Here is a 72,089-nt window from a genome sequence, read left to right on the forward strand (position 1 = left end):
CACCGCTACCTTCCCGGAGAGCTGGAAGCACGCCGAACTCAGCGCTCTACTAAAGAAGCCATCAGCCGACCCCACCGACCTCAAGAACTACCGCCCCATCTCGCTGCTCCCGTTTCCAGCAAAAGTCATCAAGAAGACAGTCAACAAGCAGCTGTCCGCCTTCCTCGAGACAAATGGATCCCTCGACCTCTCGCAGTCTGGCTTCCGAGCCAACCACAGCACCGAGACCGCCCTGATCGCAGCCACCGATGACATCCGAACCCTGCTCGTCAACGGAGAAACAGCGGCCCTCATCCTCCTAGACCTCTCCGCAGCCTTCGACACGGTCTACCACCGTACCCTAGTGCAGCGCCTCAACAACGTCGGAATCCAGGAGAAGGCACTGGAGTGGATCATCTCCTTCCTCACCGGAAGGACACAGAGAGTCCGCCTCCCACCGTTCAGATCAGAAGCCACCGAAGTCATCTGCGGCGTTCCTCAAGGCTCCTCGCTTAGCCCAACCCTCTTCAACGTCTACATGAGCCCCCTCGCAGCCATCGCACGCCAGCACAACCTCAACATCATCTCCTACGCCGACGACACCCAGCTGATCCTCTCCCTCACCAACGACCCCAACACCGCCAGAGCCAACCTACACGAAGGGATGAAAGAGGTAGCCGAATGAATGAAGAACAGCCGCCTGAAACTGAACTCGGACAAGACGGAAGTCCTCATCCTGGGTTCCTCACCCTCCGCCTGGGACGACTCCTGGTGGCCCCCCGCCCTAGGCAACGCACCCAAACCAACAGACCATGCTCGCAACCTGGGCTTCATCCTGGACTCCTCCCTCTCCATGACCAGACAAGTCAATGCCGTCTCCTCGGCGTGCTTCAACATCCTGCGCATGCTACGTAAAATCTTCCGGTGGATCCCCACCGAGACCAGGAAAACGGTCACCCAGGCCCTCGTCACAGCCGTCTGGACTACGGCAACTCCCTCTACGCCGGAACCACCGCCAAACTCCAGAAGAGACTCCAGCGGATCCAGAACGCCTCAGCACGTCTCATCCTGGACATCCCCCGCCGCAACCTCATCTCCGGACACCTGAGAGACCTGCACTGGCTCCCGGTCAACAAGAGAATCACCTTCCGTCTCCTCACCCACGCACACAAAGCCCTACATAACCAAGGCCCAGGATACCTCAACAGCCGCCTCAACTTCTACGCTCCCAAACGCCAGCTTCGATCGACCAGCCACGCCCTCGCCGCCACCCCCCGCATCCGAAGAGCCACCACAGGAGGAAGGTCCTTCTCCTACCTCGCCGCCAAGACCTGGAACTCCCTCCCGACCCACCTCCGCCTTACCCAGGACCACCTCGCCTTCAGGAAACAGCTCAAGGTCTGGCTGTTCGAGCAGTAGCGGACCCCCTCCCCTAGCGCCTTGAGACCCTCCGGGTGAGTAGTGCGCCATACAAATGCTTTGATTGATTGATTGATTGATTGACAGCTCACACCAAAGTGAAGTGAACTGCATGTCAGTAGGGCACATGGCAGGGGTGTACCATACACAAAGAGGGGAAGAGTGCAGACCCACAATGGGTAGGCAGCCGAAGCTCAGATAGAGGATGGCATGACAACACACACAACATGCCACACTGGAGGCAAGAAGGCACCATGGGACAGCAAGGCATGAGAAAACACAACCACAATGGCAGTACGGAGCAGCAGGTCTGCACAGACCCCACAAACAGCCACCAGACACAGGGATTTGCAACAAAACACAACACTGAATTGCCAGTAACACCCTCTGCATACTCACAAGTGACAAAAACAACAAGTAGGAGTCAAACGGAACTGCAAGGACACACCAACACACTGCACAGTGCACAACATACAACTCACACATGGGCATACAACCACAGGGATGAACAATCAAAACAGACACACAACTCCTGGGTGACATGCACACATCAACACTCCCCACAAACTCACCCCCTTCACACTGCACAATACCTGGTCATCCAAGAGCACACATGGAAAGTAAGCCATGGGACTAGGATGACTGGCCATTACAAGATGACCACACACATACACCACTGGGCACACATATAGGAAGATCACACACATGATGACCCTGGACAGCCTGCCTGAAATACTGTGTGCAGAAACCCACCCTGTGCTGGCAGTGCCCCCCAACCTGACATGTGTACAATAGAGCCAACATGAACTAATCAAGTAAATGACTACTGCTAAACATTCGAAATTGACAACATTGCCACCACAAGTATCTGGGCCAAGAAGAACCGAAGCCCCTGTCACCCCTGAAAAAAGAGAGCAAGTGAGCCCAAACATTGACCATGTTAAAGTGCCACACAGACCATGTGGCACAGTAAACCATTTACACATAGCAAAATAACTTTATTCAGTAAAGACACTGACAAAATAGACAACTGGAGCAACTGTTCTTTTCACAAATTTCACAGATAGGCACCATGAGAAGAGAAGAGTAAGGCACAAAATGCAGAGCATGTCCATGAGAAGCTGCACAGGCAAGGGCAAAACAGCAGTGAACAACAAGGCCAGTAGCCAGGGCAGAGTGCAGAGCATGTCCATGAGAAGCTGCACAGGCAAGGTCAAAATAGCAGTGAACAACAAGGCCAGTAGCCAGGGCAGGGTGCAGAGTATGTCCATGAGAAGCTGCACAGGCAAGGGTCCAACACAACAGTGAACAATAAGGCCAGTGGCCAGGGCAGGGTGCAGAGCATGTCCATGAGAAGCTGCACAGGCAAGGGCAAAACAGCAGTGAACAACAAGGCCAGTGGCCAGGGCAGGGTGCAGAGCATGTCCATGAGAAGCTGCACAGGCAAGGGCAAAACAGCAGTGAACAACAAGGCCAGTGGCCAGGGCAGGGTGCAGAGTATGTCCATGAGAAGCTGCACAGGCAAGGGCAAAACAGCAGTGAACAACAAGGCCAGTGGCCAGGGCAGGGTGCAGCGCATGTCCATGAGAAGCTGCACAGGCAAATGCAAAACAGCAGTGAACCACAAGGTCAGTGGCCAGGGAAGGGTGCAGAGTATGTCCATGAGAAGCTGCACAGGCAAGAGCAAAACAGCAGTGAACAACAAGGCCAGTGGCCAGGGCAGAGTGCAGAGCATGTCCATGAGAAGCTGGAAAGGCAAGGGCAAAACAGCAGTGAACAACAAGGCCAGTGGCCAGGGCAGGGTGCAGAGCATGTCCATGAGAAGCTGCACAGGCAAGGGCAAAACAGCAGTGAACAACAAGGCCAGTGGCCAGTGCAGAGTGCAGAGCATGTCCATGAGAAGCTGCACAGGCATGGGCAAAACAGCAGTGAACATCAAGGCCAGTGGCCAGGGCAGGGTGCAGAGCATGTCCATGAGAAGCTGCACAGGCAAGGGTAAAACAGCAGTGAACAACAAGCCCAGTGGCCAGGGCAGAGTGCAGAGCATGTCCATGAGAAGCTGCACAGGCAAGGGTAAAACAGCAGTGAACAACAAGGCCAGTGGCCAGGGCAGAGTGCAGAGCATGTCCATGAGAAGCTGCACAGGCAAGGGCAAAACAGCAGTGAACAACAAGGCCAGTGGCCAGGGCAGGGTGCAGATCATGTCCATGAGAAGCTGCACATGCAAGGGTCCAACACAACAGTGAACAATAAGGCCAGTGGCCAGGGCAGGGTGCAGAGCATGTCCATGAGAAGCTGCACAGGTAAGGGCAAAACAGCAGTGAACAACAAGGCCAGTGGCCAGGGCAGGGTGCAGAGCATGTCCATGAGAAGCTGCACAGGCAAGGGCAAAACAGCAGTGAACAACAAGGCCAGTGGCCAGGGCAGGGTGCAGAGCATGTCCATGAGAAGCTGCACAGGCAAGGGCAAAACAGCAGTGAACAACAATGCCAGTGGCCAGGGCAGGTTGCATAGTATGTCCATGAGAAGCTGCACAGGCAAGGGTCCAACACAACAGTGATCAATAAGGCCAGTGGCCAGAGCAGGGTGCAGAACATATCCATTTGAAGCTGCACAGGCAAGGGCAAAACAGCAGTGAACAACAAGGCCAGTGGCCAGGGCAGGGTGCAGAGCATGTCCATGAGAAGCTGCACAGGCAAGGGCAAAACAGCAGTGAACAACAAGGCCAGTGGCCAGGGCAGGGTGCAGAGTATGTCCATGAGAAGCTGCACAGGCAAGGGCAAAACAGCAGTGAACAACAAGGCCAGTGGCTAGGGCAGGGTGCAGAGCATGTCCATGAGAAGCTGCACAGAGAATGTGTGCGATTGTACCTTTCCACGGCCAGCAACACAGTCAGGGGGCAACAATGTGCAGTACAGGCCTTCCTGTGTGAGACACAGGTGTGTGAGGGTGACTACCACTCAGACTTGGCTGTCAGGCAGACTGGGAGCTGGCTGTGCCTCGGGGACTGTCGGGGCACTTAAAGGGGGAGAGAGCGGAACAGCTGAGGAAGAGCGATCAGTGTCTTGGCAGGCTGGAGGGCTGCTTGGACCAGGTGGTGTAGTGGCACGTGGAGATGGAGTCATGCAGACGGGAGTCACGGTGTGGCTGGGAGATTGTGGAGGAGTGGCCTTCCACTTCTTGGGGATCCTAAATGGCTTGACTGACTGTGGGTCAATGGGAAGTGGTGTGGGCACAACAGGCACACTCACCACCACTGCTGGTGATGTGCTGAACCCAGTGGAACGCCTTGCCTTGCTTCACCTCTGCCCCCCCTTCCCCTGTTTACTAGGTGTCACCCCTACAGTCCCCTACGGCCCCTGCTTCACTGGGCTTGGAATGGGAGTCGAGGTGGTTGGTGATACTGCCTTTGAGCTCTTCCCAGGTGTACCCTTGGCATGCACCACCTCCTTGGTGTGCACAGACACTGTACGATTATCTTTGCGTGATGCCTTAGGGGCAGGAGAGTTCTTGGATGGGGATGCCACTGAGGCATGTGTGCCTGAGGTCGGCTGCTTTTCTAATTGTCCCCTGGTGTCGCCTGACGGGTTTTTCTCCCTGCGCTCTGGGGTGCCTTTGGTCTTCTGTGATGATGGTGTCTGCGCACGGGACCGCTTGGGTTGTTGCTGCTGTGTGCTCCGTGTGTTGTATCATGACTTTGATGTATGTGGACCATGGTCACTATCGTCAGACGTGGCCACTGCCAGGGGGGTGGACAAAGGGACCGGTGCTGGACTGTGAGAATGGGCCTGTTGCAGGGCAGACGTCACTGTTGATGACAAAGCCTGGACTGTCCGGTGCAGCCCACCCACGTCGGAATGTATGCCCTCCATGAAGGCAACCACCTGGGCCAATTTCTTGTCGTGGTCAATGAAGGCATTTAGGAGAGCTGTCTGGTGTACACACAGCTGGTGCAAAAGGTCCACAGACTCAGCATTGATGGCAGCAGGGGGGGACAGGGGCAGGGGCAGCAGTGCCAAGGGCGAAGGACACTCTTCCCCTCTTACTGAGGGGGACACGGGCAGCACCAGAGGAAGTGGCTGGGAGGGTGGGCAATGGCCGCTGTGTGGTGGAAGTCGATGCAGAGTCCCCGTTCCCTGTGCCCTCCAACATGGATGCATCCCCACTGGCATCGGATGATGTGGTGCTTTGCGTCTCAGGCTGGGACTCCTCCAGCAGACTCCTGTCCCCCTCTGATGCGCTGGTGACATCTGTGTCACTGGGCTCCTGGGCAGCTGTGGTGCTAGTTTCACCCCCACTGGTGTACGTCTCCTGCCCCTTCGTAACCACAGGTGATGCTGTATGGGAGAGAGAGATGTAGGGTCAGGCAGTGGCAAAAACAGAACAAACATATGCAAGCAATGCATGACAAAAGTTGAGCAAATCTACATGTTGCACACCACCCTGTGCAATCACATCGTGCCAACTCACTACATAGACTCGAGCACTGCATGGAAACTGGAAACTCAAGCATGAGTGAGCCATGTGATGACCACACAGCACAACACCCTGCTTGTGGCTCTGTTCAAACAGGCACACAACTAGTTCTGAGCACACCTAGGGACATGATGGGGGCACACAACTTGTTGCCTATGACAGAACTGGATGTAACAGGAGCGGACAACACAGACCCAGACTACAACATTACAGTCCACAATGGACATTAGCCCATGCCACCCACCATGTTGTACCTTGGGGACAATAGAATGCTGCACATTGCTGTAAGATATCTAGCCCTCCCCAATATGGGTGCATGCAATGGACGCATTGATGTACGCACAGTCAGATTGGGCACACTGCCGTTCCCTCCCATGGGATTCCCAAGACTACATCAATGCAGAAGAAACCTGAAGAGCACAACTCAGAATGTAATGTGAAGGCACAGCTTCCAAATCAACTTTATAAGTACAGGTAGGGCAAATGCATGCTACAGGCACCCAGGCCAGCAGCCACTTACATGCCAGCGCATCACACTACCAACATTCCATCCAAAGTTAGACTCCCCAAATGCGCACCCCTGGCTTGCTGTTGATGCTCCTTCAAACGTGCATCCAACTCAGGCTGTGTCACCGCCAAGATGTGCCCCATTAGTGGTGTCATGCTGCGCCGTGCCAGACGTCCAGTGCGAGGAAGTAGCTCCAGGGTCATCTCTGCCACATTCTTTGCCAGTCGGCTGATGTCATCCCATCTCTTGAGGCAGTGGGTGCGCCGTTGGTTTGAGACCCCCAGGGCTCGCACCTTCGCTGCAATGGCCCTCCACACGGCCTTACGCTGGTGTACCTTAAGCTGCAGGCATGGGAGACAAGAGGGAGAAATTATCAGGTATACAGTGCCATGTAACGACATCTATCAGCATAGCAGCAAGATACAACCAAATCACATATCCAACGCTAGATTAATCAGAGACTATAGTACAGCCCACATGTGACCCCTGCATGGGAAAAGCTGATGTTAAAGCATGCAGGTGTGAGGGGGAACACAGTCCCTGCACATCTCACACACATGCAGGATGCCAGCAGTGAAACCTGCCTGCCCACATCTCCAGTCAATTGTTGGGTTGAGCAACACATACATCACATATCAACCTGTGTTGGGGGTTGACCCACTGTGTCCAAGACCGCGCAGCCCTCAATGTCCCTGCCCTATGAATAGATAACTGTGTCATGGATGTCGCATTGAGGGACATGATCTCACAAATACAAAATGCCCTTCACAAGGGCGGTTGTGTGCAATCTACAGTGCTGAAATGGGCCACAGCTGGAGTGCAATGTGAAAAGACTGATGTCATACTCTGTAAGTGAAGTGACGTGTCCTTGTCTTAGTAGACGGGGACTGTGCAGGCCAGCTGGGCTCACACTGAGATGGACTACAGGGGCACACACAGACATCCAGCCAAGCAATCACTGTCCTGACTACAGCAAGAACAACCTTCTGTGTCACTGTATGGCTGACAACACAACACAGTTCACTCATACTTACATGTGCAGGGAGGGAAAGCTGTGGCATTGGGTACACACACCCTCCCACTGGAGACAGCATGTCAGGCAGTGCATTACACTACTCCACACTCCCAGGCACATACTGCATCCGTCCACTACATGTGTGGCCCCCCTGCCCTACCACAACACTGTTTAAGACTCACCACGACATTTGGGGCACCATATAGCCTTGGGTACTGTGTGAGCACCTCGTCCACCAGGATCTCCGGCTCCTCGCTTGTGAAGGGGCTGGCACGGATCTTCTCTGTCCTTGCCATCACTGTGGACGTGAGACAACAGCAGGGGATTTTGGTGGCGAGGGTCCCCAGGCAGCAGTCCCTGGAGGCAGCAGCAGGTGAGGGGTGTCAGGCAGCAGTCCCTGGAGGCAGCAGCAGGTGAGGGGTCTCAGGCAGCAGGCTCTGTGAGCAGTGGCAATGTGAGGCTCACTCCCACATATATAGCCCCCAGGGGTCGTTTCAAAGGTGCCAAGCTGCAGCAATTGGTGGTCCATGTCTGCCTCTTTCAAATGCATCCAATGACTGCCTCCGTGGTGGCGGAGCACGCCTACTGCGATCTTCAAAATTGCATCATGCCACCGCTATTGAGCTTCCCATTGGCTCTAGGGCGAGCTCCATGGCGGTGTAACACCGCTGGGGCCCAGGGTGAGCTACCGCGATTTTAGTGGCGGAGCATGCCAAACACCATTTCCACATGTCTCGCACTGGTGTGAATGGGGGTGCTGGTGACACACCGCCAGTGCCAGGCGGTAGCTACCGCGATATGGGTGCCATGCATTGACAAGAGACACTGCCATTCAGGCGGCGGAGCATGGCAACCGCCATATGGGCATGTCTACATGCCTATGAGTACCGCACTTGTGTGAATAGGGGTGCTGGTGACACACCGCCAGTGCCAGGCGGTAGCTACCGCGATATGGGTGCCATGCATTGACAAGAGACACTGCCATTCAGGCGGCGGAGCATGGCAACCGCCATATGGGCATGTCTACATGCCTATGAGTACCGCACTTGTGTGAATAGGGGTGCTGGTGACACACCGCCGGTGCCAGGCGGTAACTACCGCGATATGGGTGCCATGCATTGACACAAGGCACTGCCATTCTGGCGGCGGAGCATGCCAACTGCCATTTCCACATGTCTCCATGCCTATGAGAACCGCACTGGCGTGAATGGGGGTGCTGGTGACACACCGCTGGTGCCAGGTGGTAGCTACCGCGATATGGGTGCCATGCATTAACACGAGGCACTGCCATTCTGGCGGCGGAGCATGCCAACCGCCATTTCTACATGTCTCCATGCCTATGAGTACTGCACTGGTGTGAATGGGGGTGCTGGTGACACACCGCCGGTGCAAGGCGGTAGCTACCGAGATATGGGTGCCATGCATTGACACGAGGCACCGCCATTCTGGCGTCGGAGCATGCCAACCACCATTTCCACATGTCTCCATGCCTATGAGTACTGCACTGGTGTGAATGGGGGTGCTGGTGACACACCGCCGGTGCCAGGCGGTAGCTACCGCGATATGGGTGCCATGCAATGGCGATGTCCATCTGTCACACATCAACAGTGCATAGTGCCAACATGTTCAATGGCACATCATTGTGCACACGATGCCAATGTTCAATTTACTCCACTGATGGCTACACATGCCATGTTTGTGTGTGTGTAACGTACATTTGTCTGTACCCACTCACATGTCACTTGAGGATTTGATGTTGGTGTAGGCAGGACAGTGTAGTCCTGGACTGTACAATGTGTACACATGTCAATGTGTTGAGGTCCAGTGACAATCACAGCAATGCTCGTTTTGATGAATGTTGATCTAATTAGCATTGCCTCTCATGTCTGCTCATGAACACATTCATCATTCCAGCGCTGACTGTGGTCATTGTGTGGTGGATGTGTGCCAGGTTGTAATGACGCATCAAGGTGTGACGGGTACAGCAGCTAGGTAGGAGACAGTGGTTTTGATTAGTTACACATATGCTGGATGCTAGACTCCCAGGCGTTCACATGTGTACTGTGGCCATATCCCTATGTGCATTCACATAGCCAAAGGTTGTGTTTGAGGTCCTTGTCTTGTGTAAGTTACACGTGTGCCCTTTGTGTAGCTGAAGGTGTCCCTCCATGTAAGCTGGTCTGTTAGTCACTCTAGATGTTAGTCATTGTTGTCGTTGTGTCATCCTGAACTCAATCTGCTGTGCACATCTCTTGGTGTATTGTATTGACATGTGTCCACTATCAACTCCAATAGGAGGAGGCCAAATTTGATTCGTCACTTGATGATGCTGGAGGACATGGAGGATGTTGCAATCATACGCAAATACCGCCTGGACAGAGCCACCCTGAAAACCCTTTGTGATATGTTGGAGCCCCACCTGCAGGCACACAGGACATATCCAACAGTTTTCACCCCTACTTATAAGGTGATGGCAGCCCTGCATTTTTTTGCAACAGGATCGTTCCAGGAGACTGTGGCCAGCGCTGGTGGGATGTCACAACCGATGTTCAGCATGGTGCTGCGTGATGTTCTGTCCGCCATGATGCTATACAAGGACAGAATCCATCCATTTCCCCAGGGGTGCTGAATTGCCAGCTGTGAAGGGAGACTTCTATCCCCTTGGACACATCCCCAATGTTTTTGGGGCCATTGATTGCACCCATGTCGCTCTTGTGCCACCACAGGCAAGAGAGCACATTTACCGCAATCGCAAGCATTACCACTCCATCAATGTGCAGGTGGTGTGCCTGGCAGATATGACCATCTCGCAGGTGTGTGCCAAATTCCCAGGCTCGGCCCACGACTCCTACATCCTGAGGAACAGCATAGTGCCCCAGCTGATGGCTAATCTTCTTCCAGAGCGTGCATGGATTGTGGGTGAGTATGCCTAGTCGTGTGGCGTGCTGTGTGTGTGACCTGCTCCCCTGAGACTCTGTGACATTGCAATTCCTATTTGTGTTTGTCATACGTAGGTGACTCTGCATATCCCAACCGTCCCTGGTTGCTGAGCCCACTGTGGAATCCCAGGTCCCCGGCTGAAGTCCGCTACAATCAGGCCCATGGGAGGACACGTCGTGTGGTGGTGCGTACTTTTGGCCTTCTCAAGTCACGTTTCCGGTGCCTGGACAAGACCGGAGGTGCACTGGCATACTCGCCCGGGAAGGTGTGTCAGATTGTTGTTGCATGCTGCATGCTCTACCACCTAGCCATTCGCAGGGAGATTGCCCTGCTCCTGGATGATCGTGAGGACCCAAGGCCCAAGCCTGCAAACCAAGCCGTGTCCAGTGATGAGGACAGTGGAGAGGAGGAAGGTGTTGACCTGCGTGAACAACTCATCACCCGCTACTTCACTTGACAGTGGGTGGCAATATACAACATACCCATTGTCTGATGTGATTGCTGTTGTCGTGAAGGGGCATGTGAGAATTGTAGCATGAGCCAGTTGTAGACTCAGTGGTGGTTGGAAATGTTTCTAGGACATGTCATTTGGGAACATCAACGGGACGTGTATGTTGACACTTGGGGGGCCATTGTGACATGTGCATGTTGGGTTATCCTGGTGTTAGAGCTTGTGTGATGTCTGTGATGCCACACCCAGACCAGTGACAGTTGTTCTGTTGTGTTTCCCTAGGTGCCTTCGACTTCTCCTTGCCTACATATAGCCCATGGTCCGGGTACATTGTGATCATGTTGAAGACTGTACACCCTGCAATAAAGACGGAGCAGACACAACAACATGTGTGTGAGGATATTTTATTTACTATGGTGAGATGCAAGGGGGGTGTACATTTCCATTGGGGGGAGTGAGTTGACAGTCGTGGTAGATGAGATGGTCAAGTAGTCACCACATTGCTGTGGTGACCCAGTCCAACAGGCAGATGCCATTCACAAGGTAGTGTGGGGTAGGACAGTCCAAAGAGTCAATGCAGTGGTGGAGTTGGTTGCCATCATGGCTGGCTCTGTGACTTGCGTCTGGCAGCTGCTTTGCCTCCAGATACTCCCAGGGTCTTCTTGGGACGGCCCCTTAGTCGTTTGGCGGGGGGCCCTGCTGCAGGGCCAGTGGGGTCTGAGGACTCACCCCTCTCTGTGGGCGCAGGGGAGGATGGTGAACTGTCAGCGTGCAGCCCACTAGAGGGATGGGGAGGTGTTGTCTGGGGCGCATGCCTGTCCCTCAGTACCGCCACTTGCTGGCCCAAGAGGTCCACGATTTGTCCCATGCATCTGTCGATGGACCTCATCAGCAGGATGAGCTCATGCAACAGATCGTCCGACCAGCCCGTTCGTCCCTGGGCCTGTTCGTATGCGCCCAGGACTCTGTTGATGTGTTCCCGGGAGTGGGTCCCAGCCTCCTGGTGTCCCTGGGTGACCTTGCCCCTCCCACCTGCCCTGCTGCCACGGACCTGTTGCCTCACCACTGTGGGCACCCGCATCCTCTCCCTGCCCTCCTCCATGGGTGGTGTGTGCGGGGCATCCTCTGGGACAGGGAGGGTGTTGCCGGCAGCACTGGTGGTGGTGGTGGTGGCTGTGGCTGCACAGGCTGTGACAGCAGGGGTCTGCTGTGGAGTTGTTGTTGCCACAGATGTAGTGGGGGGACGCTGGGGTCCTGGGACCTGTTGCTCCCTGGCACACCAGATTGGCCGGCCTCGAGCTCATCGTCCACGGAATCCTGGGAGTCAACATCCGAGAGTCCTTGTACCGGGGGTGGAGACTGGCTCTGCAGGTTAATGGTGTTGTCCTCTGCAGTGAATTCTTGGTCACCTGTGGGTCAGATGGGAAATGGTCATTGCAGTGCACCCGTCAAGCTTTGGGTTAGCTGTGTGTCATTCACATTTTGTACACTGCACAATTGACCTATCATCACATTGTTTATTAATTCTGTTTATTAAACAGGAAAAAATGGTCATGCGATACATATATGCAGTTTGTATAGTTCCATGAAAGACTTTCTTTACATGCGTCGGTATGCTGCTTGCGCTATAAAATTTACAACTACAGTACATGCAGTGGGTTTCACCTCGTACAGTGGTCATCAAGGGATGGGATAAAAGGGGGTTCACACAGTCCTCCCCCGATATACATTCCATTTAGTCCAGATTGCTATCAATTTCTTAGGGCACCCCCGAGCTACATAGACTGTTTTCTCTCTCGCCATACACCAATCCATGTCCTCTTTCCATTTCTTCATTGTCGGTGGTGCAGCAGTCCCCCATAACTGCGCTATGTTGCGCTTGGCAATCATCTGCCCTAGTGCGACCCAGAGCCTCCCTTTCACATTTAAGTCCGTGGGCTCCCAAATGTTTAACAGGCATCTCTTGGCTTCGGGCAGCAAAGTAACCCCCCAAACCGTACTCATACATTTCAGGATTTTGGATTAGTGGGAATTCCCAGAGAACATGTAAGAACGCACCCTCCATCCCACATCTCCTCCTGCACAGTCCGTCCCCACTTCTACCCATAAGCATTAGTTGCTTCCCTGAAAGATATACCCTGTGCAGAATCTTCAGCTGTACCAGCTTCAGCTTTGCCGAAATGGCAACTTCTTTTGGCGAGGAAAGTGCTTCCTGCCATTCTTCATCGTCGATTTCCAGACCATCCCTTACCCATTTCTCTCTAAGTGCAGTAAGGGGATCGGGGGTGTGATGTATGAGTTTTTTGTATGTTAGGGATATACATTTGTCTGGTAAATGCCCATCAAGCAATCTGTCTTCGAGTGGGGAGGCCTCAGGCAACACCGTCCCAGTCGGGATATTGGCCTGTAATGCGTATTTAATCTGGGCGTACCTTAAGTGTTCTGATTCAGCCAGCTCATATGTCTGTTGTAGTGTAATGAATGTCTCCAGTCCGCCCCCAAAGATCCCTGATGTGTGAGATACCTATGAGGTCCCATTTATCGAACCCCTTCGTTCGCCCCATATTTCCTAACCGCTCTGAATCCCATAGGGGGGTAGCCATCGTGAGCCTATTGGCCCACCCCAGAGCGCGGTTGGCCACGTGCCATATTTGTACCACGTGTTTCGTGGGGCCAGCGAGCATGAACCTTGTCGGTCTAGAGTAAAGTGCTCTTGTGAAGTCGCCTCCAGGCAATAGCCAACGGTCCATTCCGTATGCTGGTTCATCCCCGCTTCCGTATTGACATTGGTTAATTGCAGACAGCTGCGCAGCCCAATAGTACTTTCTGATGTCTGGCAGAGCAATACCTCCGTCGTACCATCCGAGCGTGAGCCTACCGAGTGCTATGCGCGGTCTACCATCCCACAGAAGGTCACTCTGCAGGGACTCAACTTCCTTAAAGAATGCGTGAGGCACCATGTCTGGGTAATTCTGGAGGGCATATAAGATTCTAGGCAATGCCATCATTTTAAACAGTGCTGCCCTTCCAAGAAGAGAAAGGGGCAACTTCTTCCAGACATCTACATGCCTTCGTAGCCTCTGCAGGGGAGGGGCGAGATTCCGCTCATATCGAGTCCTGGCATCGGCGGTGAAAAATATGCCAAGATACGTAAATCCTTCTACCGCTACCTGTATTGTGCAGTTGCTAGGTATGGAGGGAGTTTCTCCGTGGAGAACATAGAGCGTCGACTTGCTCCAATTGATTCGGAAGCCCGAGTTTCGTCCGAAACTGGCGAAGATGTCCAGCACCACTATTAATGACCGCGAGGGGGATGCAAGATATAGGAGGATATCGTCAGCGTACAGCGAGATCCTATCCTCCCACCCTTCGGTCCATCGAAGTCCACGGATAGAGGCATCACTCCTTATCCAGGCCGCGAGTGGTTCAAGGGAGAGGGCAAACAAGAGCGGCGACAGCGGACAGCCCTGCATGGTGCCTCTGCCCAATGTGAACACATCCGACGTTTTGTTGTTAACCGTCACTTGGGCTAGCGGTTCAGCATACAGAAGGCGTATCCAACCTATGAATTTAGGGCCAAAGCCCATCTTTTTTAAGACCGCAAAGAGATTTGCCCATTCCAGGGTGTCGAATGCCATAGTTGCGTCCAGCGAGACCACTATCGCATCTTCCTGGATTCCAGGGCATCGCCCCAGCACGCCATGGAGACGCTGCAGATTAAGGGCCGTATTTCGATGGGGTATAAATCCTGATTGGTCAGGATGTACTAGCTTAGCTATGATCAGCCGGAGTCTATTTGCCAATAGTTTGGCAAGTATCTTGGGTTCTGCGTTTAGAAGGGATATTGGTCTGTACGACGTACATTCATCTTTTGGTTTCCCTGCCTTGGGAATGGTGACCAATGTTGCTATGCGTTGATCTCTTGGCAATTTACCTATTTTTTTGCTGTCATAGTACATGGCCTTCAGATGAGGCACTATCTTATCTGGCTTGAGCTTGGAGAGCTCCATTGGGCCCTAGCGCTTTACCCACCTTAAGATCTCCTATTGCCTTGGCTAATTCGTCCGTCGTAAGGTCCTCCTCCATCTTTTCACGGTCACGATCCGTGAGGGTGTGCAGCTTAATATCTGCCAAAAAATCGGAGGAGTCGCTCTCCGTGAATTCCGAGTCTTTCCGATATACCCTCTCAAAGTGAGTAGCGAATTCTCTGGCTATGTCGTGAGGTTCAGTGAGGACAGCACCCGCAGTGCTTTTTAGTTCAGGCACCACTCTCTGTGCCCTTTCTTTTTTATCTAACCAGGCTATCAGCTTGCCCGCCTTGTCACCCTGGTCATATATCCGTCCATCCCTGTCACGCGCCAGGGTTTTTGCAGCATCTGTGGCGATCTCTTTATATTCCACCGCTTTTATTTGAATTGGTGGGATACGTCATTGTCAGGGCTGTGTCCAGCTCTCTCCTCCAGTAGAGCGATGTTTCGCTCGATATCAGTCAACTGCTTTTCTTTATCTTTACGTCTGCCTGCCACTGCCGAGATTGCTTGTCCCCTTAGCACCGTCTTGAATGCCTCCCACAAAGTTGTGGGGGAGTCCACCGTACCCTTGTTATCAAGGAAGTATTGTTCAATTACCTTCACCAGGACGGTTCTGGTGTCTTGATCTTTCAGATACCAGGGGTTTATCGGTATAATACCGCCAACTCTTTTGTCCCCAATTGTTAGGTGGGCCCATATTGGGAAGTGATCAGAGATACCTCTCGGCAAGTGCTTAATGTCCGATACGTTCACGTCTGCCTGAACCGGTGCTAGGATGTAATCGATTCTAGAAAGGGTACGGTGGGATCCAGACAAGAACGTGTAGTCTCTGAGAGTGGGGTGCCGCCTCCTCCAGAGATCAATAAGGCCAAAGGCCTCAAGGAAGGTGATGAGCCACTGCTGCCCCGGTCCAATATCTCGCGGCGGATGTCTGTCCAGCGCCCCTGATACAATGGAGTTAAAATCCCCCCCAATCACGAGGTGTCCCTCAGGCAGTCCGAGGAGAAAGGCGCCGAGGTCCTTATAAGATTGGGCCTGTAAACCCGGGGGAATATAGGCAGCCACTAGGGTGAGCGTGCGTCCCTCCCACCGCCCTGTGACCGCTGTGAAGCGTCCCAGCGGATCCTCCCATGTTCGCTGAGCATCGAAGGGGAAGGTGTGTCGTACAAGGATCCCCACTCCTCTGGACCCCGTTGAGAACCCTGCATGTGCCACCATTTTGTAGCCCCATCAGTTAAGGGCTTTACATGTATTACCGATTAAATGCATCTCTTGTAGTAATACAGCGTCCGGGGTGTGTCTTTTGAGGTGCTGCAGCACAATACTTCTTTTTATCTTATCCCCCAACCCGTTGACGTTCCAGCTTATAATTTTGATACTTTTATCCCAGTGCATGCCTGATGTTAGAACAGTTCTTGAGGGACCATTCGTGTATGATGCAGCCCGACCCTGTTACCAACGATTTATATTTGCATGACCAACAATACCCCTGTCCCATCCCCCCCTCAACCAACAACAAACAAAGTATAAACCACAATCTTCCCAACTCCGGTCTTCCACCCCCCCTCCCTGCTACCCTGCCATGTAGGTTCAAAACTACCCACATCCCCAACCATCAGAGCGCCTATCGCCCCGATAAGTGAACAACTGTGTCCTGGGGAGATGGGCAGTAGCCGACCCCGGTCGCCTGAGGTCCTCCCCCTGAGTCACTGGAGTTGCTGCGAGGCACGGGATCTAAGAGCAGCGTCCCCATCATTGCAAAGTGCTGGTATTAAGCAGGGGTGCACCCTGCAGCTTAGAATGTACAGTAGGTCAGGAGTGTCTATAGGCACCTCCCCAGCATGACAAGGAGGCAGTATATAAGTATGTGGCAATTCCCAACTGTGTGATCACATTTTCTACTGCCCTTTAGATTAATACATGTCTACTTGTACATTACGGTTCTATGAAGTCTCCTCCTGAAGCGATAATGGAAGTCCTAGTTTTTCAGTCTCGTTATACTGTTGCCCGACCCGGGCTGTTGGATCTGAATCTCCAAGTGCGCTCAGCACGCATCCCCTGGTCGGCCTGATCCCCTGGTGTCACTACCTCTCGATCGTTGGGCTCCGTTCAACTCGCAGTCGCCCTTGAGTTCTTTCTCTGTTCCGCCTTCCCTTCCAGCCAGTCCTGTACCTCCTGGGGGCTAGTGAAAAACATTGATTTCCCATCCGCCAGGACTTTAAGCTTAGCCGGGAAGAACATCATATATGTGAACCCCCACTGTCGAAGGGCTGCCTTCACCCCTTCAAACGATCGGCGTTCCTGTTGGACCTTGAGCGTGAAGTCCGGGAAAAAACGGATAGTGGCGTTCTCGTATTGAACATCCCCCTGGATCCTCGTCACCTGTAGGATGGCATCCCGGTCCCTATAGTTCAGGATCTTGGCAATAATCGTTCTAGGAGCCGCCCCTGGCTTACGTTTAGGAACCGGTGCTCTATGCGCCCTTTCCACCGTGAAGAGCGAGGAGAGTCGTTTTGGTTTGAGGTGATGTAAGATGAGGTCCTCCAGGAAGAGGTCAACACTTGGCCCCTCCAGTCCCTCAGGAACTCCCACCACTCTGATATTGCTGCGGCGGGCCCTCCCTTCTTGATCCTCGAGCTTTATAGCCATTTGACGGTGCTGGTGAGTAAGGGCGTTTAGTCTCTCCTCCAAGCGTTTAGTGGTTGTCTGGAGGTCCGTTACATTTGTTTCAGTCTCTTTGACTCGCTCTGTTGTTTTAGTCATGTCTGCCCTCATAAGATTCATCTCAATCGACATTTTGTCCATTTTTGTTTCGAGGGTGGTTCCTAGCCCCTTAATGGCTGCCATTATAGACTGCAGAGATGGCTCCACTGCCCCCTGTCGGTCTTCCTGCGCTTCGTCCGTCTGCGACGTCGTTTTGGGTATGGCGTATTTGTCCAGCTTTTTGGATTGAACTGTGGCGCCATTTTTGGGTCGCATGGTTATGGTGTGGCGGCCGCCTGTGTGCTTCTTATGGTGCGACCCTAACCCTTCCGGTGCCCCAGCCGGTTCAAAAAGGAGTGTTCACCACAATCTAGCCACCAGGTTCGCTTGTAACTTCCACTTCAGTATGTGTGCTTTGAGAGGATTTAGCCTCCCCCTAGTTTCAGAGGAGCGCATTCTAGACCATCAGATGCTGCGCAACCCCTCCTCTCCCATGCACTTGTGATATAGCCGGTGTGGGCCCCAGGCGGAGGCACCTTCAGTGTGCATGTGTCCGGTTCTTTTTATAAATGTTGTGGGCTATCTTCTGAGGGATCAGCCACAGGTGCCGCGGGAAGACCCCCAGCAGCGGCAGCACAGAATAAAGAAGTGCGCCACGCGGCCCGTGCCGCCTACGGAGCGAAGTGCGTCCGCCCCACAAGAGCCCCGCTCCTTTTGCAGTGTTGCTCGTCACCTGAGCCTGAGGCAGAGTATAGTGCAGACGTGTTCTGTGGCGAGGAACAGCGCCGTCCCGCCGTTCCACAGCAGGTTTGAGTGCCTCCACCTGGGCTTGTAGTGCTTCACCTCCGTCGCCTCCAACTCGGCGGGGGGAGAAAGGGTGCCTCCCAGTCCTCGCCACACTCTGGTCACTGTATTGTGCGCAACGCGCGGTACCGGCTATGCTCTGCACTCCCTCCAACCCGCGTCACTCCGGCAATCGGATCAATGCCTCTCACACCACCACTGTCCCCATGCAGGCCTTCCGTACAGCTAGTTACCGGTGCGCTGGGTCCTCTGATACAGCCGGGCCTCTCCAGTCCCTCGCGCCCTCCACAGCGTCAGCGTTCACCGGAGTCCTCCAATACGGTGGTGCACTGCCCTCGCCATGTCCTCAATATCGCGGATTCGAGGCTGGAAGTGTGCAGCGGCCCCGATCTTCTTCGCCGTCTCCCCTTCCCGACAGTGCAAGTATGGCGCAGATCGCGCACCTACCCGGAGTCCTCCAGGCCGCGCTCTCTCAAGGCCGCCACGCTCTCTCAAGGCCGCCGCCATCTTCGCGCCATAATGGCCTCCGCGGGCTCCCAGTCCAAAGTCCAAGGCTGATTCTGGCATTCTCCGGTCCGGTGCATACTCCGACGTGTGATTCGCTGCTCCGACCCCCACCAATTGAGGTTTACTGCGACTTGTTGCCATCTAGGGCCTGGCACAACATGTGTTTAATTGTAGACTCATGGTTTAGTTGTCTGACCTAGCAGACGTCACATCTGGCCATGGACTGGCCATTGTCATCTCCTGCATCCCTTTGTCCTGTCATGTGCATATCTTGATTTGTGCCACCACACATGCTTTCATATTTTGAGAATGGTCCTTGTTGCACTTGCCCCATGGTGATGCACATGTAACTAGTTGCTGTGCATGAAGGTGCCCAGGCTTTCTTCTACTTGTGCATTGGTGTGTCACACTTTGGTAGTTGTGACAGTTTGCTTGGCTTACCGGTGTGCACACTGTGCTTGGCAATGGGTAGGTATGGTTCTTTGTGCAATGTGAGGGCTGGTGTTGTCATATGGTACCATTTAATTTGGGGAAAATGTGTGGGTGCACGTACTGGCTATCTACCTGCGAGTTTGTTTGTTGTACTGCAATGGCTTCCAACTGCTCCTGGGTGGGGTGGGGGAGGGATCCATCCTGCTCAGGTGTGGGCCAGGGGGCCTGGTTGTTGTTGTAGTGCTGTCTGCCTGTACACATGCCCCATGGTTATGTTGTTAGCTATGTTTGTGGTGAATGGGAGTGGGTGTATGTTGGATCTGTGAGCCATGTTTTTGTGAGTGTGGGGTGCAGATGGATGGTGTGTGTCCTAGGTGGTGTAGCTTTGTAGTTGTGCAAGACAGTACATAGCAGAGTGGCGGTAGTCATTTGTTTGTACTTACCAGCCTCCTCTCCCCCGGCTACTCCTGTGAGACTCTCTGGATGCAGTATGGCAAGCACCTTCTTCTCCCACTGTGTGAATGTTTTGAGTGGAATGGGGGGCCACCGCCAGTCCTCTGAGCCAGCTCACGGTTCTTGCTCCTCCTCTCCTTGACCACCCTCTTCAGGTCATGCCACCGCTTCATGATCTCCTTTTTTGATCTTGGGGTGGTCCCTTCTGTATTGACCCTATGGACTATCCTAACCCACATTTGTGTCCAAGTGGCTAATGGTGTCTGTTGGACCAGGGTACCAAAATGCTGTGGTTCCACTCTGACTATCTCATCTACCATGACCTTCAACTCACTCTCAGTAAATTTGGGCATTTTCTGTGTGGCCATGGTGTGTGGTGTGCAAAGTGATTGTGGGTGCAGTGGTGTGAGTGGTGGTTGTGGTTGTGCTCTGTATGGTGTGTGTTGTGCAGGGGGGTTAGTTGTACTGGTTTGGAGGTGGTGGTGGTGCTGTGTGTGTTGTGGCTGGTGATGTTGTGTCCTTTGCCTCTCCTGTCAGCTGGGGTATGTGTCTCTTCTCTCCTGGAGTTTTGCAAGGGATTGTGGTCAGTGAAGGGGCTGGTTTTATACACAGCTATGTGGGTGTGTCCAATTAGGGTGTTGCTGACAGGTGTGTTGTCCTGGGATTTGTATTTTTCGTCTTGCCATGTGGTTGTGTCATTGGGGTGTGTTTTATGTATTTGGGAGGCATGTCTAGTTTTCTGTGTGCACTTTTTGGCCTTTTTGTGGGGTTTTGGCTTCGTCCGCCATATTTTTGACGGTTTGTCTGCCGCGGTGGCTGTGCTTCAGCTCTTCCGCTGGCTCTCCCATTCATTCCATTGTGCGACCGTGGTGGTCAGAGACGGCAGTACATACCGCGGGACCGTCGGGGATATACTAATTTCCGGGGCGGTGTCTCCACTATACTTGCGACGGGTTGTTGTTTTTCCGCCGTGATTCCGACCGCCGGATTTTGGCCATCTCCGCCCGCTACGGGCAGTTATTCTGGGACAAGTACCGCTGCGGTAGTTTTTTTTTGGTGGTTATTGCTAATTTGTCCGCCGGTTTTCCCACAGGGCTGGCGGGCGGTTGTTTTCCGCTTCCATGGCGGTCGGGGTGTTTTTCCGCCCTACATCCTAATGGACCTCTTTGTCTTTGTTTAACCAGCAGTTGAGCCAAAACAGCAAAGGGCGCATGGCCAAAATATCACAAATGAATGGCAACCCTGTGTCTTCGTGAACCACCAAGTTTGGTGTTCCTCTAGGCACCCCAAGAAGTTGTTTTAAGAAGGTGTTCTCCGCCACCTGTAAAACATCTGTTGCTGCATAGCCCCATAATTCGCTCCCATAGCTGGCGATAGCAACACTTTTGGCCTGGTATGTTTTCAAAATTGCCGCTATAGGGCGCTTACCCATCTTTGCAGCAAAGTTGAAAATAGCTGTGTTCGCCCTTATAACCTCCCCCTTCTTTCTCTGGATAAGGGCCCCCCAGTCCAAGTGATCATCTAATAAAACACCCAGGTATGAGAATGTCGTGGTCAAAGGCACTTTCTTGCCACCCATTTTGAAGGGGTACTGCTTCATTGGTCGTGCCCCGACCTGCATAATATAAGATTTAGAGTTGTTAATAGCTAGGTCATGATCGGCAATGAAGCTCCGAAAGGCACCGAGCAGGGTCTGGAGGCCCCTTGCTGTCCTGGCAATGAGGACTGCATCGTCCACATATAGCAGGACGGGCAATCCTCGTCGCCCCACATAAGGGAAATCAGCCCCTGTTTCTACCAAGGTCTTATCCAGGTCGTTGATATATAAATTAAATAGTAATGGGGCCAGAATACATCCCTGTCGTACTCCCCTTTCAATTTTAAAGTCCCTAGAAACCCGAAGATCCTGGGTGAATCTGATGTTGGCCTTGGTGTCCCTATGCAGGTCCCCCAGGAAGTCGACCAAGCCGTCCTCCACCCCCATGGCCCTCATGGATTGCCACAGTTTCCCCCAATTGACGCAGTCAAAGGCGGAAGAAAGATCCATGAAGGCCATGTAGATCGTACCTTGGCGGGCAACCGGATACTTCCCCAGGATCATACATAGGTTAAGGCATTGGGCTAGAGTAGAATGCCCTGGTCGGAACCCATATTGTATATCAGAGACAATCTTATTCTCTTCCGCCCAAGAGGCTAATCTGTTCAATAAAACCCCGCCCACAACCTTGACCACGGAATCAATGAGGGAGATCGGTCTATAACACAAAGTGCTATTACGATCGACCTTCTTGAAAACCGGTACAATCGTTGAGGTGCCCCAGGACTCCGGACATCCGGCCCTAGCTGCCGCGTTAAGCACGCCCACCAGAACCGGAGCCCAAAAAGGTGGGTTTGATTTAAAAAGATCCGGGGGGATGCCATCCGGACCTGGAGCCTTGTTACATGACAGCCCTGAAATGCCTTTCTCCACCTCTTTCTGCACAAATCTTACTGATACATTAGTATGAACTCTGGTTTGGGCTTGTTGTTGATCTGTAGCACTTTTAAAAATGGATTTAAAGTGAGACACCCATTCATCTTCTGTTATAATAGTGCCTAATTCTCTGGCCCCAGTCTTCTCAAATAAGGGTCGATTAATAATACCCCAGAACCTAGAGCTACTCCCTAATGTACTTGGCTCCAGTAATTCTCACCACGTTGCTTCCTTTAGTTCACCCTTACGGGTGGCAGTGCCAGTTTATACTTGATACGGAGGGCACGAATCAGAGTCCGGTCGCTCGGGGTAGCTTTTAAGGCTTCCTTTAAATCTTTAGCAGCTTTGGAACATAAAGGATCAAACCATCTGGGGTCACAAGGCACCGTCCTATGAGAGGGGGCGCTTAACAATGCCCCTATCTTACAAGCAATACCCTCAAAAGCCTTGAGAACACCCCCAGGGAGGGAGCCAGGAGATACACAGGATGCTATTTTAGCTGCGCATAACACTTGTACCTTGCCATACAATAGGTCCGGGGCTACCTGGGACCATTTTAGGTGGCGCCTTCCATCCGTAGGTCTCAGCGTGCCTGGCACTATCACCCTGGCATGACTTGTCAGCAAACCTCCTCCCAGGTACACACAAATAGGGCTGTGATCACTGAATACACTATCCACAATTGTAAACCCCCGGAGGTTAGACTGAAGCCCAGCTGAGATCAAAATATAATCTATGAAAGAACCGTCACTCCGTCCTTTAAAAGACAGGACAGACTGTTTACTAAGGGGGGGCAGAAAAAGACATTGATGGTATCAGGTTGAATTCATTAAGCATATTATTAAGTGCGTCCCCCTGAACCGAATGCTCAAAGTGAAAGCCCCGCATCCCTCCAAAAGATTGTAAATGGCTACCCCCTGAAGCCTCCAGAGGTCTTTGAATCCACCTCTTACTTGGCATACTTAGATTGTGGCGCCTTATGTGGTCAGCCTTGTAGAAAAAACCCAGAGGCAGAATCTGAATACCAGAATCCCTGGGAGTCAGTTCAAGATAAACATCCCGAAAGATTTTCTCCATAAGGAATGAACTATTAAAATTCACAATAATGCAATCACCCCCTCCGGATTTCCAAGAGCTACCTATCCAGCCCACACGGCGAACAATGATGATATTGCGTACCATGATTGGGCCCACAGAGGTATTGCTCAATAGCCAATGAGTAACCTTATTCTTAAGTTGAGTGATGTCCTCCTGGAAGCCTTGTGTAAGTGGAGGGACATTCCCCAAAATTACTACCAGTGGTGCGGATTGGGGTGGAAGATTGATAACCGCTAAATTCTGAGGGACATTGGTTGAGTATCCCTGCGACTCTGCCAAGCTTTTTCCTACATCCATTATGAGAAAAAGAAAGCCCAAATTGCTGTTTAAACATATTAGACAAGCACAATCTTATTATGAGTGACAGATTGGAGGCCATAATTATTCATAGATTCCTCACTTAGACCCAGTTGTTTTTTGGTGGGTCTACTTGCTGAGGCCATATGGTTGATTGGCTGTGTTTGATCCATATACTGCATATGAATAAGTCAATTGTTAAAGAGGGGGTAAAGATGCTCGATACATTAGTTGTGAATTAATGGACCTGATGAGGGAGCAATGAGATGATGATCCGTCTGATAGAAAATATGCAATCTGCTTCAGCAATTTGCCCAGCACTATGATGTTGTCAAGACTTTGTAGAAGCTTAGGATGGTGAACAGTATCAAAGGCAAGTGAGAGTTCAAGTAAATGGATGGCAGTACTCCAGTTTTAATACACTTTTGTTTTAAAATCATCCCATGTGGAAATCGCAGCTGCTTCTGAGCCCCAGCTATCCTAGAATCGGTTTTAGAATTCTGAAAGCAGGTTATTTTCTTTGAATGTCGGTATATGTTTTGAGGCAGATCTTTTAATCGTCTACCTTTTTGACTGATTGGTTTATGGAGGGTTTTCTGTAAGACATTTAGAGTTCCTTTCATAAAATATCTATATTCAATGAGTTGTTGACTGTTCTCACTGGATTGGCTGCAGAGCTAGACAATAATAAGAGTCTACAGGCAATTCTGCCGGCCCACAGGCATTTGCAACATTGATGAAAGATTGATGAAGCCTTGATGAGATTAAAGGCGAGTGACTGTAGATGATTTTCTGTTTTATTGTCTGGTAAACTGTATGAACTTCTGGAATTGGGATTGAGCAGGGGCAAGGGATAGAAGAAGATAAAACTGGTGGGTGACACATATGCAGCTAGGGCCAGTCGTGAGGAGGACTTCAGATGTACTGCCAAGGAATAAGGATGCCCTACGGTACTACCACTTCAGTTATTATGGCTGGTGGCCCCTGTTTCCTCTGAAATCTAGCGGAGCTGTTGTTTGTGTCCTTTGGGCCTCTCATCAGGTCTAAAGGCCCCTCAACAGCTCTCTTTATTCAAATCTTCTGCCCCATGTAAAGAGCTTGTGGCTACTTTAAGCTCTGCAGCTTGTAGGTAAGATCTCCAGCATATAGGGCAGGTCTCCCTTCAGCAAGGCAGCCGCCAGGCTATAAGGAATGTTAGATTTACTGGCTCCAGTCAGATTTCATTGCTACCACTCATCATTCTTGTGGACAGATAACAAAACATTCAAGCTACTCACCATTTAGAGGGTGAGGAACAGCTAGTCCTGCATGTGTGCATTGTGTAGAGATGGACAATGATCTGAAATGTTGCATATTTACATTAATGATTATACATTTAGACACAAATATGCACTTGTTTATCCACACAGTGACATATTTATAGGAGTCAAGTAAACATATATGTAGTGAAAAGACCTTAAGATAAGCTGTATTAATTTTAGAAAAACATAATATTGCCTGAACATACTGTTGGGCTGAGAATGCTCCCTGCGGGCTGTGAAGTCATGTTGCCATGTTCAAAGTGCTTGACTGACTCTTTTATCTCAGTTTCTGATTTTTGGCTCTAGGCTCACGCTAATATAAATTGTGCAGAGGCCTACCTCTGTCCCTGACACATATTAAGGGTCGATTACGATGGTGTTTGGAAAGGCTCCGAACGAGATTCGGATTCTGAATCCGATTCGGTACCTATGTTTCTGACTGATTCTGAGAGATGTTTGAACGACCAATTACGATGCAAGGAAACTGTTCGGGCTGTCCGAATCAGTTCTGATTGGCATTTGGACAGACCAAGTTGTTCGGAGGTGAATCGTACAGCTCTGTGGAAACTGTTTCGACAGAGCGATTATGATGTCTGATTCTGACAGCTGTTCCGAATCGGTTTGTCTGACACGAAACAGCTGTCGTAATCTGACTTTGGGGGCCCATAGCAGGCCCCCCTTCACCTGTAGGCCTCTGGGTGGTGCCCGTGGGGGTACCCATGGGCTCCCTTTTTACAACCATGCACAGTATGGCAGGCACCATGGGGTGCCCGTCACAGGCTGCAAGGTTTTCCCCAACCATCCCTTTTTGCAATGGGAGCCGGTGTTCTCGTTCATAACACAGGCTCCCATTGAAATAATTAATGCGAGTCAGACCAAGCAATGTTTGAAGCATCATAATAAGTTGGACAGACTGGCAGACACCGAATCGGTCAGAAACAAGTCCGAAACCGATTCGGCCGGAAGAGTTTCCGAATGACATCGTAATCGGGTCCTAAGTCTTGTAACTGCTCTGTGAACTGGAGAGGTGTGCCAATTGTGCTCTCATTTTGCTGACAGTGGACTACGGACCCTGTCAGAGGATTTTAACACATACAGAGATGGTGGCAGCATACCGTGGTTTGTGAATCCACAGTTGTGATCAGGCCTTCTATCTGTGTAGCCGGCCTCACTTGTGCACAGTTCTGCATCAATGTGTCCCCTAGATACTTTTATTAATATGCAAGTGGATGGTGTGTGTTTGTGGCTTATGTAGTGCATGCAATATGTGCAAGAGTGAGCAAGAGTAATGAAGGCCTGCAGGTCCCATTTTGGATGCCACTAGCATGGTCCTGTGCACAAGATGTAGGTGAGACTTTTCACAGACAGTGGAAGAGTATTGCTGTCAATCCTGAAAACAGAGGGAGGCGACAAGGTTCCTTTAAAATTCACGTAAGCAGCTCCTACTGAGTGGAGCTGCTGATTAGTTTTCCTTTGGTAATGTCATTTAGGAGGTGTTCTGAGTGGGACTCACATCTTTGTTGTTCAGGGCAAGAGAGATCTTTTAATTGAAGCCAGACTTTTGCCTCCATCCTAATCACCGTTCACTATGACTGGTGAAAGGCCAGTTGCAGAAACTTCTTGCCTTTTTGGGCCTCTGCTGTGAGTACTCCAGAATGGAGACTATCCTGCTGTCAAGAGCATCACTCTTCACAAAGCCTCTATCTGGAGAACAGCCAAGAGAGGATACTTGATCTAAGAACTGCCGCAAACCTGTTTTGAGAATGCAGAGAATCCACATTCATACTCTGCTTTGACTGCATAAAAGCAAGAACTACTTACATTTTTGTTGTTCCAGCTCCAAGTCCATTCACCAAGAAAATAAGTATTCCACACCATACTTCGAGGATTGCTGTACAACAACCAGAACTGGTGCCTGTGTGACGGCCAGCTTCCCAGAGGAAAGTGTACATCAGCTGGAGTCTTTACTTGCTAGAAGAGCTGTATCCCTGACATGAAGCACCTAGAAGCCAGCTTGCCTGCTGGGACAGTGAAAGAGCCTGTCAAGCTGCAGGAGGTGTGACTGTCCAGGTAGTGTCAGACACTGCCAGACTCTAGTGTGGAGGGACTACCAGGAGAGAGCAGAATGCAGAAAGCAAATTGCCAGTTTAAGAGGGTCAGTTCAGTCTCTCCAGTAGTGCAGTTCCAAGAAGGAATCACAAGCAGACAGCCAACCTTGCAATAGGAACAATCATGGTTGACCTTGCTGCTTAAATCAAGAGCTGTGCCCATGGTGGGTGTAGCCATCGAAACCCAGAGCTGTTCCTGTGGCTGACGTCCCCACAGAAGTTAAAAACTAGGTCCATGGTGAACATCACTGTCGTAGCCAAGACTTGTCCACATGACCGTTACCACTGTATTATTTACAAAGTGCATCTCACAGCTGCTACCGTGCTCTTGTGACAAGTGTAAGTGGTGGCCCATCTGCTGCCCAGTGACTCAGAAGTGGGTCTGATGCCTGCCATGAGCTCTCACTGATTTCTATTACCTGCTTTCACCAAAGGTATCCTAAACGGCAGTACATATTCCTATACATGCAGCAGTATACTATTTTAAGCTTGTCTATTAAAGCATGTTTCTTATCCAAATAAAGCACTGGGTTGAACAAACCGACATTGTTCTGCTGGGTGATCTGAGTTCTGAGTTTCCATACGCCTACACTACCTTCCTGAGAAGTGTGTGAATGCTCCAAAGTGCTACTGCCACATGGCCGATAGGGACATTGTCGATATCACTTACTTAGCGTGAGCCCTGCAGCCATTATGCTGCTTTTGCGCACGTTACTACATGGCTTTATTTTTGCAAGACTCTGTTTATGCCTTTCACATGAGAACTGTCTGCTGTATTCGTTCTCTGCCTGTTCCTGGAGTTTAAGCTGAACATTGCAAGCAAGGTTGATAAACAATGCCCCTTGCTATTCTGTTCTGTTCAGGCCCAAGCACCTAGACAAAACATACTACTGCAGCTGCTGCTGGAGTCTCATACTTTGATATTATGGGAATACATGTTTAGGTAACACACACTTGGAGAGGGACCTTCCCAGGGAGAAGAGCAACACTCACCTAGGATGTAGAAATCCCATCTGTAACTATAAGGAAAACCTCTTGTCTAACCTATAATGCTTTCAGATATGGCCTCCTAGAGCTCATTTGCAAGACAGATCCCCAATATCAGTGTCATACACCAAGATTAATTAATTTAATTATTTTTTATTATGATGTATTCTTTATATATAAAAGTTTTATTTTGTTATATATATTTTTTATTTGCTGCTATTCCTTGTTTATAAATGTTCGTTATTTACAAATACATATATCAGTTGTACAGGGGATTTATGGGAAAAAGCCGGCAAGACGTGCTGCATGTGACAGAATACATCGGGTCAATACCTGCTTAGTGATACGACGCTCAATCAACTTGTGAGGGCTACCAGAAAGACAATATGCTACCATAATTAGATCGGCACTAGAATGTCAGACAACGGCTGTAGTCTGATTAACAACCTGTATTTTAAACAGGAAAGGAGTAGCACAGCGTTTGGTGGAATAAACGATACAGGGTCCTTACACGTATTGTGGCCTTGTCCTGCCAACCACAAAGAATAAAGTCCAAACCCAAGAAAGATGCAATTTCTGGCCAGACCAAGATAACAACCGTCCATTTTTTGAGATTTATATGATTCAAATTTGGTCCTGATGAAGGTGGTTGAATTGACGTTCCACCGAAACGTGCGTTGACCACAATTAGATATATGGGGAATCCCTCCAGAGACATACACACCAGAGGAAATTGATGGGATTTAATCACACCACAGACAAAAAGATAATTTGTCTGTCTCCTACAATATTCCTAGGATCCCCAACATGATTGGACTTTTTTGGGTGTAGGAATGTTAGTGTGGGTGAGATGGTTCGATAGGTGAGAATGAAGATTTGATGGTTGAGTGTGGGGTTATTTGTGAATAATCTACATGTATATTGATTTTAAGGTTGTATTGTCAGTTTCTTTATTCTTATAACAGTTACACATGAAGAAATCTACTGTCTATGTGTTGGGATAAAATGTCGAAATGCTGTAGAATTATCACACACAAAGAAGTTAGAAGCATTGCATATGTGTATTGGCATTTGTTTGTTTATCTGTACAACTGATTTATGTATTTGTAAATAATGAACATTTCTAAACAAGGAATAGCAGCAAATTAAAAATATATCTAACAACATTTTATTCATAAAGAATACATAATAATATATATTTTTTTTAATTACTCTTGGTATATGACACTGATATTGGGAATCTGTCTTGCAAATGAGCCTTAGGAGGCCATATCAGAAAGCAATATAGGTTAGTCAAGAGGTTTTCCTTATAGTTTTTGTTTCCCCCCCTCCTCTTGGACCTGTAATTATATAGGGGGTATATTTTCCTTCTTGTGAAATGCCATCCGTACTCTAAGGTATGGGGTCTGCTGACAAAGCCCAGAGATTTTCTATTATATAATAATACTTCTTCTTACCAAGGGGAGGGAGGTTAGGCACTATAGTCCTTACTCAATTGTCTTTATACAATGACATCTCCATTTATGATGTATGGACTAGCTCCAATGCTAACAATATTCGTATTATGCATTTTTGTGCTTGTTGTGGCAAGTATACTGCATGTTAGAGCACATTAGGTAAAATAAATATTTTAAACTATATTCATGTCTCAGTCAGATCTTATTGTGGACAGGTACGAGAGTATGAGCGAAAAGGTGTGTCTTGTTACAGCGATTCCTGAGAGATACAGGAGTGTTGTATTTTGGGGTGTCTAATCATTTGCTTCTCCGTGAGTGTGTAGGAGAATGAGTGAGACACTATAGCTAGTCGGTCCTGGGCCTGTGGGCACCAGGTGGTAGAAAGGCACAGTCCCTATACACCGAGGTCCCATAATACTGCGCAATGTTCTGTGTATGTGCAGAATCCCTGCAAAATGGCACCACCAACTTTTGGTCTGGTACCTACTCACGAGACCCCTGAGTAGCGCTTGTGCTTGTCCACAATACCCTCTCACCGACATCGGGGAAGTCGTGGTGTGAGGAGTTAGCCTCCTATATTAGAGTTTTAAAGGTTTTTCAAGCTTGAATTTAAAAATTTTACTTTAGTTTGTTGTTAACCCCGTGTTGCACTAACTTTTTCCTTGCTTACTGTACAGTATCTGTTAGGGCACAACCAATTACCATTGCTGTACCTAACCGCGCCACAGTTACTGCTCATTTGACTCAACATGGAGTCCTGGTTGCGGGAGCAGATTTTATATTTGCTATCGAGGCGGATGCAGCTTTCTTCTCTGAAGTTTTTTACTCTTGGGTTAAGCTTCTAGCTGTTGATGGAAACAATAATTTCTTTCATGAATATGAACGTGGCACGATTCCACAACTTTACAGTTCGTATAATTTACTTGAAGGTCCATCATCAGCTTGGGAGCACACCATATGGTTTAATGACGCCCTTTCTCACCCTGTTTCGGTGGTCCGTCTCGGCCCGTTATTGGTCGACCAGGACACATGGCCCGTTTTGGCGAGATTTAAACCTCATCCAAATTATCTTGGTGTTAGGCATTCAGAGCTACGAATTTTACACACATCTCTAATTCATATCCACAGAAGTGTCATACAATATATGTCTCGTAATATACCGGCGGCTCCGGCTGGTGCCACTAAGCAACCAGGGCATGGTTATAAGTCCTATCATGATTAATTCAGTGATGGGTAAGCGTCCTTAGGATAGGGTTGATTTACCTTTCTAGTTGGCTGAAAAATTTGAGCAACTCGAGGCTGTTTTTCCACATACTTCTCCTGTGGATTAACACAGATTTCTCACAATGAGTTTACAAAAGGCTTAAGTCCCAATCTGGCTGATTGCACCACTTGGGGGAAGGTATTTGCAGCGGTTTATTTGCTGTGTTTCAGAACTCCCTCCATGACTGTTCTTAAGAAAGTTCAGGATGAGCACGGGCGGAAGCTTCCCTGGAATTGGGGAGGATATTAGTGGGTATGTTCCCGATTGTCTCCGACATGATTCTTGCTAATGTCAAAGGGGAAGCAGTTAGTTTACAGGTGTGTTAGCGCCTGGAGGCAGTGGCGGACAGTGATAAACAACATGAATTGCCAAAAGTTATTGCGTACGTATATAAACCCTTGGGGCAAATAATATGGGTATTAGACCTTTTACTCAGACACAAAATAACCCCCGCCTGAAAAGGAGGGGCGTCCAGTTTTTCCTAAAAAGGGTTGGAATAGAAATCACTGGCAGCAACAACAGAAGCAAGGTTCGCGTGCGGGTTCACCGACACCTGATACTTCTGAACGTAGATATGATTCGCGTGACCGCTCTAAAATTCAGACACCAGAGAGATTTCAGGTTCCTGATCTGCGCTCTCCTTGTTCCTTTCAGGAATCCTCAGATCCACATTTCGGTGGAGTCGAGCGACAGGATCGCAGACAAGGCGAAACCACTCAACAACAACGTGATCCGCCACAACAGTTTCACGTAAAAGCCAAACCGGAGGGACAAGCTCCTTATTGGGCCCCATTTCAGAAGAAAAAAGGTGCCACTTTAACAGCAAAATATGCCTCAGATGGAGAGAACCCTGCTTCTTGATTGGAGATGGGCGGTGCCACTCCTCAACAGCACTGTGGAAGTTGCTATAGTGTGGGAGGTACTCAATCCTTGTCTGGAGGCGAGAGCAACTGATACTTCCATTACCGTGAAATCAGCAGATACACGAGTTGCACCCCCTGATAGGCTTTATGAGATAGTCCTCCAAATTGAAGGTGATATAAAACGGACAAATAAGGCAATCTTTTGGGAAAACCTCACCTCCTCTCATGACATCTTGTTGGCGGAGGCGGATTGGCCTCCTCCATTCGTTTTGGCTTCTTCCCGGGGGGAGGACGTAATACTCCTGAGTATTTCACATTACTTCTCAGTAGAGGCTAAAGAAGCTTACGCGTCGGAATGAGCATTAGCCCTAGCTCTGGCTGTGTATCAGAATCAGGTAGGCTGGAATAGCGATCCACCGGCACATGAAATTCCTTCAGGATTTATGCCACATCCACAAGCGCAATATCTAATCAAATGAGACGCAAAAGCTTCCGTAAATGAAATTATGATCCAGATGGAATATCAGGGTGTGAATGAGCCCTGTGTTTCCTCAATGAATAATCCTCTTTTTCCGATGTTGAAACTGGATGGTTCATATTGCATAGTTATGGATTATAGAAATTTGAACAGTCATGTTCGTATGTTTGCAGTACAGAACACTCACAGCTCTGCGTTGATAAATAACATAGTCCGTAATAAGTATAAGACAATGCTTGATATATCCAATGGGTTTTATAGTCACAATCTGGCTCCTGACAGCCGTGACTTGATCGCATTTACTGTGGTCGGCAATCAAAAAAGATTTACGCGTTTGCCCATGGGGTATAAGAATAGTCCTGGGGCTTTTGCTGCACGTGTTGTGTCTCTTGTACACAACCTAGACCCTAATGCTTTCTTACATGTTGATGACATTTATTTGATGGATGACGAATTGATACTGCATCTTGTGCGTGTGGATCGCATCATTTTGTCTTTTGCCGACTTGGGGTACAAATTTAATTTTGCTAAGTCTCACATCGCCTATTTGGCTGTACTCTTCTTGATTTATGAACTCAACAATGAAGGTAGGGAGTTAGCCCCCCTCTTTTTGGAGAATTGTGCTCAAATGTAACCTCCTTCCACTTTAAAGAAGTTACAATCTTTGCTGGGTTTTTTTAATTTCGGGAGGACATATATTCCTTAATATGGTCAGTGTATCAAACCGCTTTATGCATTGATACAACCCTCTTTTTCGTCTTCCAGCTGGATTACGGAACATGCCATGAGTCTTCGGTCTTTGCAGTCTGATCTGCTTTTGACCAACGTCCTGTTAACTCAGGACAATTCTACAAATTTAGTCATACGGATTGTACCAGTACAGTAGGTTTCACTTACTTAACATTCAATGTGGGAGACACAGTCCCCATTGCTTACAAATCACACTTGTACACATCGGCGGATGAACTAATCCTTACCACAGTGCAGATGGTAATTCTTAAGGAATGATCTCTTGCCCAAGGTAAATGGATTTATATGGTCATGCATGTGCCTGCTCTAGAAGCGGTCACAAAGGCGAGTGTTCTGAATTCTAAAGCTTTACATCCTCGTTGAATTCAGTCAGCGAGTTACACTGACATCGGCTAATGTCACCTTTGTCTTCGACCCATCATTACAGACACATGAGTTTTTACAATATGAACAAGTTCATACCCCTCTGTCATCTTTACTTTCTCTTGATCGGTACAAATGTATTGTTTGTACCGATGGTTCTGCTCAACCTGCCGTTGGCTCTAAACATGCTTATTGTGTGCAGTCCTATAATGAGAATTTGTTCTTTTGGTCTCAGAATGATTATAGAGATTCTAAAGGTAGCGCAATACAGCATAAAATGCTTTGAGTTTGAGTGACCGCTCTTAAGAAACGTTTGCCACTCACACATGTTGTCCATACTCTTGGCCATCAGCATGTGGGAGCTCATGCTGTTGGTAATTCTATAATATCTAAACAATGGGGTGACCCTGTGTCCCTCAGAACCTGGGTATGATTATTACAAGTAAACAATGGTTGTGTCGGGTATGAGCAAAACAATTACTTTGTTATACAAACTAATCAAGGAAAAATAAGGAATCAATCAAAGATGGACCACATAAATTATGAAGTACAGATGACGCGCACAGAGTAAGAGTACAAATCACGGTAAAGCCAAATTTAAAGGGTGAAATGCTGTTCTTTATATATAAATTGCATCATTTATATAGACACCCTATATCACTTGTAAGGCGAGGTTACCAAAGTAATGAACTGTAAAGTGAATCAGTGAGTCAGTGACAAAGTGACATAAGTGACAGAATTGTGCATAATATATACAGAGATTGAATACAAAAAACTTTATGTACAAAATATACAAGAAGAGGGCCAGTATTAAGGAGAATCACAATGACACCGTTTCATGAATAAATCAAAGTATGTATAGAAACAGGTCTTGAACTGGTCCTAGCAATTATCGTCGACGTTTCAACCCAGTGTAAGCGACATTAAATCGTCATGTAGGGTCTTCATCAGGACATTAAAATAAACGATGGCAACCTAGCCAATGGTCTAGGATGGCCTATCAATCAAGCGTTCAAGTGTTGAAGGACAGAGCGCCTCATCCAATGGGGTCTCTCAAACGGCGTTTTCCTGTAAGAAAGGCCGAGTCGGGTGAACGAAATGCGGCGGATCCAATCCGAATTAAAATTCCGTATGATTATGTCAATTGGAAGTCAATACAAAGTGATCTCGACTCACGCTGAGCGTGAGTTGAGATCACTTTGTATTGACTTCCAATTGACATAATCATACGGAATTTTAATTCGGATTGGATCCGCCGCATTTCGTTCACCCGACTCGGCCTTTCTTACAGGAAAACGCCGTTTGAGAGACCCCATTGGATGAGGCGCTCTGTCCTTCAACACTTGAACGCTTGATTGATAGGCCATCCTAGACCATTGGCTAGGTTGCCATCGTTTATTTTAATGTCCTGATGAAGACCCTACATGACGATTTAATGTCGCTTACACTGGGTTGAAACGTCGACGATAATTGCTAGGACCAGTTCAAGACCTGTTTCTATACATACTTTGATTTATTCATGAAACGGTGTCATTGTGATTCTCCTTAATACTGGCCCTCTTCTTGTATATTTTGTACATAAAGTTTTTTGTATTCAATCTCTGTATATATTATGCACAATTCTGTCACTTATGTCACTTTGTCACTGACTCACTGATTCACTTTACAGTTCATTACTTTGGTAAACTCGCCTTACAAGTGATATAGGGTGTCTATATAAATGATGCAATTTATATATAAAGAACAGCATTTCACCCTTTAAATTTGGCTTTACCGTGATTTGTACTCTTACTCTGTGCGCGTCATCTGTACTTCATAATTTATGTGGTCCATCTTTGATTGATTCCTTATTTTTCCATGGTTGGTAATTCTATAGCTGATGTGGCAGCCAAATCTGCAATAGCCACATGTTCAGTAGCAGCCGTAACTAGGTTCGTGACTAAAATAGACAATGTTATTCTTGTGGCTATAGCTGCCACGAAAAATGGGACTGAGTTCCCACAAGGTTTCCTTTCAAAGTATTCTTACCATTTGTCACCTGAGCAAGTCCCATTTGCTACGATACCGTCAGTTGGGAATCAGTGGATTCCCAACAAGGACCGCAGACTTCCTTTGATTATTGCTGCTTATGAGGGCATGGCTTCTGCACATGCAGGAGTATCAGCGATAGTGTTTCTCTTACAGCAGCATTATTGGTGGCGTGGCTTGTATAGACAGACTCGTAATTATGTCCTTTCTCGTGACATTTGTCAACAGATTAAGCCGTCCACAGTTGTACGACCACCACATAAGAAACTTTACATTTCAAATCATCCATTTGGTCGTATTTACCTTGATCACTGCAGTCCTTTGTCGTCAGACACTGCATATAAACATATTTTGGTTGCAGTGGATTCATGCACTAAATTCCTTTGGATTTAGCCACAACGTAGTGCTGACACTCGAAATCCCATTAGAGATTTGCGTTTCATTGTCAGGACATTCTAATCAAGGTCCAGCTTTTGCCTCTAAGGCTTACAAGGACGCAATGAAGTCGCTGGGGGTGCTGGTGCAATTTTCATCTCCATATAGGCCTGAGGGCAATTCAGTAGTGGAGCGAATGAACCATGACTTAAAGCAATCTTTGACAGCTAGAGTTTTAGATACTGGCAGGAGTTGGCTGGCTCATTTGTATGGAGTCCAACATGCACTAAATCATATCCCTAGAAGATCTTTAGGTGGGCGGAGCCCAGGCGAAATGTTCTTTGGCAGTAAAATGTTAGTGCCAGACCTTGATGGTCTAGTGTTGCGGTGGCTGCTGCAACATTTGAAGTAGATAACCATTGTGCAATATTACAGGATGTACAAAAGACTTAAGGTGCCCTTGCAAAGAATCATTTGCTCTCGCCCACAGAAGCAGCAGTGTTGATTCCTGTAACTGTCTGGCTTCCTAAAGTTGGTGATCTGGTCCTAGAGAAGTTGGAGAACAAAAAAGAATTTGGTCCATCCTATCGTGCACCAGTCCCAGTTCTTGGCTTAAAGGGTACTCGTACTGTGAATTTAATGCTGATCAGCCCCCATTGTTTCACCTGGGTGCTAGTGGTTATTATTTGGACAGAGATGACTTTTCTTTAAATTCTTCATCTTCATTCTCAACTTCAACTGTGGCGGAGCCCCCAAATCGCATTTCCATTTTCTTTTCATGGTTGCGAAAAAAATATCTGGTTTCTCTGTGGACATACATTTGGATGGTGCTTACCATGCTGTTCCTCTTCATGTGGAATGGGTTTGTGACAGTTTTTTTTTCCTTTTAATCAGTGGCCATTATTTTTCATTTTTTTAATTGGCCTTTCAGAAAACAACAAAACAATACAAACAACTTAGCCATTTGCACATAGTAATATTCTGTAATAAATAACATACATTGTACAACAGTGTGGCGGGAGACATGTAAATTGCAGATTAGACCACAGCGCACCTGAAACCAACAGACAAAGCAGGGCCTATGTGGGTTTCCTAATACTGGTAGTTATCATGTGGTCAGTACAACTCCTAGTGTAGGGTGTTACCTGTAGTGAAGCTGGCGAGTGCATACCTACAAATCACCGGATGCCACCTGAGAACCCGCCCCTTTGTTTTGTCGTGTGTGCACCCACTCCAGAAATGGACCCCATATGTCCTTTGGCCTGGATGCCGACGGCATCAGCTCCCAAAAGGTAGTCAGTTGTGTGTGGCTGAAGGATACGTCTTGGATTCAAGTCTCCACGGAGGGGACTCCCTTTCTCCCTCAGTGCATGGCTACCCGGAATTTATCAAAAAGTAATACCATAGCATGTCGTTTACGATTCCCAGCCGGTGTGTCTCTGACATATCCCAGTAGTCCAAGTAATGGGTCTGGGTCATCCACCGTGCCGATTATATCACGTATTGTGGTGAAGATCTTAGACCAGAATGAGGCCAACTGGGGACAACTCCATGCCATGTGCAAGAATGTTGCTGGGGCAGAGCCACATCTCCAGCAGCCATCATCTGCCTTGATCCCTCTGCTGTGTAACTGGGAGGCGGTCCTATAGAATCTGTGGAGGTATTAAAAATGAATGAAGCGCAGCTTGTAGTTAGGGGACAAAACCGTGAGTTGGTTGCAACAAAAGGCCCATTGATCCTCCGTTATCTGACTTTACAATTTGGCGTTCCAAGCCTGAAAGGCCTTGGGCGTTAAAAAGGGGCAGAATTCTGCATATTAATATAAATAGGTGTTATGAGTCTGCAAGGGTATTCTGTTTTTAACACATTTTCAAGGGTAAGCAGTGTGGGAGGAGGCCTAGGGATTATGTCATGCAAAGCCCCGCACGTAGCCCTGAGTTTATAATATAGGAACAATTCTGAAAAGGGCACTGCGCGCTCCTCTGTTGGTTCTGGGGGGACCTGAACACCTCCCCAGGGTATAGGTCAGCCAAGATACGTAAGCCAATCTTTTTTGCCAGTGCTCTGCTCGCACCCTCCCCCAAAGTAGGTATCATAGGGTTATGTGCCAGGGGAATGGACAGAGCATACAGAATTTTTAGAATATCCCGGAGTCTATCCCACGCCCACCTCAGGGTTTCGACCGTGTTGATGCCGTCTCACAGCCTTCTGTATGCCTGGTATAGGGACACCTGGAGGGGAACTGGCGCCACAACATCATAGAGATTAGTAAAGAGTGAATGGAATTAAAGAAAGCTTGTGTGAGAGGAATAAGAATATTTACTAATAAATACAGCAGTTTCGGCAGAACCACCATTTTTACTGTTGCGAGTCTCCCAGTCAGAGACAGGGGGTGGCCAGCCCACGCATTATCTTTCTCCTCCAGCCACAAAACTGTACCCCCGTAATTCATGTTCCAGATATCCTGCATGTTCTTGCTAAGCCAAATGCCAATACCGGGCCATTGGCCCATGTGAGTGGATAATCATTGAGGAATGGTGTGGTGGCTTCCGTTAAGGGAAATGTAGTTGACTTGGCCCAGTTTATGGAAATGCCAGATAGGCCTCCGAATTTGATTAATTCAGGGAGGATAGGGGCAGTGTTTGCCGCCGTGTCATTAATATATAGGGTTATGTCGTCGGCGTATAATGAATTCAGGAGGCTCCTCGTGCTAAAACCCAGGACCCTAGCAGAGTGGTGTTGCCTAATACGTGCTGCCAGTGATTCCATCGTTATCATGAAGAGCAGGGGGATAGAGGGCACCCCTGTCTCGTACCCCTCAATATGTCGAACGGATGTGACAGTATACTATTCACTCGGATCCTTGCGGATGGCTTTGTGTAGAGTAATCGTGTGAGCCTCAGAAAAAGGGGGCTAAATCCCATCCTCTCTATGACTGCAAATAGATATATCCACTCTAGCATATCAAACGCTTTTGTGGCGTCGAGGAACACCACAATTGCTTGCATATCAGGGTGCAGGTAATGAACAACAGTAAAAAGGTCCGAAGATAGTGTGACGTGGATCTCGCCGGGATAAACCCCGATTGGTTCAGGCGGGCTATCAATGGAAGCAAAGGCTGCAGCCAGTTAGCAACCAGCTTTGCCAATAATTTAACATCCACGTTTACTAGTGAGAGTGGTCTATATGAGTCGATTTTGTCGTCGGGTTTCCCTGGCTTCAGCAGGGTAATAATGATGGCCTCACCCATTGAGGGCGGTAAAATACCCGTGGTCTGGGCCTCCTCATATAGCTCTATTAGGTGTGGGGCTAGTTCCTCTGCAAATGCTTCATAAAATGCGGTGGTTAATTCTTCGGATCCCGGTGCCTTCTCCAATGGGAGGCCCTTAATCACCTGGGTGACATCCTCTACAGAGAAGGGGACATCCAAGTATTCCCTGTGCCCCTGTCCCAACCAAAGAAGCTCCAGGAAGTCCAGGAAAGGCCGAAGGCCCTCCAGTACTGAGCAATGTGTGGCCGTATACAATTTGGCATAAAACTGTGTGAATTTTTCCAATATTTCTTGTGGGCCTCTGATCACTTGTGGGTTATCTCCCCGGATCTCAGTAACATATGCTGTAGAGCGCGGGGCACAGAGCATTGTCGCTAGGGCTCTCCCCGACCAGTCACCCTCCCCGTACCTTCTGGCTTGTGTGTGCTTGCCCAGAAACTTCACCTCTCGCTGGGCCTCTGACTCAAATTCCAACAGTTTTTGTTTTAATTGAGCTATGAGAGTGGTGTTAGTGGTGTAAAATTGTGTTTCGAGCACCTTGAGGTGTTTCTCTAGGAATGCCAATGTGCCCCTGATTGCCTTCAGTACCCCGGCTTGACGTGCTATGCATTTACCCCTTATTACCATCTTAAAGGTCTCCCATAAGGATGCCTGGGTTGAGACCAAGCCAGCATTAAGAGTAAAATAATCGACTATATCCTCCCTTATTTATTTTTTAAAGGCCTCATCCAATAGAGCATTAGGGGGAAGCCGCCAACTGAACATTTTGCTAGGTGAATTTGGCACAGTAAGGCGCAGGAGACTAGGAGCATGGTCGGACAAAGATCTGGGGTGGTGAGAGATTTTGCATGTCCATGTCGCCACATCCAGTGATACCAACCAATAATCTAACTTGGACCAGGCCCTGTGATGCTCAGAGATACATGTGGTTTCCTTAACGAGCTGATGACGGTGACGCCATATATCGATCAGATTAGGTCTGATATAATAGCACTTAATGCGGCACTTGCGTTAGGATGAAGGAAGCGGAATTGCCCATTCCTGTCCATCACGTCATCAAGTATCGTATTAAAGTCCCATCCCCAGATGTTAGTGTCACATCCAGTTGCCCTCACCCTGGCCCATACGTTTTGAAAAAAGGTGGGGTGTCCGCATTAGGTCAGTAAACTGGCGATATTGCAACCCGGACTCAACCCAGGTCACAAAGTAGTATGATATATCTGCCCTCTGGATCGAGTTGAGATTCGCACTCTTTCAAGTCCAATCCCTGCCTCACGAGCACCGCCATCCCTCGAGAGTATTTTGAATGTATGGAAGAGTAAACGTGGCCCCATCGCCTGTGCTTTAGCCTAGTGGAGGGTGTGATGTTCAGGTGCGTCTCTTGTAACAGGCACACGGCAATATGGTGCCTTAGCAGGTAGGAGTGGACTAATCTGGTCTTCCTATGGTCATTCAGACCTCGGATGTTCCTGGTTAAATAACTTAAACTCGACATATCAGAGCTGTTGGTGTCCAATGTAATACCTTGTTGTGGGCCCACAATGCCCCGAAACCCCCAATGGCCCTTCGGTGCGAGGGTTTGACATGTTTGGCATGGTGACAACTCCTCTTGCAATCTGAAGACAGTATGGACCGGTCCTCCCAATCCTCGAGCCCCGGGTCACCTGGCTTAAAGATGGTGGCTCACCTGACGAATAGCGGTCTTCCGGTCTCACAACAGTGAGACTGCCAGTGCCCGGCTAGGCCCAGGAGTACTCTCACGCTCACCTTGCTGTGCTGGTGGATCTCCGTTGCGCCACAGGACCTCCGGCGGAGTCTACCGGTCCACACGCAGGAAGCCCCTGGTGCAGCAATGGCGGCACGTCAAGTCCGCGACTCCGGAGCTCCAGCCCGACTTCGCCTGGAAGGTCAGAGCCAGCCCCCCAGTACAATAGCACACAAGGGGCCAGGTGATAGGATTACACAAGCCACACACAGCCCTGCCACCGCACCCCAGGCGAAGGGCTCTGGTGACTCTGGGCAGGCCGCCAACAGATGGGGCTTCTTGAATGCTTCAGCAGCAGTCAGCAGCCACAGCGCCAAGCTCCCTCGAAGCGTAGCAACTTAGGCAAGTCCCAGGGGCACTTTACATGCCGCGATGACCCTCCACATGTGCGGATTGTGACAGGATTTTATCTCGGCCAGCAGAGCGCGCTTAGCAAGCGGCCATCTTGCTGCGCGGTCAAACCACACCCCCCAATCAATTGCCATTATTTACCTGAACGCTCTGCTGTCCATTCGGTCGATGGAGTATTGGCCTCACACACTTCATTGTATACAATGAAAAGGGATCAACCCAAACATCTCAGCATTTCCAGTCGGTCATGGCATAGTTTAGGACAAAGTTCAATATTAAATTTATCATCCGACAGAAACCATTCGAATGCCATACGTCTTTCATGTGTCGTTAGGTGATGTCATTACACCAGGACTACATTCTGATGACTGGAATGGTAATGCCCTACACTCACTGTTTTCAGATTAAAAATATTACACTGCTTTTGAAACTGAAGATTTGCATTTAAATTCTGGTAATTATGCTGATTTATTTTGTTTTCAACATTATGGTCATCATTTTTTGCATAAATCCAACATGGTCGAGCTCTAGTTAATTATACTTAATGGGACCATTGTCCTACACCCTTTCAGGGTAGTTTGCAGACACAGAAAAATAAGTTTGTCTTTTTTTCTGGCTATAATCTCTCTGACCCAAAATCTTATTATTATAGGTTGAATGCACCCACACACACGATCATGCTGACCCATACTAAATTGGTATATTCTTCGACTTTCATAACCAATTTATCCTTGAAAGGTTATGATTATTGGAAGGACCTGATTGATTTAAAATCAATATGGGGGTACCAAATATTGGCAGGTGCAGGGAACTGAATCCTTACATCGTACGTGTATGATACCATCACAGCTGATATTCCTGAATCAGACTGTACAACAGACTACTTGTTTTGGTTTGCCTACTACTAAAAATTTAAACTCTCCCTCGTTTCCATCGTTGGCAGCCTATGACAACTGGCAGCAGTATACAAATTGTACTCTAGATGATTTGAATAAAATGGTCCAAAATGGTACCCTTAACGCGTCTACTATTAATCCTTCAGGGCTGGTTAATATGGCCTCTCAATACTAATGCTTGTCAATTGCGTTTCTCAAATGCATACAGTGGATTTACACTCAGTAGACCAGACCCTTGCTTCCCACAATCACATTTGGTTGCTACATTTTCTGTGGTTAAATTATGTCAGCAATTGTTGGAACATTCTACATTGTTGTCTGTTAAACAACATCTTTCACGTTTATCTGGCGACATTGATCTGGAAGATTTCCTTTTAGGTCCAAAGTCGCCTCGCCCTAAATATTTTGCCCATGCTGCATGTAATGAATTTTGAAAACTGCCCCAGATAGAGGCAGCTTCCCGATTAAGACAACTTGATGAAGACAATTTGCAAAAAGTTTTAGATGTGGTCGATAACAGTATTAATACGTATAATATGTCTTCTCATATTTACATCTTGGATAATATTGTTTCATCTGTTATTGACATTGTGCAGAATGATGTATCTGTGTTGTATCATGGTCAAACTCAATTGTGCTCTGTAATGCAATTTGGTTGGATTTTACAAACGTTAAAAAATTAAAAGGTTCCATGGGATTATTTGAATGCTACTCCCCTGTTTTTGCCCTTTAATCTGACAGATAACCAAAAGCTTATGTCCATGAAAAATTCAGCATACACCCTGTTACATCTTGAGAAACTGGACCAGCTACCCTTCTCAATAGCAGAGACTGATTCCTCAGTATGGTTAATACACAGGGTTATTTCATTACCCACTACCCTATGTCAGTTTACTGCATGCATGAAACATTATCCAGTCGGTCAATTTGAGCCCCTTGGTAGTAATTTCCTGCACGAATTGTGGTCCTTACCATTCACATTTCACTGTCAACATGATGAAAAGAAGTTTTTCCTTACAGGGGACAACTGTGATTCTACAGTAGGGCATGCTTTAGTATGCACACAAGTTAAGTTTAACGGCGCTTGCATCGTCTGGGCACCTAATTTGGCCTCGTTTCTGAAAGGAACACCAGTACCGTCAATTATTCCCACGCTAACTTTGCTTTCTAACAGAAGTTATCTTATCCTAAATAACCACAGCTGCTGCAGCTTAAGTGCCGGCATTCCGTATATAGTAACTGTTTCCCATTGTGTTACTTGTTGCAGCAATGTTCTTTTTCCGTCCCCACACAGGAGTGTAGATAGTTCCTTGTGGCCTTCCATTCCCACTTTGAAAACAGACTTCAATAAACTAAGCAGACCTAAAGTGCTATTGTTTCAACTAGAAGTCGCTCTCACTTTAGATAAAGAGACCTTCGAATTGCAGGTGGCTAGAACATCTAGTGAGATTCAGTCACTGCTGAATACGAATCTCCTACTGCATTTTGGGGAACTGATTAATCAAATATTTAATGTGTCTGATGCTGAAGGCCTTGCACACTTTTTTTAAACTTGTGGGATCCGGCCTTGTGTAATCTTTTCAGATGATTTTTCCATTGATCCTCTTACTGGCGTGAAGCTTGCTGGTACTTCTGCTCCTGTTACACAGTGGCTGCCCATCATGAAGCCTGCCCAGACCTGGCCAATTGTGCCTGTACCGTGAATGAATGCAACAACTTTTTGGATGCTTGCCATTGGCGATGCTTGGAGTTAGTTATGGGCTTACCTATCGCTTTGCCTGTTTCACTTGCATGCAACCAATGTTCTATTGCTGACGGTGCCCTTTCTATTGGGCCTTGGATATCTGCCTCTCCAATACATCACGCACTGACTTGGATTATGATCTGTTCGTGGCTCAATGACAAGGCCTGTTCTGGGGACAGTTGTTTGATGCGTGCTGGTGGACTTGGAGTATTGGCATGCTGGAATACCTGTGAGGCTGCACAGCGCCTCTTGCAACAGAGTTTCACTGAACATCACGCAAGTTGTCTGGATATGCTCCTGGAAGCATTGAATTATGAGGAGCACGTATGGTCGTTCAAACTGCTCAACTGGATGGCGTCCCTCTTTGCTATGAACAACAGGGGTGACTTTTTGGAACAGCTTGCATTCCAAGGTGCACGTAATCTGTTGATTTTCAGGACTTGCCTTACATTAAAAAAACTCCCTCTTTCTTAAATGAACATTTTAAACAAAAAATAAATGAATAAATATTTTTTGATTATTCCGAATCGTTTTTTTTACAGTCTTTTTTTTGGCTCTGCTTACCGTTGCATTCTGTTTTGCTATATGCTACCACCCGGCCAATGGGAGGCTGTCACATAGCCGATAGGAACATTGTCGACATCACCAAGTTAGCATGAGCCCTGCATCCATGATGCTGCTTTTGTGCACGTTACTACATGGATTTATTTTTGCAAGACTCTGTTTATGCCTTTAACATGAGAACTGTCTGCTATGTTCGTTCTCTGCCTGTTCCTGGAGTTTAGTCTGAACATTGCGAGCAAGGTCGATAAACGATGCCCCTTGTTATTCTGTTCTGGTCAGGCCCTAGCACCTAGACAAAACATACTACTGCAGCTGCTGCTGGAGACTATTACTTTGATATTATGGGAATACATGTTTAGGTAACGCACACTTGGAAAGGGACCTTTCCAGGGAGAAAAGCAACTCTCACCTATGTAGAAATCCCACCTATACTCTAAGGTATGGGGTCCGCTGACAAAGCCCAGAGATATTTTATATTATAATAATGCTTCTTCTTACCAAGGGGAGGGAGGTTAGGCACTATAGTCCTTTCTCCATTGTCTTTATACGATGACATCCCCCTTTATGATGTATGGACTAGCTGCAATGCTAACTATATTTGTGTTATGCATTTTTCTGCTTGTTGTGGCACGTATACTGCATTTTAGAGCACGTTAGGTAAAATAAACATTTTAAACTATATTCATGTCTCAGTCAGATCTTATTGTGGACAGGTACGAGAGTGTGAGTGAAAAGGTGTGTCTTGTTACCGCGATTCCTGAGAGATCAGGGAGTGTTGTTTTCTGGGGTGTCTAATCATTTGCTTCTCCGTGAGTGTGCAGGAGAGCAAGTGAGACACTATAGCTTGTTAGTTCTGGGCTTGTGGGCACTAAGGTGGTAGGAAGGCACAGTCCCTATACACGAGGTCCCATAATCCTGAGAATAGTTCTGTTTATGTGCAGAATCCCAGCAACACTACCACTGAAAGCCAAATGCTGAAGGGATTTTATGTGGCCCAGTTTGTGAAGCCAAAGTAGAACAGACTCTGAAACATCCAAGATAAACCACCCCTGACCCCACAGTTGAAGGCCAGTAGCTCCTGCTTGCCTCATGCCCCCTGAACTGGATCTGACACATGCCCTCTGTCAGAAAGGATATGTATTCAGAGTGACCAACTATGCACTGCATGCCAACTAAGTCTATATAGTCAGTGTCATTCACTTAATACTATGTTTTCAAGGGGAGTCAAGGGCACAATGAGTTTAGGTAGGATACAAGAGGCCCTAAAGGCAGTGAAGAAAAAGAATGAAAACAAAGGTTTTTGAATAAAACTAATACGGTTTTAAAAACCAATTCACAACTTTTGAATAATCACCAGTTCTCCACAACAAATAACATAGCTCCTTGTGTTATTCTTAAAGTGTTAATGTACTTAAATTAAAGTATAGTGCTATAAGGGAAGTTTTTAAGCACCAAATTGAATGTGTTTTAATACTTCTGAGATGTACTTTTTAGGTCTGGCTATCGCCATACCTTGTGTAACCAACAGAAAAAAGCTTTAAGAAATACAGCTTTCAGGGAAACTATGGCTCCTCCCAAATGTTTACCCCAGTGACAGCATTTGATTGGGTAGAACTTGTGTGGTGCTGCCGAGAAAGAGTGCAATGTTTGTTGCACTTCTATTGACTCCTGAGTGGTGTTCTCTTACCTAACATGGTCACCCCATTAAAACGTCATAACCTGGCAGCGTGGAAGAAGAAGACCCCTCCACAATGATGTGATAGCATTGGCTAAGAATATTGCTCTGTGAGCAAGCAGCCTCATCCAAGACCCTCCTCGTGCACCAACCTACAACTTCACTTCACTCTCCTCAACTTTACTAGCTCCCCCAATGACTGCTTTCATCTCACACACCAGCTGTAGCCTCAGCACGCTCTCTCCTTTGATACCAGCGCCTGCAGAGTGCTATTACTATCCAGGCCTACAGGAGCCTAATGGTGGTCTATATCATGGCTCCAGAAGCAGCAAAAACAGCATGTCTGACCACATGTAACCACCCTATCTTTCTCCACAGTGGCTTTATGAAGGTCAATTGGGCTGAGTGCAAGGCCAACATGTACGACTTGAACTGTTACTTTTTCCCCCACTGCACCACACCCTTAGTGTGCAGTACAAGTCAACTTCCACACCAGATCATCCACAGTTCCAGTGCTTCATCCTTAGCCTGTTGTGCTTCTTCCTGTCCTGCTGCCTTTGCCTTCTTACACCACTCCCTCTTGGCTGATTCCCACAGCCTATGACTGATCCTGGCTCCGACACCAGCCACCACAACCCCAGCTCAATCTCCTTTCCTATACTATCCAACAGTCTTAGTACACTCTCCCCTCTTGCATTGCACTTGTAGTTACGGATGGATCTGAATAAGCATCTAGTATTGTGAAAAGGACAGATATTCTGTGATAGCAGTTGTAGACAAGTGCATGTTCACAAGTGTTCGGTAGATTAATGGGTACTGTGTTAGAGGTGTGGTGTGGAAGGGCTGAGCGAGACCCTTGACCCTGCTCTCAGGCAGGTCGCTCCCCACGCCGCCGCAACAGCTCCACCCGTTGTGACCGCCCCCCCAGCTCACTGCTGCTGCCCGACGCGAGTTCGCGGTTGCTCTCTAATTGTATCGTCTCGTTTTGACTGTGCTGCCATCTGTTTCTGCTTTTATTTCCCTTTGTACTGTACTATTTCTAACTGTTTCTGCCATCCGTTATTGCTTTATTCCGTTTTGTTCCCCCTGTGATTCTGTGCCCTGTTTACCTTCTGTTTACCTTCTGTTCCCTCTGCCGTTCCTCACTCGTTTTTTTCCCGACGCTGCATCCCTGCGGCCCCTCCCCCCAGCTCGCCCATTCGCCGCCCGCTCCTGCCTCCCAGCTGCTCCTCCCTCCCACCTCCCCTTATATGGCAGCCGCTGCGCGGCAAAAGGAGTGACCCTTGACCCTGCTCCTAGGCAGGTCACTCCCCACGCCACTGCAACAGCTCCACCTGTTGTGACCGCCCCCACAGCTCGCTGCTGATGCCCGACGCAAGTTCGAGGTTGCTCTGTAATTTTATTGTCTCGTTTTGACTGTGCTGCCATCTGTTTCTGCTTTTATTTCCCTTTGTACTGTACTATTTCTAACTGTTTCTGCCATCCGTTATTGCTTTATTCCCTTTTGTCCCCCCTGTGATTCTGTGCCCTGTTTACCTTCTGTTTACCTTCTGTTCCCTCCGGCGTTCCTCACCTGTTTTTATCCGCCGCTGCATCCCTGCGGCCCGCCCCCCGGCTCGCCCATTCGCCGCCCCGCTCCCGCCTCCCAGCTGCACCTCCCTCCCACCTCCCCTTATAGGCACGCCTAAGGAAAGCCCGTCTGCGCCTCGACCGCGCCCAGTGCCAGAACCCCTGGCCCCCGCAAATGCCACGACGCACAACACCGCTATGATGCCACCACCCTCCATGCACTCAACATCGGACGATCACACACCTTCTTCCTGGCCGCCCCGAAACACACACAAGGACCCTTCACCTGCCGGAACTGCAGCTTCACCAGCATCCAATACGCAAATCCACCCACTGGGAAAGAACCCAACCACCTCAGATGCATCCTTCTCAACACCCGCTCCGCCCGCAAACATGCCGTTGAACTCTGGGACCTACTCGACTCAATCTCCTCAGACGTCGCCTTCCTGACGGAGACCTGGCTGAACCCCTCCTCGGCACCCGACATTGCCATAGCCATCCCGGACGGCTACAAGATCACCCGCAGGGACCGCATCAACGGAGTAGGAGGAGGAATCGCCATTGTCCACAGGATCACTCTCAGAGTCTCAACCAACACCAACGACACCCTCAGCACCGCCGAACACCTGCACTTCCAGAACCACACCGATCGCAACACCACCCTCAGAGGAACCCTCGTCTACAGACCACAGTTCAGCGACTCCATCACCGACTTTGTCAGTACACACGCCCTCACCTCCACAGACTACATCCTTCTCGGGGACCTGAACTTTCACCTTGAGAACAACAACGACCGCAACTCCACCACCCTGATCGACAACTTCGCCAACCTCGGACTCAGACAACTCATCACTACGCCCTCCCACTCCGCCGGTCACACGCTTGACCCCATCTTCTCCGCAAGCTCCCACGTCTCCTTCAATCACACCACCGAACTCCATTGGACCGACCATCGCTGCATTCACTTCACCTTCCGGAAACCTACCACGCACCACCGCACCCAACAGATCATCCATCGCTGCTGGAGCAAAGTCACCGAAGACCATCTAACCACCACCCTCGCCCGGAGCCCACCTGCCAACCTCACCGACCCGACACTGCCGCCCGCAACCTCAGACAATGGATCGACAACTGCGCCAACACCCTCGCCCTATTCAAGAAACCCTCCAACAGACACACCAGCAAGAAAGCCAGCTGGTTCACTGAAGACCTCCAGGCCGCCAAGCAAACCTGTTGAAAGCTAGAGAAGAAATGGCATTGTGAACAGACACTGGACAACTACGCAGCCCACAAGAATGCCACCTGCAGACCCACCACCTCATCAGATCCGCCAAAAGCGCCTTCTTCAAAGACCGCCTAGACAACAATTGTCAAGACTTTGGCCACCACTACAACCTTAGCGATATGCAACTCATGGGCAAAACAAATTAAGTATCCGTGTAGAACACGGAGGTGTTTGGCACCCAAAATCCTGTTGAAAAGATGCATAACTATGATAAGAAACTCAGGTGAGGAAAATGGCCACGCAGATGGGCACCAATCTAAAGCAAGTCGGCGGTCTAGTGTTTCCCTTCACGCGACAGTTGGGACGCTCAAGGTGCGCGTTCCACAAGGGACCTGCGCACTTCAACTGTAGTCTTCTCGGAGTGTGTAGCGTCTCCGTGAGGGGCAGAACTGTTTATGTGTTTACCTCAGAAAAACAATTATACCTCAATTTTTGATTCATTTACGCATGCGCAACGTGGGATTCAACTTCTCTGACAAGAAAATACCGAAGAAGGAGAAACTTGTGCAGCGCATTTAGACTTCATGTTCCAGTTAGCGGTATTGTTCCAAACTTCCTAGAATACCTAAGGTAATCTCTTTTTGTAGCTCTTCATGTTCCAGATAACAATGTGGTGAATTCCCATCCTCACTGAGTACCAGCGTTAACGAAGATATGATGTAAAACTTTCTTGCCAGAAGCATATGGGTCAGAGACTTAAAGCATACTCAAGTTTTCAAGTTTATTTCAAGCATCTGAAGAACCTAGTGGGTTTTATCATTCATTCCCAGAATAAAGTCACAGACAGTTGGATTAATAAGCTACTACTTGTAGCGAAGGTAATTTAGGAGGGGGCTAACTAAAATAGCACATTTCCAGAGTGACTTAGTTTTAGGATTGTATTTACCAGAGCTGTTGTTTTCTTTTTCCCCCGAATGTAGATGCAGAATTAACTCACAAAAAATAAACACCAAAGAGAGAAGCTACAGCCTGGGGTTGACAGGGTAAATTTTAGTGTTTTTAGTGATACATCGAGCATAGGAAAGGTGTAGGCAGCATTTACATGTGTGTCTTTAAAATCCAGGTGCTGTCGAAGATCCACCCTGACGACCGGGTGAAGAACCAGCAACTTCCTGGGCTGTCTCTCTTGTTTTCTTATCCACTTCCCCTTTCCCCCCTGCTTTAATCACTACCTCGAGTTGTTCTCAGGTGGCGCCTGAGGTGGCGGGGCGTTGGGACCATCATCGGCTCCTGTGGATCCTTGGTACTCTGACAGATTGAAGTGCCAGTTAATCCACCTGAGTCGATATGGCAGAGGGTTTTGATTTGAAGGCCTTGGCTGGAGTGCTTGAAGGTTTACAAAACCAATTGACTCAATCAGCTGATGAAAATCGGAGTCTTAGGGATGAGATTAGAAGGTCACAACAGGAGACACATCAAATTAAATTGAAAATGGAAGAGTTCCTTGCTGGAACCACTCCATTACCAGGGTTAGAGACCACCCGTGGGTCGGCGGCAGAGGTAGCTACACAAGTTATCCATTCGGTTGCCCCAATAGTACCTTTAGCTAACCCTGAAAGATTCAATTGGGATCCACACAAAGCACAGATATTCCTGACTCAGTGGTCCTTACACTTTTTGTGTAGATCGGTAGTTTTTAAGGAAGAGCAGGCAAAGGTTGCATTCGTGCTGTCCTACTTGAGTGGTGATGCTGCCGCCTGGTCAATGCCTTTGATCTCTCGTAATGACCCAGCCCTGTACAACTACGAGCTTTTTAAGAAGGAGTTTTTGAGAATTTTCGACCGGAGAAACGCCAACCAAGCTACAGACAACGAACTGCTAGATCTGAAGCAAGGGAGTCGTGACTTGGTAGCGTATATTGCACAATTTAACAAACTGATTGTGGAGACCAACTGGCCAGAGGATAAACGTTCAGCCTTATTCTATCGAGGTCTAAAGGATGAATTAAAGGACGCCCTAGCCCAAATACCTAAGAGACCTCAAGAAATTTCGGAGTTGATTGATCTAGTCCTTCAAATCGATCATCGACTATATGAAAGACGTTCGGAAAAGAAGAAGGAGTTACGGTCTTTTGTTCCCCGTTTGGATCTCATCAAGACAGACAGTTACAAAACTGATACAGTTAGTGGAGAAGAACCTATGCAGATAGGGTCTACTAGAGGGCCTCTTACCAAGGAAGAGCGAGAAAAAAGACGAACAAAAAATCTGTGCATGTATTGTGGAGATTCTGGACATTTTGTAAAAGACTGCCTCAAAAACCCCAAAACCAACTGGGGGTTAAAAGACAGATCCCATCAGTAGAGGGAGTTGCCCTGGTGGGAAATAAAGATCAGTCGACTCCTGAACACCAACAATTAGTCAATACACTACAATCGTCAGCTCCGCATTTGATAGTGTCATTTACAATTAAGTTCGGACACAAAGAAGTTTCTGGGGTGTCAGTCATGATCGATTCTGGAGCCACGGGGAATTTTTGTGACCTGAGTTATGCTAAAGAAATAGGAGTAAGAGCAATCAAAAAGAAGAATTTTGAAGTGGTCAAGGCAGTAGATGGTTCAAACCTCACTTCAGGCCCTATTACAGATGAAACAGAAACGTTAGAGTTAGTTGGGTTGCAGAGTCATCGAGAATATATTAGATTCAATCTCATAGATGCTCCAAAATTTCAACTGATACTTGGATTACCATGGTTAACAGAGCACAACCCCACTATAGACTGGGAAAGAAGAACTGTTAAAATGAACTCTGAGCATTTTATCAAGAATTGTTTCACAGGAACTAAAGCCAGGTCTGAAGGAACTCCCGCTACGGAATTGGCTCAACTCGCCAATTGCGTATGTGCTTTAAAAACTCAAGAAATCCCGGCAGAATATCAAGATTTGGCAAGTGTATTCGACAAAAGAAATGCAGAGAAGCTTCCGCCACATCGGGAATACTACTGCAAGATTGAGTTAGAACCAGGAGCCACTTTGCCGTGTAGTCGTATCTACGCTCTGACTGAAGCAGAAAATGTCTATCTCAAGGAGTATATAGATGAATATCTGAAGATTGGCTTTATCCGACCTTCCCAATCGCCAGTGTCATCGCCGCTGTTTTTTTGACCCAAAAAGGATGGAACTCTTCGCACCTGTATAGATTATAGAGCGTTAAATCAGGTAACTGTGAAGAACCGATACCCGTTACCTCTTATATCACCTCTTCTGGATCAGGTCAAAAGAGCTAAAGTTTTTACTAAACTTGATTTACGTGGCGCTTATCATTTGGTGAGAGTGGCTGAAGGTGATGAGTGGAAAACAGCCTTCAGGACTAAATATGGCCTTTTCGAGTATCAGGTGATGCCATATGGGCTAAGCAATGCCCCTGCGGCTTTTCAACATCTTGTAAACGATGTTCTTCGAGAATTTCTGGATCGTGTAGCAGTGGTTTATATCGATGACATTCTGATTTTCTCGAACAACATGGAAGACCATGTAAAACATGTGAGAGCAATCTTGCAAAGGCTATTAGAAAATCATCTATTCGTCAAGTTGGAAAAGTGCTCCTTTCATGTTGAGCGTGTGGAGTTCCTCGGTTTCATAATATCAGCTGAAGGAGTTGCTATGGATCCCGCAAAGATGCAAGTCATTCAAGATTGGTCTTCACCAAAAAATGTGAAGGAAATACAAAGCTTCCTTGGCTTTGCCAATTTTTATCGAAGATTTATTCCAGATTTTTCTGCCAAGGTGTCCCCTATTACACAACTTCTGAAGAAAGGGAAGAAATTCGAGTGGTCCAATGAGGCTGAAGAAGCGTTTCAATTCCTTAAAAACACCTTCATTACAGCCCCAATCTTGATGCACCCAGACCCGGAACAGGCCTTCTTTGTAGAAACAGATGCGTCAGACTTCGCTACAGGAGGAATCTTGTCACAAAGGAACAAACTAACGGGACAACTTCATCCAGTGGCATTTAGATCAAGAAAACTGACAGAACCTGAAATCAACTATTCAATAGCAGACAAAGAACTGTTGGCCGTAAAAGAAGCCTTCCAGGATTGGCAACACTATTTATTGGGAGCCAAGCATTGCGTGACTGTTTACACAGACCACCGTAATTTACAGTTTTTAAAGTCAGCTAAAACACTTACGCCAAGGCAATTAAGATGGTCTTTGTACTTTTCAGATTTTAATTTCGTGATCACCTATAAGCCTGGAATAAAAAATGGAAAAGCAGATGCCTTGTCCAGAATGAATGCACCAGAAGAATTGAGAGTCTCTAAGGTGGAACCTATCATTCCTTTGAATAAAATTGTAGGAGCAGTCCATCTAGAAGAATTTACCCAGGAAATCCGTGAAAGCAGTCCAGAAAGTGTTTGGAAAGATTGGGTTGGAGAGGACAACAAGAAAACAATAACAGGAGGTCTTCCGTATTATAATGGGAAATTGTATCTTCCCACTGAAGACTTGCAGACCAAGGCTCTGAAGGGATGTCATGATGATCGGTTGGCGGGCCACAAAGGCGTTAAGAAAACTCTGGAGTTGTGTGAGAGAAGTTTTTGGTGGCCTGGCATGGCAGCTCAAGTGGGACAGTACGTTTCAACTTGTGAGACTTGTATAAAAGGGAAGCCCAGTAGACAGGCTCCACAGGGGTTATTGCAACCCCTGCCTAATGCACCTTACCCTTGGCACACTGTGTCTTTAGACCTGATAGTAGATTTACCAGCTAGTCAGGGTTATACAGTCATATTGGTGTTAGTGGATTCCTTTTCCAAAATGGGCCATTTCATTCCGTTAAAGAAAATACCTACAGCCCCACAACTAGTTCAGATATTTAATCAACACATAGTTCAGGCACATGGAATTCCACAAATAATCATTTCAGATAGAGTAACTCAATTCATTTCAAAATTCTGGAAAACCTTTATGCACAGTTTAGGGATTGACACACGTTATTCCACCAGTTATCATCCTGAAACCGATGGGCAGACTGAGAGAGTCAATCAGGAGTTGGAACAATACCTGCGACTTTATTTGTTGGAGCAGGATGGGAACTGGTCGGATCTCTTGTGGACTGCTGAGTTCGCTTACAATAATGCAGTGCATAGCTCGACAGGGTATTCACCGTTCTATCTGAACTCAGGTAGACATCCAGATTTAATGGTGGGAAAACTCGATGAGACAGTGCCAGCGGTCACGGTGATGGTGAAGGAGTTGAAGAACTCCTATAAAAGGGCACAAGCAAATTTACTCAAGGCAAAAGAGTCCTACAAAAGACAGGCTGACAAGAAGAGACGGGTGGGCACCCAGTTTGTGGTGGGAGATCAAGTCTGGTTGTCCACTAAACATTTGAGACTAAAAGGGAACAGGAAGTTTCAGCCGAGATTCCTCGGTCCTTTCAAGGTCCAAAAGATTATTAATCCAGTAGTGGTGAGGTTACAATTGCCTAAACAGTTAAAGATCCATCCAGCCTTTCATATATCATTACTAAAAAAAAATCTTCCCAAAGTAAGATTGAAACCAAATCCAACCGCAGTGAAGGACTGGGTTTTCTTAAGACCCAGCGGTGCCAGGGGACAACACCTGAAACCTTCGTGGGTTACCTGTTCTGGCGTACAAAACACAGAGACACGGGACACTTCCAGCGACGTCAGAGATCAGCGTTTATTTACTGCAGGGATACAGAGGTCACAAGAAGTACACAGCGTGTAGGTTCTCGGAGACTGCTTCAATTTCGTAGAAGTGGGTCGCTCCTTTTATACACGTTTTTACCATAGCACAACATAGTGAACAAAGATTCAACTCGGTTCCCACAGTAAACTTCAAAAGGGTCGCATTCATGTTTCAGGAGGCCGGAACATAATTACAACAGTCCTTACCGGTTCCCAACTGTAAAAACATATCCCCTCCGCAATAAACACATTTCCTCTTAACCATAAACACATTAAGGAAGGACGAAAAACAGAATGCGAGAAAAGGGCAAGGATGCACAACAGGTTAGGAAAGAGTGTTAGGGTAATAAAGGAAACTCGACAGGGATCAAAGGCCTCGTGTCTAATGTATGCGTGACTGAGACAATAGACCGGAGCGGCAAGATGAGCCTCGAGCGGGGCCATCTGCCTTACTCGTGTCATTCCCCTCATCGTAAAGTCACCTCAAAGAAACACGTGTCCTTCGTACTATCTTGGAAGTCCCAGGGTCACGAAGCGGACAAAAACCCGTTCGCTGGCTACTTGAGGGCAAGAAACAAAATGGACGCTGTGTCTAAAATGGAACCCGAGGGTTCGGATGAACGAACCCAAAGATGAGACGAACCATACGTGGCTGCATAGCGAAACTTCGTACACCCACTATACTCGTCATTTGCGGTTCATAGATACCACACTCGTCCATATTCGTCACCACTCAAAAAGTGCCGTCCCGTCTCATACGGAACCTCAGACGCTCCTTTTGCCCTCATGTAGGCAAGCACTAGTCTAGATCGGAATCTATATCGATATTCATCAGATCGTTCAGATGCTGCTGAAACATCATTCTATCCATCAATGTCTCCTTGGTAACAGATGGCCGCCTTATACACGTCGCAGCACATAGGCCACATAAGGCAGGACCACACTGCACACAAAGACAACACGTGAACAGAAACGCTACAACAGCCCCTACAATCATCAGAATACTCCAACCCCAAGTTGACATCAGGCCCCAAACCCATCCTAGAAGCGTCCAATTACCTTCGTCCACGTGTATGGACTCGGAAATCTTATGCAACTTCGAGATGGCTTGATATACAGTCGGAGCATTGTCAGGGATGAAAATGCAACAACTAGAATGGATAATTTTGCACACACCCCCTCGATCTGCAAGAACAACGTCTAGAACCATACGGTTCTGTAACGTCATGAGTCTATCCGCCTGTAGTTCCGCTGTTAGATTACCAAGGGCGTTTGCAGTAATATTAGCAGTCGATTCCACCACACGGGTCAACTGTCTTAGGTTCCTACTATTGACCATAGGTCCCCAAAACGGCAGGAAACCCTTAAAGAAGTCTCCTGCTTCTTGACCAGCAGTATCCTCTTTGCTAATTACGCCTCTCACGACTCTGGTTTTGTGATAGTCCGAAGCAACTGTGAAGGTCGGAGGTAAGAGATTCGCAATATAACAGGTACCCGAGAAGTCGCGGGGTAACCATGTATATGCGCGCTCATAACACACAAAATAGGTGCCCTTGGCGGTCAGAAAAACAGGGGAGGAGAGCATCGGTAGGACATACGTTTCAGTGCAAGCACTGTTCCCAAGTTGTGCTCTCGGATTTCGACCCAAACCTTGCAAGCAGAAATTACCAAGGTGCGGTACAATCCATATCGGGGATGAGCTCTTCAACTGTCTATCTCCCACTGACGTACCATACTCAGCCTCACTCAAATCCTTATAAGCCTGCACTTCTTCGTCTGGAATGAGTGATGGATCGAAGACATCTCTATCCAGATCTGCTATGGCTATCGCCAGAGGCTTGTAGTATGGACCAGGACCAGACTTGACAGATCGTGGCTCTCGACTGGGGTAGGAGTCTAGTGCACTACGGAACATGGTTTGAAATGCTCGAGCTGAACCCTGGGAACTGTACGGAAGGACCAAGTACGGAATACCCCTATCCATGGTGTGTGGCATTAACCCACATACCCAACAATTTGTAGTATTCACCACTAACTGATGCTGATGTAGGAGTTGAACAAAAGAATTATTCCTGAATTCCGCACGTCTAGCCTGTTCGTGTTGAGGCAAAGGATGAAAAGAATGTGGGGAAACAGTAGTGAGGGAACTCAGGTTAGGAGAAAAGGTAGGCGAAACAGAAGGCATGAATAGCGATACCCCAAAATACACTCCGCCCACCAATAACATAGATACAGTTAGGAATAACCAAAACACCTGTAACAGAAAACATTTTGTTCGTGCGACCCTCAATAACTCTGATCTCTGTGCCAATACCCTTTCTCCTTCCACCAGCTTAGAGAATGCCATCCTCTACAAACCGTCCGTGACGTTCTTGACACACTTCGTTCTGAGCAGCGATTATCAATCCCCAGGAGTTCCCAGGAATCGACAAAAGTAACCAACCTAACGTCAGAAACCTGCTAAACAGAAAGAAGTGCCCGCACGGCCCTACGGTAACCCAGATGACGAGGTTCAAATTTGTTACAAGTCTCTTTAGCAGTGGAAAACACGAAAAAAAACTCAAGAAGAAAGGATGTAATTGTTCACAACATTGGTAACGTCAAAACCACTATACTATCAATTTTTATTAGTCCTTGAAGTCCTTGAACGAAGAAAGTATCGATTTCTTCCAGGTTGAGTTTGCTCTACGAACAATTGTTCAGACGGTGCAGCAGTGTTCAATGAAACAGATGACGAGTCGGACCTTGGGTTTTCTGCTACTGATGACTGCACTTGTGGATCTGGCAATGACGAATCCTCCACAAGTTGAGCGTCGCTGAAGGGCACAAAACGCGAAGGGGTCTCAGTCTCTTCGGCCGAAATCCCAGTTCTCACCCAACCGTCAGTCGGTAAGGGGATCGGTACCTTCTTTGTATGACTGGCGTGGACCCAATGTTTCCGGCCCTCCAGTCGTACCGCTGTCCTCGTCGTCAATAGGACTAAATGGGGTCCAACAAATCTTGGCTCCAGATTACGCTTCCGACCGAAATTGCGGGTGACTACCCAGTCACCTGGCCGGAGCTGATGTCCAGGACCCTCTGTCTGCGCCGGTAGAGCTTCAAAGACCTGTTGATGAATTAATCGTAGTTTAGTGGTCAAATCATACAAATAATCGATCAACATTGGATATTCAAGACTATCAAAAGCCCTAGGTCTCGGGACTCCCCAAATATTCGCAGGGCGACCGAACACAATCTCATATGGGCTGAGCCCTACTCGAGAGTGTACCGTCGCTCTGGTCGATAGGAGAGCCAGAGGCAAGGCATCCGGCCATGACAGGCCAGTCGAAGCTTGTATCTTAGCGAGTTTCAGCTTCAGGGTACCATTGTACCCTTCAACCAAACCCGCTGCCTGAGGATGGTTGGCACTGTGGAATTTTTGCTTTATTCCAAGGCCCTTACACACTCTCTGCATTACACTTCCCACAAACTCACTTCCATTATCTGACCACACAATCCGCGGCATTCCATACCTAGGGAAGTATTCCTTTAACAAGATTTTTGCTGTGGACAGGGCAGTATTATCCTTGAGAGGATAGGCCTCAATCCATCTGGAGAACGCACAAACCACAACCAAAACATACTTCAGGTTATTGCATCTCTCCATATGGATGAAGTCTAGCTGGATAACCTCAAAGGGACAGGTAGGAGGAGCGAAATGACCAGGGGGAGTGGGAGTGCCTTTTCCTGGATTGTGCATCAAACACACCATACAATTCTTAACCACTCGTTCGGCACACTTAGCAATACCATCATTCTTCCACACAGGAGACAAGAACTTGCATATTCCTTTCGCACTGATATGTGACAACCCATGAGCCATCGTCACAACAGCTAACACGTATGCATCTGGAAGCATCCATCTCTGACATTCCGTCAGATCAACCCAACATCCATGCATATCCAATTTCCCTGTACTTTCTTTCCACTTGGTCTTTTCAGCTTCAGTAGCTCCATTCTGAATTTCTTTCACACTCTCAACCGTATTTTCACACATACCAGTCTCCGACGGCCATCTTACTGAACTCGTAACATACATTCGAGTCGCAAGATTCTTAGCCGTTTCTTTAGCAATCTCATCCGCAAATGCATTACCATGACCAACATCATCCGTCACTTTCCGGTGCGCACTACATTTGACAATCGCCACTTGTTTAGGCAATGTAAGTGCATCCAAAAGGTCGTTCACTAGTTGCCCATGTTGGATCTTCGTACCATGCGATGTCATGAATCCTCTCTCTCTCCACAATCTTCCGAAGTTGTGCGCAACACCAAACGCATACTGACTATCGGTAAACACATTCACACGCTTTCCTTTCGACAGAACACACGCTCTCGTTAATGCAATTAATTCTGCCGCTTGTGCTGAATTCTGGTTCAATCTTGCAGCTTCCACAACCTTGCTCAATGTCACCACAGCATACGCGGTCGTCACATCACCATTCGGCAACTTGAAGCAGGAGCCATCCACATACAGAGTACCATCGGGATCTGACAAGGGAGTGTTTTTCAGGTCCACACGACCTTTTGTTTCTTCCTCAGTTCGTAAATAACAATCATGGGACAGCACATTATCTGATTCCATATTAATCGGCAACAATGTCGCCGGATTCAGTACGTTACAGCGCTTAATCTGAATATGACTTGCCAAAAGGGTAAGCTCATACCCAGACAACCGTGCACTCGTTAGATGTTGAGTCTTTGTCCGATTCAAGAGTGTATCGACTGCATGCGGAACCATTACTATGAGCATATTGTCCATGACCAAACCTGCGGACTGTCGAATAGACGCCGCAGCTGCCGCCGTCGCCCTCAAGCAACTTGGCAACGCTCTAGCTACTGGGTCTAAGGTCGAGGAAAAATATGCACACGGACGCTGCTTATCACCAAATTGTTGCGTTAAAACACTCAACACACAACCATCCCTCTCATGGACGTATAATGTGAAAGGCTTACTGTAATCAGGAGTACCTAACACAGGAGCCGAACACAGTGCGTCACGCAGTTCAGAAAAACTTTTCTGACATTCCTCCGTCCAAGGCAAAGGAGTCGAAACGTCCTTGCACGTGAGAGCTACCAATGGTTTCGCCAGCAGTGAAAAATTCGGGATCCACTGTCTGCAGTACGATGTGATACCTAAAAAGGCACGCACATCTCTCTGAGTTGTCGGCACAGTCATTCGAGCAATTGCTGCAATTCTTTCAGGGGTCAACCTTCTTCCCGCCTTTGACAATAAGTGACCGAGGTAGGTCACTTCTTGACAACAATATTGTAATTTGGAAGGTGACACTTTATGATGTAAGTCGCAAAGGTGCTGTAACAGGGACACTGTAACAGATTGACAAAGCTGTTCAGTATCAGCAGCAATTAACAGATCATCAACGTACTGAATCAAGGCTGCACCAGCCGGTAACACAAACGCATCGAGTTGACTTTTAAGAGCTTGACTGTAGATTGATGGACTCTCACAGTAGCCCTGTGGAGCGCGTTTGAATCTAAAGCTACGCCCACCTAATGAGAAACCGAACAAGTCTCTGCTTTCTACAGCAATCGGAATACTGAAGAACGCATTCTTCAGATCAATGACCGAGAACCATGATGCAGTGGCTGGAATCAGAGTCAATAAAGCTGTAATGTCTGGTACCACAGGAAACTGCGGAACGACAACTTTATTTACCTCCCGCAGGTCAATAACTAAACGGTACACGGGAGGCTTGGAGGGATCCGTTCGTTTCAGAATAGGCAACACAGGACTATTGCACACATTACCTCGTGTCTCCTCAATAACATCTTTGCCGATCAGATCGTAAATGATCGCTAACAGTGCCCTTTCACCATCAAGGGAGATACGGTACTGAGGTATACGTGGCAAACGCGCACCCACTTTTAGTTGGACAACATAAGGTGGTATATCCAACAGGCCCACATCATTGGGACCTGTTGCCCACAAGGAATCTGGAAGAGACCTCAATTCCGATGGGAGCTTGTCGATCGATAAATACATAGGGGAAATCACGCTCTTACCCAACGTAAGCTCCACACCCGTAGGAGAACAGTACAAAGTCGCATGTAACCTTTTCAACAGGTCTAAGCCCAAAAGATTCTCACCACAACCAGTAGTCAAAATCAAAGGAGCTTCCAGCTCATGAGTCCCAATTGTAAGGGGCAAAGGGCTAGAGACCGGATTGCGAACGGGGGCGCCAGAAAATCCAACGGAAACATTCGTTAAGCCAGACAAAGGCGCGCCAGGGAGTTTAGAATGCATGATGGAACTTTTCGCCGCACCAGTGTCCAACAGAAAAGGCTCAACAACGCCCAAAGTGGCTACTGCAACATAAGGCCCTCTCTGATCAACCGGAACTGATACTTCTCCCTTCCTTTGTCTACGGCTGTCCTAGTAGATACCATCCGTATCAACATCACATTCAACATAATGATCGTCCACATGATACTGTGTAGACCGACCGGACGATGATTCGCGTCGGTCGAAACAATTCTGCGAATCTGAAGACGTCGCAAAGCGTTCGGTCCGATTCTGAGTAACTCCGCGACCTCTACCACGAGGAGCCTGTGGAGGACCACCACGTCCTCCTCGAGCTGACACACCATTGGACCTATCACGTAGAACCGGACAATCAAACTTCAAATGGCCTTCCCCACGACAATATGCGCACTGATTATATCCCAGCGCAGTGCGAGGCGCAGGCGAAGCATTGCGCTGTTGTGGTCTAGAGAACTGTGATTGCGATCTATTTGACTGCTGCGTATCGTTGAAATTCGAACGCGGCGGATAAGCTTGCTGCAGCAAGACCTTAGTTTTGAGATCCTTAGTTTTCTTTTCTGCACGCTCACTTTCTTCTTTTTCTCTATTTTCGTAATATTGGGCCGTAGCCAATATTTGGGCAGTGGTAGAAACAGCCCACGCACTCTCAGAATTCTTCAACTTGTTGCTCAAGTCGGGCAACAAATTCGATACAAATTTGTCAACGAACAACCGCTGACCACCCTCAGAACCCATATCCTGACCACTATGATCAATGAACGCTTCTTCGAACCTAGTGAAGAAGTCGGACACACTTTCTTCCTTCTTTTGCCTGCATGCTGATAGTTTGTCCCAATTGACGCGCATCGCTGGCATAAGCGTCTTCATGAGGGTAATAATCCTCTGGGGCAAAGCCGTAATAACCTGTTCAGGTTTGGCCCCACCGATCTGCCGGGCATCTGCCGCTGTAAGGGCAGCCCAGTCACCGCCTAACTCGGCGATATGATTCTCATGACGTATTTTCGCCCAAACCGGCTGAGGCACCACATTACCGAACAGCATATCAATATCGGCTAGGTTCATAACTGTAGCATCCACCAATTGGGACAGCTCCTTATAATAACCCGCAGGGTTCTTACGAGGATCAGGTAGGGATTGCTTCACTTGCAAAACTTCCGATCGCTTCCAAGGGAGGTGTATCCACACTCTCTGGAAATGCGGTTGGACAGGAGGGTTAGCAGCAGCATCACCTGGCATCCACACTGGGGGAACTTCTCGCATTGGATACTGACCAGGTTGTGCCATCCATTCCGCGGTCGCGTCTTTGAACAGTGCACGTGGTTGCACTGTACATCGAAATGACAACAAACGTTCTAAAGCTTCTCGGACTTTATCGCCTACGATGACACCCGTGGCAAACCGGAGCTGTAGCTCGGAAACCTCAGGTGGTATATCATCAGCCATATCATCATCCCACTCCTCTTTTAATGACTTACACAACTCTTCGAACACAAATCGTTGCGTGGGCGCATTGAACTGGGAAAATGTTTCGAACACTACACGTGGGGTGTATCTAACAGGGTTGCGAATCCATCTGCGCGCCGTCTTTACCAACGACTCACGTTCTCTATCGTCAGGAAGCTGACTGCGTCTTTGAGCAACATCCGAAAGAGTCGAGCCAAGTATCGGCCCAAAGAACGGAGAATAAAGAGAAGCAACAGCAGTCAAGAGACGGCTACGAACAGAAGGGGAGGAGGAAGAAGACGAAGGTGTAGCAGCCATAGGGGCAGAAACAGCAGAGGTAGACGCAGCAGCAGGAGTAGCAGGAACGACAGGCTGAAGAGGGACTTGAAAAGGCGCAACAGGGAGAGAAACCGAACCAAGGGGATGTACGATCTGTGGCCCAAGGGGATTCGGGAGTACAGGAGGAACGGCAGGCTGACCAGCAGCCGCCAAAACAGCAGGTTGAGGAAGAGGGGGATTAACAAGACCCATAACATCAGGAGCATAAGGAGGTGGCGATTTCATCAAATAAGACAAAAGCGAATCTTCTACCGATTCTTCTCCTGTCTTATCGATCGCAGAAGGTAGCGATGGATAACATTTGTCCACTAACATATGGTGAAGCCGAGCACTAACTTCTTGCTCCTTTTCATTCTTATCTAACTGATACTGTTCTGCATTACGTATCACCGTAATGGCCCCTTCTCGTTTATTTTTCTTGTTCTGTTTGATTTCTTTCTGCTTGGCCTCTTTCCGCCATAACCGGAAGGAATCAAACATAGCCGGCCTAGCTTTCTTTTTAAACAATTTCGCTTCCAAGTTATCTAAAATGGCAGTCTCGAAACTACCATGAGGTGGCCAACTAAGGACACCATCCTTTTTAGTATAACGAACCCAATATTCATTATATACGATAGGACCCACACCATGGCGACTATAGAGCTCATAAAGCGGAGTTCCAACCGGAGGTATCGGGCAAGAATCCTCCAGCCGGGAATCCATGCTGCAACATTTGAGAAACCCAAATAAAGTACTACGGCCAGGCATCGTGCACACTAGCCAAGTATACAAACTTCAAGGGCTATCGAATTACGATGTCCTCGCAAAAATGCAAGACCCTCGGTTTTTGGCAATTGCAATCGTCAAATAAAACCCAACAACTAAGAACCAACAACTAAGGACCACAAATGCAATGGAACCATGCAAACAACAAAGCAACACTGGGAGCGACCCACAAATACTTAACTGAGAGAGAGCAATGGCGTCACCAGGAAGGCCCGTCTATCGTCTCGCCGTACAAAGGACTACGCCAAGCGCCAAACAGGTCGACAGTCAGGGCATCGGTCCGTCGCAGCCGTCAGGAGGCGGGGGATCTTCGCGGAAAGGACGTCGGGCCACTTATTTCGACAACTGGATCGATGAAGCGGGGTGCACCTTCCCTCGGAGATTTCACACGAAGTTCCTCACGATCGTCGGGCTTTGGACCGGTACCGTTGATGTCGCCCCACGTTGGGCGCCAACTGAAGGACTGGGTTTTCTTAAGACCCAGCGGTGCCAGGGGACAACACCTGAAACCTTCGTGGGTTACCTGTTCTGGCGTACAAAACACAGAGACACGGGACACTTCCAGCGACGTCAGAGATCAGCGTTTATTTACTGCAGGGATACAGAGGTCACAAGAAGTACACAGCGTGTAGGTTCTCGGAGACTGCTTCAATTTCGTAGAAGTGGGTCGCTCCTTTTATACACGTTTTTACCATAGCACAACATAGTGAACAAAGATTCAACTCGGTTCCCACAGTAAACTTCAAAAGGGTCGCATTCATGTTTCAGGAGGCCGGAACATAATTACAACAGTCCTTACCGGTTCCCAACTGTAAAAACATATCCCCTCCGCAATAAACACATTTCCTCTTAACCATAAACACATTAAGGAAGGACGAAAAACAGAATGCGAGAAAAGGGCAAGGATGCACAACAGGTTAGGAAAGAGTGTTAGGGTAATAAAGGAAACTCGACAGGGATCAAAGGCCTCGTGTCTAATGTATGCGTGACTGAGACAATAGACCGGAGCGGCAAGATGAGCCTCGAGCGGGGCCATCTGCCTTACTCGTGTCATTCCCCTCATCGTAAAGTCACCTCAAAGAAACACGTGTCCTTCGTACTATCTTGGAAGTCCCAGGGTCACGAAGCGGACAAAAACCCGTTCGCTGGCTACTTGAGGGCAAGAAACAAAATGGACGCTGTGTCTAAAATGGAACCCGAGGGTTCGGATGAACGAACCCAAAGATGAGACGAACCATACGTGGCTGCATAGCGAAACTTCGTACACCCACTATACTCGTCATTTGCGGTTCATAGATACCACACTCGTCCATATTCGTCACCACTCAAAAAGTGCCGTCCCGTCTCATACGGAACCTCAGCAGTCAGAGTTGAGTCAGGAGATGAATTTGAAGTGAGCAGAATCTTAGACTCAAAAATCTCCAGAAGTAAATTGTATTACTTGGTTGATTGGAAAGGGTTTGGACCTGAGGAGAGATCGTGGGAGCCTGATTCTAATGTGCATGCGCCCAAGTTAATCAGGAATTTCCATAAAATCAATCCCACTAAACAAAAATTGGGGAAGCCCCTTTTGGAGGGAGGTACTGTCAAGACTTTGGCCACCACTACAACCTTAGTGATATGCAACTCATGGGTAAAACAAATTAAGTATCCGTGTAGAACACGGAGGTGTTTGGCACCCAAAATCCTGTTGAAAAGATGCATAACTATGATAAGAAACTCAGGTGAGGAAAATGGCCACGCAGATGGGCACCAATCTAAAGCAAGTCGGCGGTCTAGTGTTTCCCTTCACGCGACAGTTGGGACGCTCAAGGTGCGCGTTCCACAAGGGAACTGCGCACTTCAACTGTAGTCTTCTGGGAGTGTGTAGCGTCTCCGTGAGGCGCAGAACTGTTTATGTGTTTACCTCAGAAAAACAATTATACCTCAATTTTTGATTCATTTATGCATGCGCAACGTGGGATTCAACTTCTCTGACAAGAAAATACCGAAGAGGGAGAAACTTGTGCAGCGCATTTAGACTTCATGTTCCAGTTAGCGGTATTGTTCCAAACTTCCTAGAATACCTAAGGTAATCTCTTTTTGTAGCGCTTCATGTTCCAGATAACAATGTGGTGAATTCCCATCCTCACTGAGTACCAGCGTTAACGAAGATATGATGTAAAACTTTCTTGCCAGAAGCATATGGGTCAGAGACTTAAAGCATACTCAAGTTTTCAAGTTTATTTCAAGCATCTGAAGAACCTAGTGGGTTTTATCATTCATTCCCAGAATAAAGTCACAGACAGTTGGATTAATAAGCTACTACTTGTAGCGAAGGTAATTTAGGAGGGGGCTAACTAAAATAGCACATTTCCAGAGTGACTTAGTTTTAGGATTGTATTTACCAGAGCTGTTGTTTTCTTTTTCCCCCGAATGTAGATGCAGAATTAACTCACAAAAAATAAACACCAAAGAGAGAAGCTACAGCCTGGGGTTGACAGGGTAAATTTTAGTGTTTTTAGTGATACATCGAGCATAGGAAAGGTGTAGGCAGCATTTACATGTGTGTCTTTAAAATCCAGGTGCTGTCGAAGATCCACCCTGACGACCGTGTGAAGAACCAGCAACTTCCTGGGCTGTCTCTCTTGTTTTCTTATCCACTTCCCCTTTCCCCCCTGCTTTAGTCACTACCTCGAGTTGTTCTCAGGTGGCGCCAGAGGTGGCGGGGCGTTGAGACCATCATCGGCTCCTGTGGATCCTTGGTACTCTGACAACAATGCACACAACAGCAAAGAGCTCTTCAACATCGTGAAGGAACTCTCCAACCCCAGCTCCAACACCAACGACATCCCACCTTCGCATGACCTGTGCGACTCCCTAGCCACCTTCTTCCATTGCAAGATCGCAGACATCCATGACAGCCTCAACGTCACGACCGCCCCGACAACCACCGAGGCCTCCATCCCCACGGCCACCATCCGCACCGACCCCCTGCTCGCCTGGACCAACATAAACGACGACGATACCATCAAAATCATGAACACCATCCACTCCAGATCTCCGTCAGACCCATGCCCACACCACATCTTCAACAAAGCTAGCACCACCATCGCACCCCATCTCCGGAAAGCCATCAACATCTCCTTCAAGACAGTGACCTTACCGGAGAGCTGAAAGCACGCCGAGATCAACGCCTTACTCAAGAAACCCAAGGCTGAGCTCAAGGACCTCAAGAACTTCCGGCCCATCTCCCTGCTCCCATTTCTGGCGAAGGTCATCGAGAAGACCGTCAACAGACAACTGACTTGCTATCTCGAGGAGAACAGCATCCTGGACCCGTCCCAGTCCGGGTTCCACAGCAACCGCAGCACCGAAACTGCCCTCATCACCGCCACCGATGACATCAGGGCCCTACTCGACAACGGAGAAACCGCGGCCCTCATCCTCCTGGACCTGTCAGCCACCTTCGACACTGTCTGCCACCGCACCCTATGCACACGCCTCCACGACGCTGGGATCCAAGACAAGGCTCTGGACTGGACCACCTCCTTCCTCTCCAGCAGAACCCAGAGCGTCCTCCTCCCCCCTTTCCGCTCCGAAGCCACCGAGGTCATCTGCGGTGTACTCCAATCCCTCAGCCCAACATTGTTCAACATCTACATGGCACCGCTCACCCACGTCGCCTGACTGCATGACCTCAACATCATCTCCTACGCCGACGACACCCAGCTGATCCTCTCCCTCACCAAGGACCCCCTCACCGCCAAAACCAACCTCCACGAACGAATGAAAGCTGTCGCTGAGTGGATGAAGAACAGCCGACTGAAGCTAAACTCGGACAAGACGGAAGTCCTCATCCTCAGCTCCACCCCCTCGGCATGGGACGATTCCTGGTGGCCGATCGCACTGGGAACAGCTCCAACACCCACCGACCACGCACGCAACCTAGGGTTCATCCTCGACTCTACTCTCTTCATGACAAAGCAGGTCAACGCCGTCTCGTCCTCCTGCTTCAACACCCTCCACATGCTCTGCAAGATCTACAGGTGGATCCCCACCAAAACAAGAAGAACGGTCACCCAGGCCCTCGTCAGCAGCAGGTTGGATTACAGAAACGCCCTCTACGCAGGAGCCTCGGCCAAACTACTGAAACGACTCCAGCGCATTCAAAACGCCTCTGCTCGCCTGATCCTCAACATCCCTCGCCGCAGCCACATCACACCCCACCTGAGAGACCTGCACTGGCTCCCCATCAACAAGAGGATCACCTTCAAGTTCCTCACCCACGCACACAAGGCACTCCACAACACCGGACCAGCATACCTCAACAGACGACTCAGCTTCTACACCCCCAACCGCCAACTCCGCTCTGCCGACCTCGCCCTCGCCACAGTCCCCCACATCCGAAGAGTGACCTCCGGTGGCAGATCATTCTCCCACCTCGCCGCCAAGACCTAGAACACCCTCCCCATCCTCCTACGGCAGACCCAGGACCTGCTAACCTTCAGAAGACTCCTTAAGACCTGGCTATTCGAGCATTAGCAGCACCCCACCCCCAGCACCTTGAGACCCTCATGGGTAAGTAGTGCGCTTAACAAATGTCCTGATTGATTGATTGATTGATTGAGTGATGGTGAGTAGAGTAAGTGCAGGGTCAGCATTGTGAGTAGAGGGTGAAAGGAATGCCTGTGTAAGCAGTGGCGGCTCCTCTGCTATGGCAGAGGAGTGTCACCCCACTGCTTGTATGCAGTGCAAAGTAAAGGAAACATAAAATGATAAGAACTTTGAGTTAATATAATTTTTTGTTTCCATCAATACAGGTTTCTGTGCTGCTTTGCGGGCTGGCGGGTGGGCGGGGCTGCTCTGCTCTCGTAGCAGGGCAGGGGAGGAGTGGTTTGTCCATTCCTAAGTGCACAAGACTGTTTGGGCGGCCCTCTCGGGCTGGTCAAACCGTCTTGCGCACTTTCCCTCTTCTCCATGCAGGCTGCATTACAGACTGCATAGAGAACATGCCCAGGCCCCCATTGCCTGGCTGAGGTCGAACCTGGATGCTCAGACCAATCACAACGTTGCATTGCTTGTGTTACACTTCAGAATTAGAACCCTTTTTGTGGGCACACTACATTACCCAGAATGCAGCAGTACAGGGAAGAGTGGTTGTGTGCGCTAACAGTGATCACGTGTCATGGGAGGAGCATATAAGTTTCCCTCAAGCAAGCACAGGTGCTTGACAACCTTCCTTCTGGATGGACCACGCCTTCCTGAGTGAACCATTGATTACTGGCATTTGGGAAATACCTCGAGGAGCTTGTTGCTCCCTCCCTACCTTGTTTCCAGTTTCCCCGGTCTCTGGAGAGACGCTCGACCGCTGCTTCCCTGAGTTTTTGTGCCGCTACCGCGCAGCTTCCTGGAATTTTGGCCTGCATTCAAAGGTGCGAGGAGTGCGCATTAGTATAATGCCGGCGGCTTTCAAAATTGCCTTCACGAACTTTCGAGCTTTCCGCATTTCCGCGGATTCATGGCGGGTGACGGGGAGTGCTGAAGATCCTTCCGCTCGCATCCAGCAGGTTGCGCCCCCGCACCTTTATCCTTTACTAGTTACGAGCCTTGGAACGCCGGACATCCGACGCTCGTTATTTTTTTCCTTTTCTTGAATTTTGGACACATCTAAGTACATTTGGGCTGCTTGACTTCTTTTACTCCTGCTGAGTATTTCGATTGTCCTCACTTTCAGGCAGCATCCCTCCCCTTCGAGACTACGTGTTGAAGACACTACCAGGACTCCCTGCAGGGTTTATCGCTGCACATTTAGGCTGCCCGTCACTCCAGCCTCAGTGATCTTTGAAGCAGCCATAGACTTCAGTGGTGCAGCATTTTTTAATTCCTGTTATTTCGTTCAGGCCTGGATGTAAAGAATCCGACGGTGAGTCTGGGAGAGCACACAACCAAGAAGTGGCGTAGGGGGAGCACTCTGGGGCTGAGTCAAAATGCATCTATAATTGGGGATCACATACCTGACATTGGGGGTAACCTTGTTTCTCTGTTGTCCCTCTTCTTTTTTATAGGAACCTCTCACATCCGGACAGTCCTGTACAGCTCCGTGGCTAGTCATCACCTAGTGGTCCTCCACAGTCTCGTCCCTCCCATCAGGGTAGTCGACAGAATTTCGAGTGCCATTCGAGTTCGGTGGTGCCCTGGGGGGAGAGTAGAGATAGTTCTTCGCTCCCGAGGATTTGGATACCTCCCGTTTGGAGGCCGACCCTGACAGCTGGTTGTGATTGGTCAGGGGAGCCTTGCTGTCCTTCCTGTTCCTTAAGTCCGACAAGGAGAGCCAGAGCAGAGACAAGGGACCTGGTAGCAAGGTAAGTGGTTTTCTTTTCTCGATTTTTCACCCCCCACGTGCCCTCCCCCATAACTCCCACCACGAGCCCGCCCCGCCACCTGCGAGCCATGCCGGCTGCCACTGTCTGTAAGTGCAGGTTGAGAGGTGTGAGTGCAAGGGTGAGGGTTGTGCCTATGTGAGAACTCGGTGACCAGCGTGCTCTTGTGAGTGGATGGGGAGAGTAAAATGTGAGCCTGTGTGAGCGGAGGATGACTCTTGAATCTGTGTGAGTGTAGTGTGAGCTATGTGAATGCAGGATTATGTATCCCTAGACACTCTAGATACTTCTCCTTATCCTTGGCACTTGGCAAGTGGGGATCCAGATGTTATTTGAACTATGATTTTCGAAGCTGATTCTGCAATTGAATGTCAGCCTTTTGGACATGCCAGAAGTTACTTTTCTAGAGGTGGAAGAGTCATTGAAGGCCAGAGTTCTGTCTCTGGAAAGAGTCCTCTTGGAACGTCGAGCCAAGACCTCTTTTGGATTCTGCCACCCACGCCCTTACATCAGTCACCAAGCCCCTTCCTCTTCATATATTTGCTAGATTGTGCACCATACAATCAGGAACCCTGGTTTCAAATATGGTTTGCTTGCTAGACAAAATTTGTTTTACCCTGGATACCTTATTTCACTGTACCTCCATGTCTGCTATCGTTCGTTTTAAGAGTACCTTAAAAAAAACTAAATTTAGGATGTGCCTTCTACAAAAACTTCACTTTTATATGTTTTAATAGAATTGTTATGGGTTTAAGGTTGTTATTGAAACAGTACCTGTATTGTTCATGGTTGTGAATCTGATTGTATTCCTTATGACACTATGATGTTAGAATATCTTTCGTTACCATGGCAAGTAATGGGAATTCCTTTGTTGCAGGAGCTGATTCCAATTAACAGGAGCAGTGATCATGGCGTTTGTCGTCTGTCTTAGGAAGAAAGAGGGAAATAGATGGTCTAAATTAAGTAGAATAAAGTGAAGAGAGATAAGCCTAATCCTCGCCTCCAGGTCCTGCCATAGAATTCCAGTGGTCCTGCTAATAGCATCCTCATCGCAGGAAACTGTGAGTTCTGATAAATGTCAGTCAATGCAGAAATTAATTCTGGTGTACCTAAGTGAAACGCTTCCAAGTTAACACAACATACTTTTTGAAATGTGAGTCTTTGGCACATTTTTAATTGACAATAATGGAGAGCGCAGTTTCTGTTTTGGAGTTTAGAGGCAAACTAGCCTAATGACTGTGCAAATGACATTCTTTCATCCTGTCTTCCATTCTGGCAGTCCATTAACAAGAGTGGGGACAGCAGAGGGGGCGGTAGCAATTAAAACACACAAAGACCCCTGTTGGAAACCGGGCAACCGGGTTAGCAGTCACCAGGTTCCCAACACGGTGGTAGCTTGGCTCGAGCGGTCGGGGGTCAGGCACCGTGTGAAGCGTACGTCACACCCTCACAATAACCATGCGTTCACCCGTTCCAAAAACGACACTACACCGTAAAAATTATGAAAGAAAGTAGTTTGTCTTTATCTTATTTTCTCTTAGTTGCAGGTTTCAAAACATACATACAATACCATAAGACTTTTCTTGAAAATAGCAGGACAAATAAATAATACCACAGTGGGGTTTCAATAAATAGGATCAGGTCATAAATAAACACGGAATGAATATAGGTGCAATAAATACAGAGGGCAATTAAATACTGTCAGACAATAAATACTATGCAGGAATAAATACAGTCAGACCATAAATAAAACGCCTTCAATAAATAATATAAGCAATCAATAACAATTGCAAATCAGATCACATTTATGAGGTAGTCTGGTTTTACTATGCCCAAGTACAGCTTGTGGTCATTTGGATGACATGGGGGGTGTCCCACCTAGATTGGTCAAGGCTGGGCCTGCACTGAGGTAGAATAAGGGTAACCTAAGGATCTGGCTCTCCCAAAATACACAACCCCTCACAGAGGTCACTGCACCAGTCTCAGTTCACCCCTGGCACTTCCAGGCTGGTTCTAACACCCCTCTAGCCCCTAGAATGGTCTTTTAGGGCTCCACGGGGCCTCAGACGCCCCCTCTACCACTTACTGCCCTTTTCACGATGGTCGGCTCCGCTCGGCGCCGGGTCCACGTCGCTGGACGGCTCCGGTTCGATATCGCGTCGATCTGTTCCACTTGACGCCGTGTCGATGCCGTCTGGCGGTTCCGGTTCGATGTCGCTGGGCGGCCTCGGTTCGATGTCGCGTCGATCTGCTTTACCTGACGCCGGGTCGGTGCCATGAGGCGGCTCCGGATCGATGTCGCTGGGCGGCCTTGGCTCGATGTCGTGTTCCGGCGTCACAGGGTCACGGTCTCCCCGCTTCCGGGTGTCTCCGGAGTGCGACCTCCACTCCCGACCTCCGTCGGCTCCACCTCGGGTTCCGGCGACTCCGGAGTGCGATCTCCACTCCCGACCTCCTGCACGCTTCACCTCGACCTCAGGCGACTCCGGAGTGCGATCTCCACTCCCAACCTCCTGCGCGCTTCACCTCGA

Source organism: Triturus cristatus, chromosome 6 (assembly GCF_964204655.1).
Source record: "Triturus cristatus chromosome 6, aTriCri1.1, whole genome shotgun sequence".
Lineage (NCBI taxonomy): Eukaryota > Metazoa > Chordata > Amphibia > Caudata > Salamandridae > Triturus > Triturus cristatus.